The sequence below is a fragment of the Jatropha curcas genome, chromosome 7, assembly GCF_041381405.1.
Source record: "Jatropha curcas cultivar XTBG-Jc1 chromosome 7, XTBG_Jcur_1.0, whole genome shotgun sequence".
Classification (NCBI taxonomy): domain Eukaryota; kingdom Viridiplantae; phylum Streptophyta; class Magnoliopsida; order Malpighiales; family Euphorbiaceae; genus Jatropha; species Jatropha curcas.
This window is the reverse complement of record NC_143157.1, coordinates 9,678,832-9,750,920: the sequence shown is the minus strand read 5'-3', so window position 1 is coordinate 9,750,920 and position 72,089 is coordinate 9,678,832. Positions and strand designations below refer to the sequence as shown.

At 35.3% G+C, this 72,089-nt stretch overlaps 2 protein-coding genes and 1 long non-coding RNA gene across 3 annotated transcripts; all 3 read left to right on the top strand.

The window, feature by feature from the left end:
* Positions 1-47,055: 47,055 nt before the first annotated feature.
* On the top strand, positions 47,056-49,159 carry LOC149494678 (uncharacterized). Its single transcript, XR_016321837.1, has 3 exons — positions 47,056-47,253; positions 47,391-47,470; positions 48,936-49,159. It is a non-coding gene; the product is annotated as an uncharacterized LOC149494678 (long non-coding RNA).
* A 6,797-nt stretch (positions 49,160-55,956) lies between these two features.
* On the top strand, positions 55,957-57,711 carry LOC105646360 (putative xyloglucan galactosyltransferase GT17). Its single transcript, XM_020684222.3, has 2 exons — positions 55,957-56,434; positions 56,516-57,711. Exons 1-2 carry the CDS (start codon positions 56,069-56,071, stop codon positions 57,572-57,574), a joined length of 1,425 nt encoding a protein of 474 aa, XP_020539881.1. The 5' UTR covers positions 55,957-56,068; the 3' UTR covers positions 57,575-57,711.
* A 1,458-nt stretch (positions 57,712-59,169) lies between these two features.
* LOC105646359 (putative xyloglucan galactosyltransferase GT17) lies at positions 59,170-61,133 on the top strand. Its single transcript, XM_020684223.3, has 2 exons — positions 59,170-59,666; positions 59,919-61,133. The coding sequence occupies exons 1-2, from the start codon at positions 59,298-59,300 to the stop codon at positions 60,981-60,983; spliced, it is 1,434 nt and encodes a 477-aa protein (XP_020539882.1). The 5' UTR covers positions 59,170-59,297; the 3' UTR covers positions 60,984-61,133.
* The last annotated feature ends 10,956 nt before the right edge of the window (positions 61,134-72,089 follow it).

The window sequence follows — 72,089 nt, the reverse complement described above, 5'->3', positions numbered from 1 at the left end:
TGAAGAAACCATGCGACAACAGTATCCGCAGTTGTTCACAACAGGTAAACTTCGAGACGAAGTTTTTATTTAGGAGGGGAGAATTGTGACATCCTACCGAGTTGAGTCTTTGCATTGAGTCGAGTCTTGCATTGAGTTGAGTCGAGTTGAACCACACCCGGTTGGGGTAGAATGGGATTATTAGTGGACTTACTTGACTGAGAGAAAAAGAGCAAAGTGTAAGGATTAGGATTTAATGGCATTAAAAGAACAAGCTTGAGTATCAAGTTGTAGCTTTTACCCACTTGAGGTACCATGTAGTAAGTTTCCATCATTTATCTTGATTTTGTGATGACTTACCCGTAATCATCATTTTACTTTCCCTTGTTTATCTTTATCGCCATCTTCTTCATCTCCTTCATTTCCTTTACTTCTCCATCCAATTAGGCAACCTCAATTTTCTCCTAGTAAGTAGAATTACTTGCAGCTTTATGTTATTCAGTCTCTACTTGAGTTATATTGTAGATAAGTTATAAGAATTTTGATGTGTATAGGAGAAGGGAGTTCGAAGAGTGTAGAGAAGAGAAGCTAGAACAGAGCTCACGCGTTTTTGGAGTAAAGGTTTGATATCTCTTGATTTTTATCATCTTCTTTGCATGAGAATTTGTGAAGTGTGTTGCTATTGAGACAATATATTGCTTTATGTTGGAGAATGGTAGTGGTGAGAAAACAGGGGAGGTATTGAGTTTATGTTGAAAACAGGGGAGGACTTCATCTTGATTTTGACCCCATTTAATGAGGGAATTAGGAAGTGTCATAGAAGAGTTATTTGTTCCTCTATGTGTTAGCTTTGCATGGGTTTTTGAATCACCCAAATTGGATTTGTATATTGAGAGATATGACCAAAAGAGTGCAGACTGCGCAGGCTGGAAACGCGTCGCGACCTGGCACTGCGTAGGCTGGAAGCACGTCGCGCGCTCGCGACTTTGCACTGCGCGCGCGCGACTTCCACTTCAAACTCACTGACTCTCATTTTGCTCTTCTCGTGCTCGCGACCTTGCAAGACGCGATCGCGAAGTTGGCCCTTAGCCTGGAAGCGCTCGCGACTTGCACTGCGCGCTCGCGTAATTGGCATGAAAACTCTCTGACTCTCAATTGGCATATTACGCGATCGCGACTCTCAAGTGCGCGCTCGCATAGTTGGCATGAAAACTCACTGTCTCTCATTTGGCACACTACGCGCTCGCGACTTTCAAGTACGCGATCGCGACTTGTGCCTGATAACACACTGTCTCTTATTTTCTGCATCTCGCGCTCGCGACTTCCACAGGCGCGCTCGCGACTTGGTTTTCCTGCATTTTTGGACTTTCTTTTTCTATGTAATTGGGTTCTTTGCTCAACTTGTATGCATCCAATCATTTCAAAACAAAAAGACAACATTAGAACATGTATCAAAACAACATCCAAGCATGCAAATGATGTGAAATCACATGAACATTATAATTTATGAAGTGATGAACTATTACTATGATGTTGTGTTATACATTTGACATACCAACATTATGCTCCATTGAGGTTAGGTAGAAACCATGTCGATAAGGCCATGTCGCGACATAGGATAGCAGATCTGCGCCTCATACAGTTTGTTACTCCGGCTACAGGCCGTTGAGTGGATATGATTATATGGGCCATAGCAGCCAAGTATACAGTATTCATCCAGTTTATACAGTTTTTCTTATCACCTCGGTTTCGCTATAACCTTATGGAGCCATACAGATATCTGGATATAATATTGCATATATCATACAGATAAATGAAAGATATCATGATATGTGTGCTTATATGTGCCTTGTGTGCCTACATAATTCCTTATATACAAGTATGTGCTTTATTGTTTCTTTCCTTGTTGAGATATCCACTGAGCTTTATTTGCTCAGCGAGTTACCTGTTTAACTCGCAGGTTTTGAGACTGGTCAGTAGAGGGTCTGTTTACAACTGCTGCCGTTCATCTGTAGAAGACCCGGTCTTCAGGGTAGAAACTCATTTTGTTATTTTTTTTGGCATGTACAGGGCACACAGTTGGGCCCAATCCATTTTGTAAACAGTATCATGTCTTGTAAATATTCAGTACATTATTACTATAAGCAATCTCAGCATAATATTAGATTCATTATACATTATGATTTCAGCATGTCAGTTCATTCAGTCAACCAGGTTGTAGCGTCTCGGCTCGGTTTATTCGGGTTTACGGGTGGACCGAGAAGGGGTGTTACACAACCAATTGTGGGCAGATTGCAATTCAATTAAGTTTTAGAATACTAAAATATAATTATGCAAGATTTTGGGTTTTTTTGATTTTCGGGTTAAAATTTTTAATCGTGTAGAATGTATTTTTTAGGTTGGTTTGTGGCCCGCCTTTAACCATAAGGCAAGAGCGGGTCTTTATTTATTTGTTTTAATTGCTTTGTGTGGATGATCTAAATGATTACGGATGCAATGATTGAATTTAATTGAATTTGGATGGGACGATTAATTGATTTTCCACATAAGAACTCGGTTTGATTCATTCGGGTTGGGTTTAAGTAAATAAATGATTTGGCTTTTCTAACTAAAATAAATTAGAAATCATAGGTTGAAAGAGGCCGGTTTCTCCGGGCGTCGGCTTCCGATGGGCTGACGTACCCAATTCCCTTACTCAGAATCGCCTTGGTGCACCTGATCAGTTTTTTTAAAATAATTTTGGCCTTAAATAAAATTGGGTTTAAATGAAGTCATTTTTATAAAATAAAATTGGAAACGGTCCCATTACTGAAATAATGGGTGGCGACTCAAAAATATTTTATAAGACCGATTTATCAGCATCGTATCCAAAAAGGTTTTTGTCACCACTGTTCATAAATAAAAATCACTTTTCCATTTTCCAAAATAAAAGTGAGCGTTTTTCGGATCACTCGGGGACGGTGCGAAAATAGAAACGCTGTCGTAAATTGGTCGCAGAAAAAGTTTATCGCAATTATGAAATTCGGTCGCAAATTGTAAATTTAAAGTCTTTATTTTTGGTCGCAAATCGGTCTCAAAATTAAAAAAAAATAAATATTATTATAAAACCATAATTTTTTTGCACCTGTGAAAATTGCCATATATATATATATATATATATATATATATATATATATCACAAACGCAATTCAAAAACAATATATAAATGTAATTGTTATTGTACTGAACAAAATGTCAAAAAAACAACTAGAAAACTAAAAAGGTCCAAAATCAAATCTATGCGGTTGCTCATCCGCACGATCCAATGTCGAATCGCCGGGAGGAATACCTGCTGGATGTGCTGTAGTGCCGGGAGGGGTGACCAAGGTATCGTCTGCAGCATCGGGATCAGGAGACGATAGTGGCTGCTGCTAAGATGTCGAAACATTTCGATCTGTAGCAGGCGTAGGATTAGAGGAAGAAGTACCAGCATCGGGCTGACCGGACAACCGCATGACATGCGCTCAAAGTTCTGCAATTTGTCTCTGCTGATCATCAACACGAGCCCGTAATTCAGTAAACTCCTCGGCAGTGTGCTCGGGTTGTGGTCGTGCGCTGGCTGCAGAAGCGTGAGATGCTGAGCCGCAGTAAAACTGTGATGCCTGAGACCTGATGCCATATACCTTCCTCTTCTTCTCGCCCCCTACAGCCTTGAGATAAAGTGCTACTATTGACGCGTGTCTTTATGCCCCCCACCTAACCCAATGAGGATACGAAATGAAGGGTTATTGCTATCTAGAAGTCTTTTAATCCAAGGATTTAAATTAAACCAATTTAAATGTGTCTGGATTGCATAAGAGTTGCGTCACGCAGCTATCAGGTGCGTGACGGCACTCTCGGCTGTGTCACGCAGCTCCAATCAAGTTGACGTCACCGTGAGTGCCAACATAACATTTTTTCATTCTGTCTGAGTACGTGGCAACGGTCTAGAAAGTGAGCTGCGTCACGCATCTATCGGGTCCGTCACGCAGCCATTAGCTGCGTGACGCAGCTATCCTCTGTTGCCCTACTTCTATAAATTCATCATTTTATCTCTTATTCAGGACTGGTTTTTGAGGGACGTCAAAAAAATACACTTGCGGCTAAGTTTTTCTCCAAAGACTCTTCTGAATTCCCTTGAAGAAAAACAGCCATTAGACATCAATTAGGTTAAAACGAAAATCATAAAAAGAAGAGAAAGTAAAAGAGAAAAGAGTGAGCGTTAAATCCTTGTAGACAAAGCCTCTGGAACCCCTTAACCTTCATTCTTTAAGGCGTTCAAGCTGTTTACAATCCTCAGTCTGAGGGTTAGGTAATTCCCTTAAACTTTTCTTTGTATTTTTTATTTATTTGTTCATTGTTATTTATTTTATTATCGCTTTAGTAGTTTAATCTTAGTTAAACGACAATCTATTCATTATTGGTTGTTTTTAGATCTTATTAAAGCATGTTTGAATAAAAGAATGATGTAAATAAGTTGTTTGAAAAGTAAGCACGGACCAGAGCAGTTGCGTCACACAGCCAGTAGATCCGTAACGGAGCTGGCAGTTGCGTGACGGAACTGGCAGTTGCGTGACGGAACTATTCATGTCCAAAATCCCAGATTAGTTGCGTCACGCAGCTATTAGATCCGTAACGGATCTACGGGTTGCGTGACGGAACTGTTCATATTCAGGATTTAATTTTATTTTTAATATGCTATTTTTAATTGTGGATCTAAAATATACGGTTGATGGATCTGGAGTCTTAAGAACAGTTAGGTCACGCGACTATTAGATCCGTCACGCAACTGTTCTTCCAAAGAACAGCTGCGTGACGCGACTGTTCTAGGGCTCCAGAAAACAATTTTTGTTCTTTCAAAAATTAATGAATTTTGTACAAAATAAAATTTAGTTTTTCTAATAAATCTGAAGACAACCAACCGTGAGCAGGTTGCAATTTAATTAAGTTTAGAATATTAAATGTAATTATGCATGATTTTGGGTTTCTTTTGGTTTTCGGGTTAAAATTTTTTAAATCGGGTAGAATGTATTTTTAGGTTTGGTTTGTGGCCCGCCTTTAACCATAAGGCAAAACGGGTCTTTTATTTATTTTGGTTCAACTACTTGGATGATTATGGATGCGAGGATTGAATTTGATTGGGACGATTAATTAATTTTCCACATAAGAACTCAGTTCGATTCATTTGGGTTGGGTTTAAGTAAATTAATAATTGGGCTTTTCTAACTAAATTAGAAATCGTAAGGTTAAAAGAGGCCGGTTTTCCGAGCGTCGGCTTCCAACAGGCTGGCGTACTCAATTCCCTTATCCAGAACCGTATTGGTTCGCTTGACCAATCTTTTAAATAAATTTGGCCTTAAATAAAATTGGGTTTAAAATGGAGTCACTTTTTGTAAAATAAAATTGGAAACGGTCCCATTGCCGAAAAGATGGGTGGCGACTCAAAATATTTTATAAGACCGATTTATCGGCGTCGTATCCAAAAAATGTTTTGTCACCATATTTTCATAATAAAGATCATTTTCCCATCAAAAAACAAAAAGGGACACATTTTTCGGGTCGCTCGGGGGCGGTACGAAAACAGCTACCTCATCAATTCTTGACTCAGCTTCAGATTCATCAGTCTGAGAATAAACAAGACGCTCCCGAGCTGTAGTATAGTTCTCCTGAAAACAAAAAATTAATTAATCAATGCAGTTGCAAGCTTTATTATATTGAACTTTGTACATCTTCGCAACGACTAGAGGGTAAATGTAAATATTCTTCATTGTTACTTACATTGACGCTCACCGCACGTCTGTCGATAAACGTATTAAGATCGTGGTCCTTCATGTGAGTGTATGTAAACACCTCAATCGGTATTGGCTCACGACCTAATTTTCCAGCCTGTAATGAATTTTGATGCATGATATATTAATATATATAGTGTCCTTTCATTAAACATCAGTTTCATATACTGTGACTAGTTGACTTACTAATAATCGAGCTGTCTCTATAGCAGATATTGATCCACCTGTGCGTCGAGAAGGTCCTGCTCCATCACCGCCAGTCTCACTGCGCCTGTTTTGTGCAAATATTTCCCGCTTTCTCTTGAATGCAAGATCTTCCCAAGCCTTTTGCCAGCTCTCTCATATCTCTTGAGACACGCACTGCTGCTTCTTACCGCTTCTTCTCATCCTGTAGGTGAAGTCAGCATATCAATCAGCGCATAACTTCTCCTAGGCCACTTTCAGCATAGCCATAATTGCCTCGTCCCATATGAAATGCTTCTGCAAAAAATGAAAAATAGCGTTTCAATACTAAGGAGGTATCTTGATGAATTGTAAACATTGAATGATGATATAACTTAAACTAAAGCGTACCTGAAACTCCTCCTAATAAAAGTCTCTCGCCTCTTGTGGTACGACATCCCATGTGTATCCTTCTTTATGTAGTTGTAGCTTGATTATCCTCATAATTTGCCTCGATGCTCGAGAAGATGGATATATGCTGAGAAAAAAAACACAAGTGAAATATAATTAGACGAAAGCATCATAATGTGAACAAAACATGCCTTTAGAAAAAGTGAATAAGTACTTACTGTCCCGCTACCAAACTGAGGCTGATACGTGAATCTGATGAAGCTGCAAAAGAAGTGACAAATGCTATAAATGCAGATAAATAATTAATATATAATTGAAATGACAGTAATGACATTTATGATTACCTTGCACAGTATGTGACTGTGCAGCTGGTGGAGACTGTACTGGTCCAGAAACGGGGGTAGAAGAGGAAAGAGCAGAAGGAAGTGATGGCGGCAGTACTGGTCGCTGAGCAAAGGATGAAGCCCCAGACGTACCTGACGAAGAAGGAGGGATAGTCCCTCCTGCGTCCTGGGCCACGACCTCCATGCGAATCACTGCCGGACGCGTCTGAATGAAACACTCTACCTCTAGCCATCTGTACTGCAGGTATCAAAACCTAGATAAATGAATTTATATAATTATGTGAGTAAAGAAAGTTAATAACATTGAAATTCTTCATTAATAATATTAATTAGATATACATTTATCAATTTGTAACAGTAAAACTGCTCTAAGTATTAAGTGTTTTCAATATCATCTGCTTCCTCCTCCTCTTCATCTTCTTCCTCTTCTTCATATTCGTCTTCTGAGGTACCCATGATGATTTGATCTTCTTCCTCTTCATCATCTGATGCTCCTATTTCAACATAAGATCGGCTTTCATCATCCAATCTATCCGTTAAATCTTCAACAACTTGCATCGGTTGCGTATCAACCCAAACTTCTTGAAATGGCTCCGATACTGCGAGTTAAGCAGATTGTTTGGTTTCAAGTGCATGAACAACTGATCTAGCCTTGATTTTACACACTGTCATCCAATCGCAACGATCTCGTTTAAACGATGGATATGGGACATAGTACACTTGTGCAGCTTGCATTGCCAACACAAAAGGTTCATACTTTGTATATCTTCTTCTTTGATTAATATCTACCATATTATACTTAGGACGAACCTTCGTGCCAACGTTTTGGCATAGGATAAAACCATTCACATTTGAATAAGATTGTGCACTTCATTAGTAGGCCTGGATATTCTAACTCTAAAACCTCGACCAATTTCCCTTAAAAATAGTTTGACACGTCATTGTTGTTTGATCCCTTTATGCAAAACACCGTTGTTCATTGTCTTTCTACTTCTCCCATATAACATTGCAAATGCTGGAAATCACTGATGGTCCAAAGGAAAGCAGGTCGCGTTATGAAATTCTGATTGGTCGAAATATCGAATGTTTCAACCCCATATTCCCATAAATAATTAAGTTCGGCAATCAAAGGCTGCAGAAACACATCAATTTTGTGTTTCGGATTAGTAGGGCCAAGAAAAATAACACACAAAAACATATATTCATCTTTCATACACATTGACGGTGGTAGATTATATGGTGTGACAATGACAGGCCATGATGAATATTGTTGTCCTGATTGGCCAAACGGCTGAAACCCATCAGTACAAAGCCCCAATCTCACGTTTCTCATATCAGTAGCAAACACAGGATGAATGTTATCAAAATGTTTCCACGCTTCAGAGTTTGACGGATGAGTCATTATACCATCCTTATATTCATGCAAAGCATGCCATGTCATGAGTTTAGTTGTCGCCTTAGATGCATATAACCTTTGAAGGCGAGGAACAAGAGGGAAATAATACATCTTCTTGAAAGCCTTCTCTCAGTCCCTTGACCCCGCCGTTGATATCTTGGAAGATTAAAAAACTTGCAGTCTCTGAATTCCGAGTCAACACCCCAGTATATCATACAATTATTATGACAACAATCAATCTTTTCAATGGGTAGTCCCAATCCCCGAACTAATTTTTTTGTCCGGTAAAAATTATCAACCATCAAATGGCCTTCAGGCAACATTTCCTTTGCTAATTGCACAAAATCATCGTAACACCTTTCTGAAAAATGGTGCTCCGCTTTCATGTGCAGTAATCGTGCCACAACAGATAAAACTGAATGATTCTTGCATCTAGCCACAGTTCACTATTAGCTACACTTAGCATGTCAAACAATTGTTGTGCTGCTAGGTTTGGCGATTCCTCCATATTATCCCAATGACATTCTGCCCTACTCGCATCCATTACCATATCATTGCATCGATTACCATATAGAAATTGATAAGGCTGACCTTCTAAACTTACCGGAATAGAGTGGCTTGACCCACTGGAAACTCGAGGTTCACCATGATGTATCCATTCGTAATAATTTTCCATGAACCCATTTTTGCACTAATGAAGTTTCACTGTATCGATGTCTAAAAAGGCTCTATTTCGACACTTCTTGTGATTACATGGACACCTCAACTTATTACCATCCATACAACTGGGATTACCAACTGCAAACTGTATAAACGATTCCAATCCTTGCAAGAACTCTTGTCTTAATACCCCATTGACCTCAAACCTCCAGTACATCCAATCTCGATTATTTCGCATTTTTTTTACCTAATTAACACTGTGTTTATAAAGGGCAAATTATATGTTATTGCATTAGTCTAAACCATCCTTAAAACATGCCACAATGTAATGTTCAATTTACACTTCTAACTTACTAAGTTTATTTCTATAATAAGGGTAACTATATATAAATGTAAACTCACCAAGGTTATTATTTCTAACCAAGGTTAACTATATATGTATAAACTTACTGTAATATCAGTAAGTGTACGATTCCTCATATTCAGTTTTCAAAAAAATTTCGGCAGCACATCGGCATAACATAATCAATTCTCAAGTCAAAATTCACTAATATAAACACTTCTATATCATCCCAACATTCTCCAAAGTCAAAATGGCCACTACTAGGCCTCCAACTCAAACACATCATTCATGTGATTTTCAATCAAATGAAAACACAAATCAACATAAACTAATTTTTAAAAAAAAAATAATTTCAATACGTAATATAGAAGTTGATTTTTTAAATTTGATTAGTATAAATTTTGATTACTATTAAATCACACTCTTTAATTTTTTTCATTACAAATTACAATTATTTCAATACTATAACTAGTGTTATAAATTACAATCATTAATCTTTTTTTTTTTTTACAAATTATAGTTATAGAAAATAATACATAATATAGAAGTTGAGCTATATTAGTTAATTTCATGACTTTGATTATTTTGATTTTTGCATTAAAAATGTTAAATTTTATTTAGCCCATTGAAATTCAACTAAATAGTAATGAATGTCAAACTTTAGAGACCAAATTTATCCATTACAATTTGATAAGATTAGTAATAATTAAATAAAATATTTAATTTTAAATGGAATAATATGGATAATTTAATATCTAATGGTAAGAATAATTTAATATCTAATGGAATAATTAAAAATACTTCTACTTAAAAAAAAAAAATTTGTTCATACGGTTCAAAGCCTATAGATAGGGTCGAAATAATTCATTCTCATACTATGATTAAGGTTATTATATTTTTTATTCTAAATAATTCATTCTACTTAAAAAAAATATTTCCTTTATACACTACAAACACTATTTCGTTAATTGCATTCAGATTGAAAAAAAAAAAAGAAAAAAAAACGACAATAATAACTACAATAATAACAACATTTCGTTAATTTCATTTCATATAACTACAATAATAACTACAAAAACCGAAATTGCAACCACATTGAAAACGAAATCCATAAAAAAAAACCAAAAAAAAAAAAAAAGACCGCAAGAGGTGTACCTGACCAGGCAAATGCAAACGAAGAGAGGGGAAGAATCTCTGGTGAGAGGGGCTTCTCCAGCTACCGGCGCTGCAACAGAGCAGAGAAGGAGGTGGCTGGGCTGGGAATGGCTGCGACAGAGAGGAGAAGGGGAAGAACGAGTTGCGCTCGCATAAGGTGACCAAGGGCTTATAAAGCCCTATTTTTTAATTCATTAAAAAATCGATCGCAATTTTTAATCATGCGATGTCGTTTTGTTGTCAGACAAATTGCGACCAACTTGCGACAAAAATAACCGGTCACAAAAGCATCGATCAAAAATCCCTGGCAAAATGAAAACTAAATTTGGCGCTGAATTGCAGCGCCCAATTTTGCAACGAATTTTGAAAGGGTCATAAATCCATCGCAAATTTGGTCGCAAATTAGTCCCAATGGGGTCACAAAATGGAAACCAAACTGGCGGGAATTATTAACGCTAAAATTAGCGATAGATCTGACTTCGGTTACAAGTCCATCGCAAATTCTGTCGCCATTTGGTCGCAAATCCGTCGGTGGATATTCAGTCTCCCAATCATCGCAATTGGTTGCAATATCATCGCAATATTGCGACTGATTTACGTCGGTCACAAAAGCGCATTTTTTTTGTACTGTTACTTGCTTCCATACTTATACCCCAAACTTATACAGTGCCTTTGTGTTTGGATTTTAGGCAGCTCAGTGATGCCTTTTTCATTCTTGCCAAGTCCTTTGCCATCTTTAAAGTCCATATTCTTCATGATGTTAAAGACAATGGGCCCCATGTCTATACTAAAAATTGCTATCTTAACGCTGGTCCATAGAAGAAAAACCTCATTGTCTATGTTCAGGGCGGCCACACTCTTTTCATTAGTAGCCGGGATGGTGATTACTTCTCCATTAAAGGGAATTTGATTTTCTAATGCAAAGTAGAAGGAATGCCACCCAAAGAATAATAACATGGGTGCCCCAAAAGCAAGGCGAAATTTGGGGGAATGTCAATCACTATAAATTCAGTCTCGTTCTCGATTGGCCCCACTTTCACTATAACTTTGAAAATACCCTAAACCCGTCTCTTTGAGTCATCATATGCATCGATGACTACATCAAAAGGTTCTAAATAAGACACATTCAGCTTCAACTTGGACAATAGCTTCAAGGGACATACATCCAGGGCAGAACTGTTATCTATCATGATATTTCGAATCACTCTTCCTCTCACCTCAGCCTTTATGACTAAATCCTCGGTGTGATTCCTACCCTTTGCTGGAAGTTAATCATCTGAAAAAGTAATTGTGAGGGGGTTATGCTGAACCAACCCTTCAAAGTCCATTGTAGAGATCGTTCATCAAACTGGAATCTCAACCATGGCTTTCAGCAAAGCCTCTTGATGTTTCTTCGATGAGATGAGCAAATCCCACATGCTAACATTGGCATGAGTTCTTTTAAGCTTCTTGATTAAGGCATCATCTTCCAAATCTATCTTTGTCTTAACTGAAGGGCTTGCCTTTTCATTTTCGGCTTCTTTTGCTTTAATCATATCCGATCGGTACACTCAGCCACTGCGAGTCATATTATTCACCTCTTTTGCTTCCACTTCTTCCTCACTACTCCATGTGTCAAGAGTAATGGGATTCACTAAAAAATCGTCTTCGCTTTCCATCCACCCATCATCGAGGTTCAACCACTCTTCGTCACTATCTTCCCAAACATTCAGGACCATTACAAAAAACTTGCTCTAAGAGCTGCTCTCTTTCTCCTTCTTCTCCCTCAAAGTCTACCATTACCTCTTCAGGAGTCTTTCCAGACTCAACCATATACAAGTTCTTGAGAGGTGGCACATTGCAAAATTTTGGTGGTGTACTAGTCCGGGTGCTAGGCCTTGACTTCTCTGGATTTGTCACCTTTCCCTCATCAATCAGATTTTGAATTTCATGCCTCATCCTTAGGCACTAGTTAGTAGTGTGACCGTTTCCTTAATGGAACTTACAAAATGCATTCTGATTGTAGTTCATGCGTAAAGGATTAGGAGGTGGTTTTGGTGCTAGTGGTTGTAATAGACCCACGGATCTGACTTTTTCAAACACCCTGGACAAAGGAGCACTAGAGTTAGAGAATCTCCTTTTTTGCATATTTGTAGCTCGCAAATCCAAAGTAGTTGCGGTAGTAGTCTTGTTAGAACTGGTAGACTTTCCAGAAGAACCCGATCCTTAGAACTTTGATCGATTGAAATTTCCTAAGTGATGCCTATATCTCTTATCTTCCAACATTTTATCCTTAATGGTAGTCCTAACCTCATAGACCTAGGAGAACTCGGTCAATGGCATGTAGTACATCTTTTCTGTAAAAGCTAGCAAGTGCCCTTTATTAATATTTTGATTTGTTCCTTAGTGTCAGGTATGCTTCTCATTTGAGTGACTTTGCCTTTCCATCTAGCCATATAATAATAAAATTCTCGTCACTCTTTTGCACAGTGGTCTCAAATTGACACTCATTTAGAGGTTGTAAGCATATTCTTTAAGGAACATGATTGTGATCTCATTCCAATTTCTCCTTATCTTCTTCTCCAAATTATAAAACCATGTCTAAGCTGAACTAGTTAAAGACATGGTGAACATTCTCAAGATTTCCTTATACAGCAGACCCGCCAATTCCATTACTACCTTATACTGCATGACATGAACCTTAGGATTGCCCGTGCCATCATATTTGGACATGTTGGGCATCTTGCATGTCAGTGGAATGGTGTTTTTCAACTCAAGCTGTTTTTCTTCATCGTCATCCAAGTCTAGGTACTGGTCCAACCCGTTGGAATTTATGAAGACATTGATCTTTTCAATTTACTTATCCATTTTCTCTAATTTTTCAAAAGGGAATACCTCAAACTCCGATTTCTTGCTAGTTACCTTCTTAGTTGTTGATCGTGATTTTAGCACCAGGCACTAGGAAATTCTACTAAGGTTCAAACAGCTTGAGAATCAGCTCAAGAAGACATCGTTTGGACCTCAAACGGACCTTCAGAAGCCTAAAAACCCTAAAAGCAATGGGCAGGGGCAAGGCAATAATTTGCCCCGATCGGTGGTGACTAGCCCCTGGCTACTTCGATAAGCCCCTTTTCGCTGCCGACATGTGGCATGCTAAGGGCCCTAATAGGTATCGAAAAGGAGCACTCTGGTACTAAAAAAGAGGACCTCAGTACCCCTATGTTGGCTAGCTGCTTCTTGCCCTATAAAAGGGCACCTCCCCCTTCATTTTTACACACCTCGTGTTGCTTGATTGAGCGCTTCTCAAGCATCAACAACTCTATTTCTTCCTCGTGTATATTTCTAAGGCTATATAGTCCGACCTTGCTCTTCTTCCTTAGTTGAGTTAAGGCCCAACTTGGTTCTCAAATTCGATCCTTCTGACTTCCACTCACACTTTGGTCTTCCTTAGACCAAAGCTACTAGTTAATTAATTTATTATTAATTAATAATACATTAATTAACAATATTATAAGACTATAATAGGGTCCTCGTGCCCAACCTTTGCTTAAATTGGAGGAAGACTCGACCTCTTTGGTCGTTAACAACCGTGGAGCTTCGTAACCGCACGCTTGCACCAACCAACCTCTTAACCCCACGACCTATGGTATAATCACTTAAAACTCAATCTTTGTCAATTAAGCATGGTTCGTCTAGCACCTTATCAACTTCCAAAGCCCGGTCTGTTAGGCATATCACATACTTTAAGCCCGGTCTGTCTAGCAAAATCAATAAAATCAGTTTTCAACTAAAGCCCGATCCGCCCAGCAAAACCCTTTAAGCCCACTCCCCGATGGCACCGACAAAACCCTACCATCCTAATCGATGGTAGAACTTTGTGCACCCTAATTTTTATACAAACGAGGTACAAAGGCATACCTACATATTTCAACCTAGATAGCGGGGCGCGACCAAACTGACCGGTCAGGATTTAGGGAAATGTTTCATATGACCTAGAATGCTCGATAAATGAGGCTAGAGTCGAGATCCCCTCCGAGTTACACACCTTTCCTTCATTACTTTCAAATGCACTACAGTTTCTAATGATTGCCATGCATTATAAGTCTGCTCATACATTGATAAACTGACATTCATGCAAAACACTAATTTTGATTTTTTAATAATAACCAAACTGTTGATTCATTTGAAAGAAGCTGAAAACTTATCCCCGAACCCAATGATTTGAGGCTAGTGCATTTTACCCAAAAGGCAAACTGAAAATGGAGTCCATCACGGGGTTTCTTTCCTTAATCTTTTCCTCGAAAACTAAAACAAATTAAGGTGGCGACTCTAACACACCACACACAGTCAAAGCACTCCAAAGAGCCAACCTGACATCACTTAAGTGCTAAACCGAGCCATAATCTGACTTATCTAACAAACAAAAGGAACCATAAGGAGTTCCTCCCAGTTTCCATGATGAACCGACCAATGGGCCTGTCTAGATTGACTCCGTCCTTCGAATCTTTCCTATGGCACTTGGGAGAGCTCACATTGGTGAAAAATTCCTCATCTTGCTATGTTTTATCAGCTTGTTCTTTCTTTTTCGATTCCCCCTTGTTCTCCTCGTCTTCCACAAGAACGTGATCTTTCCCTTTATCAAAACGAAGGAGTTTTCTAGACTACCAGCAACTATCCTCTCACCCATTTTCTCAATCTCAGAAGCGAGAATAATATTGTCACCCATTTTCTCGGTAGATGAAGAAGCAAAAGTGAAATTAGAAACAGAATCAGTGGTGGTTGGAAAAATTTTTTTCAAACGGAGAGTCCTCTAACACAAAATTGGAGCCCGAGAGACTAATAGAATTCAATTTATGATGATCAGATGAAGGTTCTTTAATTCTAACCAGTCTGCTATCTGTCCTCAAATAATTGATGCCTTGAGGTGCTTTATCTTTTCTCGATGCTATCTTGACTGCAAGAAATAGGGGTTAGGAATGAACAACATGATGCATGTATGCATGAATGCATGAAGATGGAAATGTCAAAAAAAAAAAAATATGTGATCACACAACACAACATCATGAAATGCAATTAATGTTATATTCTATCATAACCCAGTCGGGACTGTCCAAAATGAAGACTAGAGAAAGGCTCTTTGAGAGCTGAAAGAATCAAAACGTGCCTTATTTTATAGGCAAATACTTCTAATGTCTTTTTCTTTAATCTTAAATCCCTTTCTTTTTGCTTCAAACAGAGTTTGAGCAGGGTCATTTATTTATGTATAATTGAGATTTTTTTCTTCTTTTTCTTTCTTTTTTTTCTTTTTTTTTTCTTTCTAATGATATTAGAAATATTTGGCTCAAAATAGATAGCTTCATATATTGCTCCAAACGTTGACTTCTTTTATAATATTTTTAAAGGCCCTGACTAGATATTTACAACGATTAAAGAACTCAAGACCTAAGACCTTTGATATGGTTTAGCATCATCTAATGTGAAATGCCCAATTTCCACAAGCCAGTTGTTGATATTGCGCATGAGAGTGAAACGCGCCTCCATACCTTGGGAGAGAGTCATGGCTTCAAGTTGCGCTTGCTTGATTTCGAGCAAGAGTTGATGAGCCTCTTTTAGGGGATCTTTATGTGTGATGTTTAAATCAGAGGAGCTTCCTTCTTAGGCGTTTGAGTGTTGGCCTCAATAGAAATGTCAACATTAGAAAGACCTCTCTTGGCTTGCTTTGATTCAAGCATCTCTCTTAGATCTCTCCCTTCATCATTTTGAACGGCGAGAATGAGACATGACAGAATACTCCTATATGTCTTGAAAAGAAACATCTTACATGATGCATAAAGAAGCACAAATCAATACAAATATATACAAACAAGGGGATGGGAGTTGGGAAATGCATGATCTCCACCCTTATATCTCCCACACATGATTCATGGTAAAAAGTCTATCTGAAATCTTAAGACAACATGGTTGGGCGCATAAACCACATGGGATTTTGGACCGACATCTCTCTAATTTATTGGATGAATGACATATCATTAATCGGGTTGAATTAGTTTTGGGTCCTATAAGCGAGAATTGGTTTTTTCCTCCCATTTAGCTTTGTTTCCTCCTATGCTATGTATGAGAGTGAAATGTGCCTCCACGCCTTGGAAGATAATCATGGCTTCAAGTTACTCTTACTTGATTTCAAGCAAAAATTGATGAACATCTTCTAGGGGATCTTTACGTGTCGGTGTTTAAAAAGAAGGAGCTTCCTTTTTTTGGCACTTGAGTTTTGGTCTCGACGAAAGCATCACCATTGGAAAAAACTCTCTTGGCGCGCTTCGATTCAAGCACCTCTCTTAGATCTCCCCCCCCTCCCCTTTGTTTTTCTGAATGACAAGAATGAGACATGACAGAGTACTCTTATAAGGCTTAAAAACAAAATATGTTATCTGATGCATGAAGAAAACACATATCAGTACAAATACATATAAACAAGGGGATCAGAGTTGGGAAATGTACGATCTCCACCCTTATATTTTCCACACGCGATTCATGATAAAAAGTCCATCTAAAATCATAAGATAGCATAGTTGGGTCCATAAACCATTATGGAATTTTGGACCGACATCTCTCGCATTTATTGAATGGATGCACAACTTTATTTTATTATGCTAGCCCTAAGAAAACGAACTAGGGTCAGTACATGAGCTCTTTAGGGAAACCATCACAAATTAAACAATTCTTTGGAGATAATTAATTCAATTTTAACCAGAGACTGGGTAAGGGATTTAGGTACAGTCTCAGGAAGGTGTTAGGCACCCGGACCGCCCGGTTAGAAACTGGACTCATTCGTTGTCCTTTTATTCACAAAATTGATAATATGATTAACTTTAATTGAGGTGTAAAACATTTTTAATGCATTTTTGAAATCATGGCAAACATGCATGTTATCAAATACATAAAGCATAAAATAAAAATGTCCAAAGAAAGAGGGAGGAGGTATAACCAATAACCTAATTATACAATCTACCCTTAATCCCCATATAATTTCCCAAAACCCAATTATTATTACAAATAAGAAATTAATAGGACCCATTAAGGTTCTTTACATCAAGCTTAACAATAAAGATAATAAAAGCTCAAAGAAACAAACACAAATAATATATAATCATCCACAGAAAATTAAGCTCAACCATATTCAATCACAACAAACAATATGATGAAAATATGAATATTAGGATGGTCTAATCTAAGGTTAGATGGGTTAGCACAATAATAATTAAAGAACATAAATATAAAGTGCATAAAATGTAAAGGACAGAAATTTAAAGTGCATAAAAAGTAAAGGCAGAAAGTTAAAAACCATTAATTGAAGATTGAAACAAGATTCAGGTTTAAGACTTTGATGTTCATCATAGGTGATGAACAAATATGACTATTACTACCTATTTCTTATTATTTATTTGGGCCATCATGAGTCATTTTTGTGATTTAGAGCAAGATTGCTCAATACTAAACTCAAAGGACCATCGAATCGAGATTGTTCTATTCATTCCCATGTTCTGAGTTTATGAAATGAAGGCCATGTGCCACTTCTAGTGGCGTGCACCTCACGTACTGGCATCGAACCTTACCCAGATTAGAATTCTAAGAACAAATCTATAGAGCTTTCAGACTTGAGTCGAAGTGGCATGCACCACACGTAGTGGTGTGTTGCCTTTACTCAGTGGTGTGCACCACTTCTGAATCAGTTAGAAGCTTTTGGTTGATCACAAAGATTACTCTCACAACTGGTGTAAAGGTGGTGTTTATAACATACTACAAGAACAAAAAAGATGAAGCAAAGATTAGGACTCTCAAGAGTTACCTTATTTTGAAAAAATTCCAAAGATTTTGGGGAAAACGAATTAAGAAACCTAAAAACTTTAATCTTGAATCAACAAATCTGAGTTTAAGTTTGATGAATATGTTTTTAGGTCTTTGATCACAAAGTCAGGGGCATTTTTCTCAAAGATGAATGAATAAGACCTAAGATCTAAGTTAGAAACATAAGTTTTAACTTAGATTAAAGGTTTAGTTTTAAAAATACAAGAGTTTCCCCTTAGCCATAAAATAACCTCCCCTTTTCCCTTTAACCTTTTTAGGAGTTAGGTGGCAAGTGCCACTGGTGGGCCCTAAAATCGGGTCAAGCCTGTTTTTACCAAATCAGTTCTAGTGGCACACAAAATGATGTGGTGCACCGGGATGTGCACCGGGTAGACTCGAGATGCTTCCCAGGCCTAGTTTCGCTGCGAAACCCTTGGAAATCCGAAAAAGTAAAAATGGTCATACAACTCAACTTTCTTAGACACGGACCATCGATTCGAGAATGAGAGCGACTGGATGTCCCAATTTTATTTTATGCAAAAAGGTTATCATCATTGAGTCCTTTTAAGGTAAAAATTGAGCATATACACATTCTGATGTTTGACAAAACATTTTTATGGCTATCAAGTCTTCATAATTTATTATGATTTGCCTTTGTAATGGTTAAGGGTCATCAGCTTATACTTTCAATTTATTTCTTTTGATGTACATGGTCATGTCCTTATTAGTCCTCAAAACTCAAGGAAAGCATCTTTGAAGGCATGATAGAAAATGCCAACCAGCATAGTAAATTGTACTAATGAATAATTTTGACCTTCAACTATCACCATTTCTCCTAATGGTCCCCTAAACTTTGCGAGGGTTCTTTCGTGACTCTGTACTAACAAATCCTTCAATATTCATGCCACTCGCCATGTAGATTAAAAAGAGTGTGCATTCAATTACATTTGGGAGAGTGAACATTGATTTTGTTTGCCAGGTCGTGTCCAACGTGGCTTCTCAATGCCATTAGATCAAAACCTTTCTCTATGAGATATAAGCCTTATACCTAAACCCTCATAACCCAAATGAGTAGGGGTGGCCACAATTACTAAACTAACGGTTTTGATTTTAAAAAATTTGAAATCGAAATCGAACCGCAAACTGACGGTTTCAGTTACGGTTTGGAATCGCATAGTTATAGTTCCGATTCCTGCCCTTAATGGTTTCAAAACTGATAGTTCCGGCTGGTTCTTCGGCGAATTGCATAATTATAAAATCAAAAATAAAGGAACATTTTTTTGTTGAAAATTTAAAATTTAAAAATTTGTGAAATACTTTTTCTTAAAAAAACTTTAAGAAACAATTTTAAAAAAGGCTTGAACTTAATTTATTTTTTTATTTTATGTGAGGGGATTATAAATGAAAAGGAGTATCTATAGTAAATCTAAAAAATCAACTTTTCACAAATACCCTTAAAATTAGACATTTATAGTTGTTACAAGGGTTAATTTGGGGATTTCACAAAAAATATTTAAAAAAATAAAAAAAAGCTGTTGGAACCAAGTGGAACCGTCGATTCATGATTTTTCAAAAGTCAGAACCAAAAACTGGACCGCTCACCCCCAGTTTCGATTTTTGTTCCTCATGTTTTCGGCTCCCACTAGTTCTGAACTGATGGTTCTGGTTCCAAAAACCATGAAATGGCTACCCCTACAAAGGAGAATCATTAACATCAAGAATAAAAACAAGAGCAGGACTGATTGATGAAAAAGGCATTGAACCTGAGTGAAGGTTCTAATGATGATGCCGAAGATGACGGTGCGACTGTGTAGCTAAGAATTAATCTAAAACCTAGCAATTGGATTAAAGTGTCTCCTTCCTCTTTCCTTGTTTCCAACTCACTCTCATCTCCCTACCATCATAGTGAGGATGGCATTACTTTTTATAAAAAAAAAAAACGGGCTAGATCGTTTTAATTTATTAAATCGATTTTTTTTATTAGACCCGTTCATTAATCCTCAGAAAAGGGTGATCCTTTTAAAAGGGATTTAAAAAAGGCTCTTACTTTGGTAAGAGATTTTATTTGGAGTTTCCACCCTCTTTAGGGAAAAAATCGCTAATTAACTTGGTTTTAGCTAGAGACTAGTAAGGAAGTTTGGTACGGTCTCGGGAAGGTGTTAGGCACCTGGATCCCCGGTTAGAAACCAGCCTCCTTCATTATCCATTCATTCACAACATTTGATAATATGATTAACTCTAATTAAGGTGTAAAGCATTTTTATGCATTTTAGGAAATCATGGCAAGCTTGCATATTATCACGTACATAAAGCACAAAATAAAATCATCCAATGAAAGAGGGAGGAGAACAGAGTTATAACCAATCTCCTAATTATACAATCTACCCTTTATCCCATTCAAATTTCCAAAACCCAATATTTATTATAATCAAATAATTATAGGACCCATTGAGATTCTTTAAACAAAGCTCATCAAGAATAAAACATTAACTCAAACATAAAGATTAAAGCAACAAGCATAACAAACATATAGGCCAATAATCCAACAATAATGTCAAGGAATCAACATAAAAGTTAGCAAATTTAATGAATGTTGGTCAGCATAATGAATAATGCTGTAATAATGGAAAAACATAAAGCAAGTGGCTCAAGATTTAAATGACAGAATCTAAATGAACTTTAAAGTAAATGGCAAAATAATAAAGCATTATTGTTTAACTTAGAAGAGGATTTTATTTCAAGAATTTGTTGTTCATCATGAATGATGGAAACTATGACACTCACTAACCATTTCCCATTCTTTATTTGCTCATCCGAGCCAAAGATGAGTTTCATACGAACTTTAAGCAAGGACGCTTAATGCTTGACCCGATTAGATCTCAGAATCAAATTTAAGTTATTGATTTAATGCTTCTGAGATTCTGAAAAGAAGATCCGAGCGCCACTAAAAGTGGCATGCGCCAAACGTAGTGGCGTGCGAGTCTTGCCCTGATCAGAAAACTTAGAAAATAAGCCTCAAGATGTTCTTAGTGAAGATGTGGTTCATGCAACGCGTAGTGGCTTGCGCCACTTATTTTTCGGTGCGCCACTTAAATGCAGACAGCCCTCTTTTGGTTGATCGCTGGTTTTCGTCATAACCAGGCTTAAGAAAAGTGATCTAGGTCATCAAAGAAAAGAAAAAGAGGAAGTAGAATGATTTAGACTCTCAATTTATCTTGTTTTGAAGAAAAACTTGAGATTGGATTGCAAATGACAAGACATAACCAAAACCTTGTTCTTTGATCAATGATCCGAGATTTTTTGATTGATTAATGTTTAAAGAAGGATTGATTGTAAACCCACTAAAGTTCTTTAAACAAATATATTCTCTCTTAAGGCAAATCTATAAAACTTGTTATCAATTTAGATTAAGAGGTTTTGAGAAACAAAAATTTAAGAGTTTCTTAAGGCAACCAATTATCCTCCCACTTTTGCCCAGACCCTTGGTCTATCTATAGGCAAATGAGTGGCTAGGTGACCCTAGTTTTAGGGCATGCGTGGCACATGCGACTAACGGGCCCTAAAATGGATTGTGTCAATTTTTACAAAATTAGTCCGGATGGAACGCAAAATAAGATGGTGTGCCGGGATGTGTTACAAGCGCACCCGAGATTAGCATAGGTTCTCTTAAGTTGCTTGATTAGTGCATCATCTTCTATATCTATCTTTAGCTTAATCGAAGGGCTTGCCTTTTTATTTTTCTCTCTAGCTCTAATCATATTTGGTTGGCACACTCGGCTACTGCGAGTCATAATAGTCACTTCTTTTGCTTCCTCTTCCTCCTCACTACTCTATATATCAAGAGTAATGGGATTCACTATCAAGTCATCTTCGCTCTCAACCGATGTATTCACAGGGTTGGACCATTCCTCATTACTGTCATCCCAAACATTCAACACCATTATAAAAACTTGCTCCAAGAGTTATTTATTTCTCTTTCTTCTTCGAATTTTGCCATCACCTCTTCGAGAGTCTTGCCAGACTCAACCATATTCAAGTTCTTAGGAGGTGGCACATTGCAAAAGTTTGACAGTGGATAAATCCGAGTGCTAGGCCTTGACTTCTCTATATCAGTTACCTTTCCCTCTTCAATCAGATTTTTAATTCCGTGCCTCAACCTTAAGCACTAGTCAGTACTATGACCGTTTCCTCGATGGAACTTATAGAAAACATTCTGATTGTAGTTCTTGGGCAATGGACTGGGAGGTGGTCTTGGTGTTAGGGCCTGTAATAAACCCGCAGATTTGACTATTTTAAACATCTTAAACAAGGGAGCACGGAAGTTATAGAACCTCCTTTAGTGCATATTTGCAGCCCGCAAATCCAAAGCCGTGGTAGCGTTCTTATTTGAGTTGGTAAGAAAAACCTAATCCTTGGAACCCTGATCGATTGAAATTTTTGGAGTGATGCCCATACCTCTTATCTTCTAACAACTTGTCCTTAATAGCAGTTCCCGCTTATAGACCTGGGAGAACTCAGTCAATGGCATGTAGTACATCTTTTCTCTAAAAGCTCATAAGGTTCCCTTTATGAAAATCTTGATTTGCTCCTTAGTGTCAAGTTTATTCCTCATTTGAGTAACTTTAGCTCTCCATCTGTCCATATAATCAGAAAAGGTCTCGTCATTTCTTTTGTACGGTGGTCTCAAGATCTCTCATATTGACACTCATTTAGAGATTGTAAGCATATTCTTTAACAAATACCATGGTGAGCTCATTCCAATCGCTCCTTACCTTCTTCTCCATATCGTAGTACCATGTTTGGGCTAACCAAGTTAGTGACATGGGGAACCTTCTCAAGATTTCCATAGACGGCACACCCGACAACTCCATTACTGCCTTGTACTACATGACATAAACCTTAGGATAGCCCATGCCATTGTATTTGGACACTTTGGGCATCTTATAAGTAAGTGCTTTTCAGCTCAAGCTCTTCATCCTCGTTGTCATCTATGTCTATGTATTGATCCATCCCTTTGGACTTCATGAAGATGTCGAACTTCTCAATTTTCTTATCCATTTTCTCGAGCTTCTCGGAAGGGGCTACCTCAGACTCGGCTTTCTTGTTGCTCACCTTCTTGGCAAAGAATTCTTCACCTTGCCATATTTCATCAGCTTGTTCTTTCTTTTTAATTCCCTTTTGATCTCCTCATCTTCCACATGAACAACATGCACTTTCCCCTTATCAGAACGAAGGAGTTTCTCTAAATTCGCAGCGACTATCTTCTTAACCATTTTCTCAACCTTAGAAGCGGGAATACTAATGTCACCCATTTTCTCGATAGAAGAAGCAAAAGCGGAGGCAAAAACAGAATCAGTGGTCAAAAAAAGACTTCACAATGGAGAGTCCTCTAACACAAGACGGAGCCCGAAAGATTGACAGAATTCAGTTCAGGATGACCAGAAGGGATTGAAGGTTCTTCAATTACAAATCTGCTATCTTTCCTTAACCAATTGATGTCTTAAGGCGCCTTATCTTTCCTCAACCCTATCTTAACTACAAGAAATGAGGGTTAGGAATAGACAATGCCATGATACATGTATGCATGAATGCATGAAGATGGAAATGTCACACAAAATACAATCATGCAACACAACATCGTGAAATGCAAATAATGTTATATCCTGTCATACCCCGATCAGGACTGTTCAAAATGAAGACTAGAGAAAGGCTCTTTGGGAGCTGAAGAACATGCCTTATTTTGTAGTCAAATATTTGGAATGTCTCTTTTTTTTTTATCCGTTTCTTTTTACCTCAAACAGAGTTTTAGCAGGGTCTTTTATTTATTATATAGTTGAGATTTTTTAATTTTTTTTAAAAAAGACATTAGGAATATTTGGCTCAAAATAGATAGCTTCATATATTGCTCTAAAGGTTGACTTCTTTTACAATATATATTTTAGGCCCTAACTAGATATTTACAATGATTAAAGAACTCAAGACCTAAGACCTTTGATATGGCCTAGCATCTCTAAGCTGAAGTACCCTAATTCCATAAGGCAGCTAGTGATATTACGCATGAGGGTAAAATGCGCCTCCATGCCTTGGAAGAGGGCCATGGCTTCAAGTTGTGCTTACTTGATTTCGAGCAAGAGTTGATGAGCCTCTTCTAGGGGGCTTCATGTGTCGATATTTTAACCAGACGAGCTTCCTTTTTTGGCACTTGAGTTTCGGCCTTGATGGAAGCATCAATATTGGAAAGAGCTCTCTTGGCTCGCTTTGATTCAAGCACCTCTCTTAGGTCTCTCCCTCTTCATCGCTTTGAACGACAAGAACAAGACATGATAGAATACTCCTATATGGCTTAAAAAGAAACATTTTATGTGATGTATGAAGAAATCACAAATCAATACAAACATATACAAACAAGGGGATGGGAGATGGGAAATGCATGACCTCCATCCTTATATCTTCCACGCATGATTCATGGCCAAAAGTCTATCTAAAACCCTAGGACAAAGTGGTTGCGCCCATCAACCATCATGGGGTTTGGATCGATGCCTCTCATATTTATTTGAATGAATGACACAGCATTTATTTATTATGGTAACCCTAAAGGAAGGAACTAGGGTCATTATATGAGCTTTGGTCGGGGTTAAATAAGTCTTGGGTTCCATAAGCGAGAATTGGTTGTTCCTCCCATTTAGCTTTGGGTTTAAGCTAATGGTGATAATGGATTGCGTCAATTCTTTTGATAAACCAAAAGGTACAAAGCTTATGCGTTGTGTATATTAGTGGCGAATCCCAATAGTTGAGTCGGGTAAAAGGACTCCATCCCCCAATATCAGCTTTAGGGTTTTGGGTAGAAAAGACATAAAGAAGAGAATAATGCATGAATGTCATTTTTATATACCAAAATTTAAAATCAATTTTAAGTTAAAAGTATTATCAAATAGGTGTGAAACATTGGACAAAATCGGAGTCAACTCCTTACTTGAACTCAAAAAACCAAACATTAGAGATTCTGGGTTCGATCCCTAGCGGAGTCGCCAGACTGAGTACGGTATCATTTTTTGCATAAAAAACGATCTTGGTTCATTTTAATTTATTAAATCAGTTTTCTTTTATTAGACTCGTTCATTAATCCTTAAGAAAGGGTGATCCTTTTAAAAGGGATATAAAAAACAGTTCTTATTTTGGTAAGAGATTTTATTTGGAGTCGCCACTCTCTTTAGGCAAAATATCATGAATTAATCATTTCTTTGGAAATGATTAACTCGATTTTAACTAGAGACTGGATAAGGGAGTTTGGTACAGTCTTGGAAAGGAGTTAGGCACCTGGACCGCACAGTTACAAACCGGACTCCTTCCTTGTCCATTCATTCACATCATTTGATAATATGATTAACTCTAATTGAGGTGTAAAGCATTCTTATGCATTTTCGGTAATCATGGCAAGCATGTATATTATCACATACATAAAGCATAAAATAAAATCATCAAAAGAAAGAGAGAGGAGAATAGAGTTACAACCAATCTCCTAATTATACAATCTACCCTTTATCCCATTAAAATTTCCTAAAACCCAATAATTATTACAATCAAGATTGAGATCCTTTACATAAAGCTCATCATGAATAAAGCATTAACTCAAACATAAAGATTAAAGCAACAAGCATAACAAACATACATGCCAATAATCAAGCAATAATGTCAAGGAATCAACATAAAAGTTAGCGAAGTTAATGAATTTTGGTTAGCACAATGAAAAAGGTGTAATAATGGAAAAGCATAAAGTAAGTGGCTTAGAATTTAAATGACAGAATCTAAATGAACTGACAAGTAAAAGGCAGAATAATAAAGCATTATTATTTAACTTAGAATAGGATTTGAGTTCAAGAATTTGTCATTCATCATGAATAATGAACAACTATGACTCTCACTACCCATTTCTCATTCTTTATTTGCTCATCTGGCCAAAGTTGAGTTTCATACGCACTTTAAGCAAGGATGCTTAATGCTTGACTCGATTGGATCCCGGGATTAAAGTTGAGTTATTGATTTAATGCTTTTGAGATTCTGGAATGAAGACCTAGGAGCTACTAAAAGTGGCGTGCATCCTACGCAGTGGCGTGTGGGTCTTACCCTGATTAGAAAACTCAGAAAATAAGCCTCAGGATGTTGTCTGTGAAGATGTGGTGCACGCCACACGTATTGGCTTTCACCACTTATTTTTTCGATGCGCCACTTCAACGCAGACAACACTCTTTTGGTTGTTCACGGGTTTTCCTCATAACCAGGCTTAAGAACGATGATCTAGGTTACCAAAGAAAAGAAAAAGATGAAGTAGAAAGGTTTAGACTCTCAGTTTGCCTTGTTTTGAAGAAAAACTTGAGATTGGATTGAAAATGGCAAGAAATACCCAACAACCTTACTCTTTGATCAATGATCTGAGAATTATTTGATGATTAGTGTTTAGAGAAGGATTGATTACAAACCCACTGAAGTTCTTTAAAGAAATCAATTCTCTCTTAAGGTAAATCTATAAAACTTGTTATAGATTTAGATTAAGAGGTTTTAAGAAACAAAAATTCAAGAGTTTCCTTAGGCAACCAATCTTCCTCCCACATTTGCCTAAACCCTTAGTCTATTTATAGGCAAATGAGTGACTAGGTGCCCCTAGTTTTAGGGCCTGCGAGGCACGGGCCACTGAAGGCCCCGAAATAGGTCGAGCCCAATTTTCACGAAATCAGCCCAAGTGGCATACAAAATGAGATAATGCATTGGGATGCGTTACAGGCGCACCCGAGACGCTTTCCAAGCCTGTGTTTGATGTGGACCCTGAAAACATGAAAATGACCCGGCTTGTCACATTTCTTAAACTCGAATCATTAGTTCGAGAATTAAGCTCATCGGATATTTAAAACTCATTTTATAATAAAAAGACTATCATCACTGTATCTTTTTTAGGCAAAAATTGAGCATCTACACATATCATCGCCTTGGCTTGCTCAACAAATTAACAGTTAATCCTGTAGTTATGAGTTATCTAGTCTTTGACTCTAACTCTCCCATCACTTCTAAGCTTTCCTTGCCTAGTTCTACGCTGCTCTTTGTGCACAGTGAAAGAGGATTAACAAAAATAGAGACTATTCTTCAATTAACATTATTTTATTTTTATTTTTATTTTTATTTTTACCAGTCATCATTATGTTAACTTTATTTTTTCCTAATCAACATTTTTGCTCTACGTGGATCACACGTGTTATTACTTAGTCCATGTTATCATGCATGTGTTTCTAACTCTTTTTTACATTTTGGCGAGGAGCATGGTTATTGAAGAATTTGTTAGCATACGGCCACGATAGAACCCCTAGAAAGTTTGAGGGGCTATTAGGAGAAATGATGATATTTCAAAAGTAAAATTATACATTAAGCCAAAGTAAACTAGTAAAAGACTTAAAACCACACGTGGCCCACATGGAATTTTAAAAGAAAACGGTGATATTGCCCTCTTTTTGTCTTCATTTTCTATAGGAATCTTTCTTCTCTTCTTTCTTTCAACAATGGCGGTAGCACATACGGCTCGATTTGTAGAAAAGGTCTCAGCTTAAGTTGGGAATGAAGAGTTCTTTGTCAAGGACCAAAACCTCATAATAGATATTAGAGTTTCTTTTTATCCTTTTGTCCCCATGACTTTTCCTTTTTGTTTTCTCCTTCTAAGTAGTTTATCATGTCAAAGTTATATTTTCATTGCTTTTATGGATTCGATTATGTATAATATAGGGATTTTTTTATCTCATTTCATGTGGATTTGTTTGTACTCACATATAATCTCTTGCACTAAGTGTTTTTAACATTAAGTTTATGAAAAATAAATGTATTTTACTTTTATTTATTATTATAGATTTTATAACTGTAAATATTTGAAGTAATTATAGCTAAGTAATTACATGTGTCATTATTGTATATTTTTTTCATTAAGAGCAACTCCAATGGGATTATGGATTGTGGCATATTTAATTGCCATATCAGAAAGATGGGAAATTAAAAAAAGAAATCTTCTCCAATACTATTGTCTATTTAATCTGTTAAGCTGATGGATAAAAAAAAAAAAAAAGACATGGTGAACCATGCCGTTTATTTTTAGAGGGTCTGTTAGACAATACGACTCAGTTATTTCTATTAATTTTATTTTCTTTTTCCGCCATCTTTCCTTCGTGCTGAAACCAAAAAAACTGTAGTTTCGTTGCTGTTATATCTAAACAAATTACCAAAACTAAGAAAAGCCCTAACAATTGAACTAGTGAAGGAGCTCTAAGCAAGGTAACCCTTATTCTATTATTCATTTTTTTTTTAGTCTGATTATTATTATATGTTTCGTATTCGTAACTGAAGGGCCTTAAAATTAGCCTCATAATTTAATTTAATACGAGCTCTCAAGTTATCCTTCTCCACTGTGAAGGTTCCTGTTTTCTTTTCTTGCTTTGTGTATGTTAATTCCTTTTTTTCTACTATAGGATATTCTATTACATGTTGCTAGGAGTTAAATTTGTTTTGTACCTGCAGATCAAAAGATGACTTAGATGCAATAGAATAGAACAAAAACAAACATGTAAAAGTATAGGAATTAATTTTTGCAACTAAGATTGAACTCTAATTATGATAACAACATAGTTTCTGAAAGTGGTATATCATTCATCTTAGAACTACAAAACCATTGGTTTAGTAGATGTTCAAGAAAAAGAATATGGTATTAACTAGGCATGAGTTTAAATACGCCACGTTTGGGCACTTTATTTGGAAGGTGGTTGTTGATCTATGAGGTAATAGTAAATGAATAACCTGTATCACTTATGTTCTCATAATTGACTAGTTTTTACTTGTAAGATATTGAAAACTAGAAATTACTGCTGACTGTGACTATGGAAGCATCAGCTTCAGTTTGATCATCAATTTTTGTCTCATGAATTCAAGTTTGCTGACATAACATGGCTACTGAATTTTTTGGTAGATGCATTGAAAGTATTCTTTTTTCTACTCTCTATCCATTAATGTCGCTTTGGCTAGGATACTTAATACACATTGGTTTCTTTTCTTTTTGCATTGTGTTTGTTCGTAAAAATTGTTTGGGAAAATTATGATTTTATCCTTGATTATTGACAAAATTAAACAGCTTACCCTTGTATTTGCAAAAATACACTAAATGTTTCTTGTATTTTAAATCCCTTAAAGAAAGTTGCCCATCCATCCAAAAAGAGCCATTTTTCTCGTTAGTCGCACCTAAAAAATGACCTAGTCTTATGAGAGAAAATAAATTTTGGTACCTAAAATAACCTTACTGCATTGTCTATCTTAAAATAAGAATGCAAAAAGAGTTGCGCTTGGATTTGGCATGAAAGAAATAAAGAAAACTACAATTTTTGGCATTTTATGTCCGAGAGGGAATGAGTTCATCCATTGCAAACGAGAGCTTAAGCATGGAAGCTAGAGTCGCAAATACGATGTGCAAGTGTGGGAAGCGAGCTGGGATACGTATTTCTCAGACTGTGAAGAACAAGAACCGGCTGTGTTATTATTGTCAAAACAACCAATGCGGATCCTTTCTAGAATAGTGCAAGCCTGTAGAAAGAAGCGAGTATACAAACTATTCCAGAGAGTACACAGAGGAATTGAAGGACTTGAATGATGATGAGGTTAGCCAACACACAGATCTTGTGAGGGATGTGCACAATCTCATCGACGTCTCAATTCATCTAAGGAGGAAAATGGAAGAATCTTGGAGAAGGTGAATGGAATCAATTATTTTATCAGGCAACAGAAAATTTTAATTGTTCTGTGCTTGATGCCTGTTCTGATTAATTTCATGATGGTGATATTTGTGCTTGGGAAGATGGTTGGGATGTAGCAGCGCATAGGGGTTAATTTTGTAGTAGTTTATTAAGATATTAGATTATTTGGGCAATTTGTTTTGTCCCCAGTTTGTAATGTTTGGGTTTTGTACCTAAAATCAATTATATAAAATGCAGTTGGGGTGCAATAAATATGCATATGTTGCACATAAATTAGCACAGAGTAAATGGTACACTTATAGCTAACTAGTAGTTGAAGCTCAATAATAACCCCTATTTACAAAAAATGACACATACCATAGCTCATTTCGAGAATAAAATATCATAACAATTTCCTGTGTTCAAATTCACAATTCGCAGTACATAAAGATAATAAAAACTCATTTGATGTCTGTTCATTCACAAAAAAATATCACCACAACAAGGTATGCCACTGTCATTTATAAAAGTAATTCACAAAAATGACAACAGAAGCATATCTGGATGTTACATATCTGCAAATTACAGCCCAAAAAACAACAAAAAAAAAAAGTCATAATGCTAACAACCAATACATTGTCCAAAATGGTTGCTTATCACACAAACAGTATAGTCCTAAAAAAAAAAATCTTTATCTGCTTCCTCTAAGTCCTTTGATCTTGACTTTTCCTAGCAGGTTGGCTTGCTCCTGGCCTTGACTTGAGGTTCCTGCAACCTTTGTTCTTCTCTTCTTTCTCTACAAAAAATGAACCCATCAAAAAAGCCAAATTTATAAGGATAAGCTACAAATAGTTGAGAGAGACAGTACTTGTGATAAAGAAGGCTGTGACTAGCATAATCTCTTGTTGTGACCCAATTTGTTGCATTGTTTGCATCTCACAGTCCCACTTCTTGTGCTTTTAGTAGTAGGTGGTCCTTCACCATCTTGTCTAATCCTTCGATTCTTAGGTCTACTCACTTTCCTCTTTAACTCTGGTGATAATATCTTGTCGTTTTCATCTCTAACCTCAAATGATGTTTCAGGAATAGGATGGATTACCCCTGAATATACCTTAATACACTTTTGTACAGTAAAATATTCATGGCAAAAGTCTTTTACATTTGCCCTTCGATATCCAATTGCTAGCATTGCATGCTTACATGGAAGACCACAAATCTCCCACCACTTACAACTACAACTTTTCTTACCCAAATCAACTGCAAATGAAAAGGGTCCTTCTTTCACTTCAAACTCATCAGTGCTACTTGACAGCATCTGACAGTGCCTGCTATCCCTCATCAATTTTTTCAATTGTTTTTTACAAGCAAGGCTGAGTTTCCCTTCCATTGAGCTTGCTTTTGCATATCTTTTATGTAGCCTAACCATGCATTTTTTTTTTCCCTTAAATTGTCTAATAGAGTGACAATTGGCTTTGCCCTAAGCTTCCTAACCTAACTATTAAATGACTCCGTCATATTATTTGACATATGATCGCTCTTACAATCACTGCTAAATTCATGCCTAGCCCATTAATTGACAGGTATAAAAATTTTGCAGCCACTCATATGGTTTCCTATCCAATAAATTTTGTATATTTTTCATATGGATTTTGCATTGTTCACTATATATTGACTTTGCAGCATACCAAAATTCCTTCCTCAGTATTAATCCTGGTTACTCTTTCCTAAAGTTTGCCTCTATATGCCTACAATAATACCTATGTGATGCAAGTGGAAACCAGTTTCTTACAGCATCTATTAATCCTTATCAAACATATAACAATTTTAAAAAAAAATTAGTTCATATGGTAGTTAGATACAACATTTGCACACTATTTCACATTTTGTATTAAATGTACAAAAGCTCAATAAAGACAACAATAGTTTTTCAAAGAAAAAAGCAGTCAACATAAAATATAATAAAGTAAGCAAAAAGTTAATATACCTTCTGCCTATCCAACATGAAGGTCCATGGCATGTGACCAATTCCATCCTAATGCATTAGTGTAGGCAATTCAAGAAGAACCCCTATGATGTGCTACACTCTGCCTCAACAATATCAAAAGCTATTGGTAGTACCCCCTATCACCATCAAGAGCCACTGCTACTGAAAAAAAACCCTCCATAGAGGCCTTTCAAGTGGCACCCATCCAACTCTATGAGTGGCCTACATCCTTATATAAATCCATCCACCAATGCTTCAAAGCAAACAAATAGCCTACCAAACACTACTGATTCTTCCAAACTGTTTTTATCCTTAGGTTGAAATTTTACAAAGATATCACGATTATACCTTTGTAAAGCTTTAATATAACACTTCAAATGGTTATAGCTATCTCTGTATGAACCATCCACATTTTCCTTTGCTTGAGATCTAGCCCTATACAGTTGCCAAGGCTCCACTGAAGTACCCTATTTCTAGTTGAGTTCAGCTGGCATCAACTCAAAACTCATGTCTGGATCAACACTCAATTGCTCTTGTAATTTCTGTTTTATCCACTTTATGGTTGCATTGGGATTCTTATTCCCCATTGGCCTTACACACTCATATTCTTCTTGAAGTGTTTTGATCATGAAAGTCATCTTGTCTGCCATAACTAAAGCATGCAACCTCCACTTACACCCATCTACTTTGTATCTCAGTGTCACTCTTGTTGAATCACTTTTATCCCATTTCATGATGTAACTACCTTTGATTGCATAGTCTCTAATAGTGTCCTTTAGTAAATCAACCCCTACAAATACTTGCCCACCTTAAACTCAACCTCACCACCATCTATGGGAACAAACTCATTGTCATACACATGTTTGTCATACATAGGTGGCACCCCTCCAACCCTATGAGTGGCCTACATCCCTGTATAAATTCATCCCTCAATGCTTCAAAGCAAATAAATAGCCTATCAAACACTACTGGTTCTTCCAAACTGTTTCTATCCTTAGGTTAAAACTTTACAAAGATATCACGATTATAACTTTGTAAAGCTTCAGTATAACACCTCAAATGGTTATAGCTCTCTTGTGTGAACCATCCACATTTTCCTTTGCTTGAGACATAGCCCTATACAATTGCAAAGGCTCCATTAAAATACCCCATTTCTTGTTCAGTTCAGCCTGCATCAACTCAAAACTCATGTCTGGATAAACACTCAATTGCTCTTGTAATTTCTGCTTTACCCACTTTATGGTTGCATTGGGTTTCTTATTTCCCACTAGCCTTACACACTCATATTCTTCTTGAAGTGGTGTGATCATGAAAGTCATCTTGTCTGCCATAATTGAAGCATACAGCCTCCACTTACACACCATCTGCTTTGCATCTTAGTGTCACTCTTATTGAATCACTTTTATCCCATTTTATGATGTAACCACCTTTGATTGCATAGTCTCTAATAGTGTCCCTTAGTAAATCAACCCCTATAAAAACTTGTCCCACCTTAAACTCAACCTCACCACCATCTATTGGGACAAACTCATTGTCATACACATGTTTGAAATGGTCAGGTTTTCTTCTTCTCCTTCTATTCTATATTTCTGATTCACCTAAATCAAAATCGCTGGACTCCAACTCCATCTCATCATCAGATGGTAGACTCTCCCAGTCCCTGCCATCACTATCATCTACCTCATCAGGGAGGTTTTGATCAATATCAGCTACAATACTATATCAGCTTCATTTATGATGTACTCATCATCTTCTTGGTTAGAAAAAGTACAAGCTTCCTCATTATTCTCCATGTCAGACCCATCTTCAGGTGCAGTAGGTTCATTCATAATATTATCAGTTTTTGTAGCTGCATTGCTTCTTTTTCTCAACCTATAAGCCACAGTAGTTGTATTCCTTCTCACTGGTTCTTTGCCCTTAGAATGTGATGTTGTGCTCTTTTGACTAGCATTTAGGCCACTGTCATTACCCCCTCCAATTGAAATGCTACTACTTGTACTCCTAATCCTAACCCTACCCCTTCCCATCCCTCTAGCCTTTACTATACACTACCTCTCTCACCCAAACTTCCCCTACTAAGACTCTCATCTTCTCCTACTATGTCATCCCATACATGAGCTCCAAATATATACTTTCTATGTCTAGACTCAGGTTTAGCAGCATTGACACTACGCAAATGTCCCTTGAGATAACCTAGCAGAAAGAAAGGGTGCAAAGTTTAATGGAGGAACTTACTTGAAGAGCTGGCGCATTAGCAAGGTCCCCGCCCAATGAGTTAGTAAATGGAGTGGAACTTGTCATCGAAAAATTAAAGGTACACAATTTATATTCCATCTCAGAAGAATTAGTTATTTCCCTTAGTCATAGTAGGAAAATATGTTCACTGGTGTCAAAATCTAGAAAAATGGCTGCCAGTAGAATTGGTATCAAAAATTTGGTGCCTCTGGAATAATTTTTTATTGGTTCCATTTCTATGATTTTTCAAAAATCAAAACACAAGAACCAAAACATAATTCTAATTTCACAAATTCACTGCCATCTAAAAAAGACCCACTTTTTTTATTATATTTATATAAAAAATAATATATATTATTTCTGAGAATATATATATATGTAACACCCACCGGCCAATCCCGGAGAACCAGACGGCGGATGCCACAATCGGTGCCGGAGCACCGTCTTATGTCACTTATTAAAGCTAGATCACAAATTAGAAGTGGTTAAATTTTCATAAGGAGGCAAGTAATTAACATTTTGTTTGGTTTTTTTTTTTTTTTTCTTTTGTTAACGAAAATAATATTTAAGGAAATTTCTACGAAAATTTCGCAAGAGTTTCCCCTAAAAATTAACTTGCCACACAAAGAAAATATACACACTTCCAATTTTCTCCAAACCCCAAAACTCCAATTCAACATAACATACCACAAGCACTTCTAAATATCCATCAACATACGCATCATAGTCTAAACACATTCTTTTCAAGGAATATATAATCATCATACACCAAAAATATAATAAGATATTATTTCCTTCAATAATCATAGCTCTTAATACATTATAAACTTATTATATACAACCTCCATAATACAATCTTTATATACATGCCAAAAATCACCATTTACAAAATATCCTACCCAAAATGTGATCTCTACTCTGATGCTTGTCCTCTGGTCTTGAAGAACACCCTCCGCTCCTAACCTGCGCGTGATAAAAATCAACGCGCTGAGTGGAAGACTCAGTGGTGCTAAATAACCAACAATTAAATTAAATAGAAAAGCCAAGTCAAATCTGAAATTACTCAACTATATAAATACCGAAAGCGCATTTATTTAATTCAAATACTTTGAAAGCAATGAGAAGATTATAAATACAAATATGTCTTCATTCTTTTATAGCAACAATAAAATTTCATTTTTTTTTTCATTAAGGCTCATACTCATGCAGAATGAGCATAAGCAGATTTAATCGTGGCCTATGTTAGCGCCACCCCCATCACATACTCGTGGCCTATGAAAGCACCACCGTGGCCTATGAAAGCACCACCGTGGCCTATGAAAGCACCACCCCCATCACACAATCGTGGCCTATGAAAGCACCACCGTGGCCTATGAAAGCACCACCCCATCACACAAATAAGCGCGTCCGCCTATTTATAAGGGCTGATAACCCTAGCATATGATCATAGCTTCACAATAAGAAAATCCATCTCATCATACCACGTCTCAATCATGCATAGTAGAGCCCAAATCAAAATCATTCTTTCACAAAAGCAATAATTCTTAATCAAATCCTCTTCATTTAGTACTCATTAGTTCAAAAGTTTTACTCAAAACACTATAAATGTACATATACTTAATATAGTATAAAAGTACATGAATCAAGAACTTTTCAGCATTTCCAAAAATTGACCTCTGCTGGGTTTTTAACACATAATTTGAGTTATGGGTCTCCAAATTGAATGAAATCACATTCATTAGAAATCTAAGACAAAATGATACAAATGTTCAGAAGGGACCACAGCCCAGATCACAGAGTAAGATAACAAACAAAAGCTCAGAACACAGACCAACAGATCAGACCTGATTCAGCAGAACCAAGTCCAATGTTTCTTGAATTCCTACTTCACCAAACACTCAAATGAAACCAATCCAGAACGAGAGAATTCTCAAGACACAGGGAAACAACTTTTAAGAAGAACTCAGAACCTAATCTTATCATTATAGTGGTCAAAATGGGCACTCAATTTAGTAATGCATGTGGCCCGACACAACAGAGTCAGTTTGGGTGTTTCAGCCATAAGTTGAGCTATGTATATCCAATTTGGACACAAGAGGATGGGTTGGAAAGATAATAAGTAAAGATATAACTTTTATGAAGAACATAAAACGTTATTTTGCCATTTGAGTGGTCAAAATGGACAATAATTTCGGATATACAGGTAAGACATCATAACAGAACCAGTTTTGGTATTTCAATCATAAGTTGAGCTACAAGTATTGGAATTAGACATAAGAATATGTTTTGGAAAGCTGAGAAATAGAGCTACAACTTTCATGAAGAAGTTAGAAACAAATGGGAAGTATAAAGGGGTCAAAACTGAGTTCCAATCCCACGGCAGAACACATCTCACATTAAAATTCAACAATTTCAACAAAACATACAAAGTTCCCAAAATATATTCAAAACCCTAACCATGTAAAACAACTTAAACAAGTGAAATTATGATTGCACTAACCTTATTAACAAGCTTGATTAAGCTTGGAAAGCCTTACTCCTTGGCTTTCTCTTTCCCCTTTGAGGATGGTTCTCCAACCTCTTCAAAGCATGAAAAATCAACATTACAAGCAAAACTTGACAAAAGAAATAGTTGGAGCATGATTTAATGCATCAATAACATGTCTAAACCATGAATTCTACTTAATAATTCACAAAACTCAAAAACCACAACTTACTTGCTTCAATGGTAACTTCACTTCTCTTTGCTTTTAATCACAAATCTCAACTTCTACTCCTTAATTCTTAAGCATTAAGTCCTATTCTATGGTTTAATTAGGTAGTTTGGTGGTAAATTTGGAGGTAAGAAAATGAAGAAAATGAAAGAAGAAGGAAGAAAATGGAAATGGCGTGGAGAAGAGAAGAGAAGAAAGACAAAAATGTTGTGGTGTTTACTTTTAAATGCCAAAGTCAAATTTGACTTCCTAAAATCATGCAAAATGTGTGGCTAAGATCAAGTCCTAAGTAATCTCATCCAATGGCTCTAAATATTCCTCAAATAATTCTCTTCTACTTCTTATTTAACTCTACCAATTAATTAAATTAACTCCACTAAAATAATTCCTCATTTATTTCTTAATATACCACACTAGAAATATTATTCATTTAATACATAAACTCTCCAAAAATATTCATTAAATATTTTCTACCCACCTAAATCATGCAAACATGCTCCAAAAATAGTAAATAAAATATTAACTAAGCATAGTAATTTTTCCGGACTAAAATAATACCAAGTCCCGGACCGATGGTACTATTCACAGACCGGTAAATCACTATTGCCGACACTAAAAGAAAAATCAGTCTGTTACAGTTCTCCCCCCCCCCCCCTTAAAAGAAATTCGTCTTCGAATTTACCGTGTGTAAATAACTGAGGATGCTGTTGTCTCATAATATCTTCACTTTCCCATGTAGCTTCCTCGGTCTTATGGTTTCTCCAAAGGACCTTTACCAAAGGAATTCTCTTATTCCTTAGTTCCTTGATTTCCCTCGCAAGTATCCTCACTGGTTCTTCCTCATAAGTCAAATCTGGCTCTATGGTAACAGAATCAACTGGTATCACATGTGATGGGTCGGACCGATACCTCCTCAACATAGACACGTGGAAAACATTATGTATTCTATCCAGGTCTGGTGGTAAAGCTAGTCTATAGGCTAATGGACCCACACGCTCAATGATCTCATATGGACCAATGAACCTAGGACTAAGCTTACCCTTTCTTCCAAATCTCAATATCTTTTTCCACGGAGATACCTTAAGGAAAACCTTATCTCCCACTGCATACTCTATATCTTTCCTCTTCAAATCCGCATAAGATTTCTGACGATCTGAAGCTGTTTTCAATCTATCTCTGGTAATTCTGACCTTATCCTCTGTGTCTCGAATCAAATCTGGACCTATAATCTTACCCTCACTCAATTCCGACCAACACAGTGGAGTCCTACATCTCTTGCCATATAGTGCTTCGAAGGGAGCCATCTGAATGCTCGACTGATAACTGTTATTGTAGGCAAATTCAGTAAGTCGAATGTACTTCTCCCAACTGCCCTCAAACTCAATAGCACAAGCTCTTAACATATCCTCCAAAATCTGAATAACCCGCTCTAACTGACCATCAGTCTGAGGATGAAAAGCTGTGCTGAAATTCAGCTTAGTACCCAGGGCCTCATGTAGCTTCTTCCAAAATCTAGAAGTAAATCTCGGATCTCTATCTGAAATGATGGAAGAAGGAACCCCATGTAATCTCACTATCTCATCTATATAAAGCTTTGCATACTGCTTCATGGTGAAGTCAGTCCTAACAGGAAGAAAGTGTGCCGACTTAGTTAGTCTATCAACTATTACCCATACAGCATCTTTCTTTCTAGGTGTAGGAGGCAACCCAATCACAAAATCCATGGTAATCCTATCCCATTTCCACTCCGGAATAGAAGTAGGGTGTAACAAACCAGAAGGAAACTGATGATCTGCTTTCACTTGTTGGCATGTCAAACACCTCGACACATAATCTGTGATATCCCTCTTCATCGCCGGCCACCAATAGTGTGATTTCAAATCATGATACATCTTATTACTGCCAGGATGCATAGCATAGGGACTAATATGAGCTTCCTTTAAGATACTCTTTCTCAACTCTGAAATTTTAGGCACACAAATTCGATCCCCAAAATACAAGCAGTCCTCTCTAATCTCAAATCCCTTCTTCTTACCCTCTCTGACTAGGCCTTTCCACAAGGCAATAGTCTCATCACCCTGCTGTGCATCTCTAATCTGCTGCAGTAGGCTAGGTTTCACCATAAGCTCTGCTACAAGAGCACCATCTCTAGTCACAATTAAGTGTGCATTCATAGCACGAAGAGCAACTAATGCCTTTCTACTGAGTGCATCTGCCACTACATTAGCTCTACCCGGGTGGTAATCAATAGTGAACTTATAGTCCTTAAGTAGCTCTAACCATCTGCGCTGCCTCAGGTTAAGCTCTCTCTGTGTAAGCAAATACTTAAGGCTCTTATGATCCGTATACAAGTGGCATTTCTCACCATATAAGTAATGTCTCCAAATCTTCAAGGCAAACACAATAGCTGCTAACTCCAAATCATGGGTAGGGTAGTTCTTCTCATGTGGCTTCAGCTGCCGGGAAGCATAAGCAATCACCTTGCCCTCCTGCATAAGCACACAACCCAAACCATTATGCGAAGCATCACTATAAACATCATATGGTCTGCCTGGAGCTGGCTGTGTCAAAACTGGAGCCTCAGTAAGCATCGCCTTAAGCTTCTCAAAGCTACTCTGGCATCTATCAGTCCACTCAAAACGGACATCCTTACGAAGAAGTCTAGTCAAAGGGGCTGCAATAAGAGAAAACCCCTTGACAAACCTCCTGTAATATCCAGCCAAACCTAAGAAACTGCGAATCTCTGTGACATTCGTAGGTGGCTTCCAATCAAGCACTGCCTCAATCTTCTTCGGGTCCACCCGAATACCCTCTGCAGACACAACATGCCCTAAGAAAGCAATCTCAGTCAACCAAAATTCACACTTACTGAGCTTGGCATACAACTGTCGGTCTCTCAAAGTCTGCAGAACTGTTCGTAGGTGATGATCATGATCCTCTCTAGTCGGAGAGTACACCAAAATATCATCAATAAAAACCACCACGAACTGATCCAAATAAGGATGGAAGATCCGGTTCATCAGGTCCATAAACACTGCTGGGGCATTAGTCAACCCAAATGGCATCACTAAAAACTCATAGTGACCGTAGCGTGTCCTGAAAGCAGTCTTAGGTACATCTAATCCCTTCACCCTTAGCTGATGATAACCTGATCTCAGATCTATCTTAGAGAATACAATAGCCCCTCTCAACTGATCAAACAAATCATCTATCCGAGGCAATGGATATCGATTCTTCACAGTAACTTTGTTAAGTTGTCTGTAATCAATACACAACCTAAGTGAGCCATCCTTCTTCTTTACAAACAATACTGGAGCACCCCAAGGAGATACACTAGGACGAATAAAACCCTTATCAAGCAACTCCTGAATCTGTATCTTTAACTCTTTCAATTCAGCAGGTGCCATCCGATACGGAGCAATGGATATCGGTGCAGTACCAGGCATAACCTCAATACCAAAATCAACCTCTCTCTCAGGAGGTAAACCAGGCAACTCCTCTGGAAACACGTCCAGAAAATCACATACTGTGGGTATATCATGGACACTAGGAGACTCTGACTCTGGAGCAAGTACACATGCTAAGTAGGCCTCACAACCATGCTGGATCAGTCTTCTCGCAGTAGAAGCAGAAATAACGTTAGAGAGGTAATCCGACCTCTCCCCCACAACTACAATCTCCTCTTCAGACGGAGTCTGAAGCGTAATCCTCTTACGTCTACAATCAACAATGACCCCATGTCTAGACAACCAATCCATACCCAATATCACATCATACTCCCGAAAAGGCAACTCTATCAAATCACCCGGAAATACATACCCATGAATGGCTACAGGGCAATCTCTATACACCCGATCAACTACTACACTCTAACCCAAAGGGCTAGTAACCTCAACGCTGTGCTCTAATGTCTCAGCATGCATACTACCCAGTCTACCCACATGTATGCATATGTATGAATGCGTGGAGCCCGGATCAATCAAAGCAAGTACAAAAGTGTCAAAGATAGAGAAGGTACCTGCTATGACGTCCGGCGCATCCCGCTGCTCCCTGGTCCTGATGGCATAAGCTCTCGCCTATGCTCTAGCCTCTGGTCTCTCCATAGTCTCAGACACGGGTCTCTCACTCCTAGTACCATATCCCTCACTACGGCCTCTACCTCTGCCTCTCTGAACATAGGGAGCTGGCCTCCCAACCTGGTGAGCTGGATGAGTCACAGTCATAGGACAATCCCTAATTATATGCTCAGTGGATCCACATCTATAGCAAGCTCGCGTAGCTCTCCAACACACCCCAATATGTCTCCTGCCACACTGACTGCAAATTGGTAGACCTGACCATGCAGTACCTCCACCACTAGCAACAGATGAAACCGGAGGAGCTAATCTCGGAACTATACCCCGACCAACTGTCTGGCCCGGTCTGGCCCCCATCTGCGGTCCGCCTCTAAATCTCTTGCTACTAGACTGGACCCCTGAAGTCTGTCCAGACATAGCACTCTGAAATCTCTTATACTGACTGCTCTGCTGGATCCTCTGACCTCTGGCCTGTCTCTCATTCCGAATAAGCTCAAGCTCTGTAGCAGCCTTCACCAAACCAGCTAATGTAGTGTGGGGCTGGGATGTCAAGTGCATCCTATACTCATCCAGTAACCCCTTCCGAAATCGCTTACACCGATCTGCCTCAGTAGGGACCAACTTAGAAGCATACCTACTCAACCGCAGAAACTCCTGCTCATACTCGGAGACAGTCATCCGTCCTTGCCTAAGCTCAAGGAACTCTGCTATCCTCTGATCCGTGTATAACTCCCCTACATATTTCTCCCGAAAATCAGAGAGAAAGTAATCCCAAGTAACATCCTCAACTCTCGCTGTCTTCACCATAGACTCCCACCATAGGTAAGCCTCTTCCTTTAGTAAGGAAACAGCACAAATCAATCTATCTGCAGGAGTACACTGCATCTGGTCCAAAACCCTCTCTGTAGCTTGGAGCCAAAATTCTGCTACAGAAGGATCATCATCTCTCCGACCCATAAAATCCTCAACACGATACTTCCTCAGTCTCTCTACCGGGGTATGAACTGGAACAGGGGCTGGTGCGACTGGAGCCTGGGGAACAGCTCCCGCAGCCTGCCTCAATGCAGCTACCAACTGCTGTACCAAATCACCCTGATTAGGCCCCGCAGGACCCGCAGTAGCCTGCCCTACAGCTGAGGCGCGCTCTGCATCGGAACCCAAAATCCCACCAGCATCACCACCGGCTGGCCTACCGCCCTCTAACATAGCACCCTCTGGAGGAACATAACTGTCCACCTCCTCATCCGGTAGGCGCTGAGACATCACTAAATACCTACAAAGACCAGCGGATTCGCATCAGAGAGAAATTCCCAAAACAGACTAATATGGCATGTATTTAACTTAAATCACTTATATCATGACTCCAAATCGGATAAACTCTCATACCAAATAATATATCCTAGAATCGTCTAAACCTATGCTCTGATACCACAAAATGTAACATCCACCGGCCAATCCCGGAGAACCAGACGGCGGATGCCACAATCGGTGCCGGAGCACCGTCTTATGTCACTTATTAAAGCTAGATCACAAATTAGAAATGGTTAAATTTTCATAAGGAGGCAAGTAATTAACATTTTGTTTTGTTTTTTTTTTTTTTTTTTGTTAACGAAAATAATATTTAAGGAAATCCCTACGAAAATTTCGCAAGAGTTTCCCCTAAAAATTAACTTGCCACACAAAGAAAATATACACACTTCCAATTTTCTCCAAACCCCAAAACTCCAATTCAACATAACATACCACAAGCACTTCTAAATATCCATCAACATACGCATCATAGTCTAAACACATTCTTTTCAAGGAATATATAATCATCATACACCAAAAATATAATAAGATGTTATTTCCTTCAATAATCATAACTCTTAATACATTATAAACTTATTATATACAACCTCCATAATACAATCTTTATATACATGCCAAAAATCACCATTTACAAAATATCATACCCAAAATGTGATCTCTACTCTGATGCTTGTCCTCTGGTCTTGAAGAACACCCTCCGCTCCTAACCTGCGCGTGATAAAAATCAACGCGCTGAGTGGAAGACTCAGTGGTGCTAAATAACCAACAATTAAATTAAATAGAAAAGCCAAGTCAAATCTGAAATTACTCAACTATATAAATACCGAAATCGCATTTATTTAATTCAAATACTTTGAAAGCAATGAGAAGATTATAAATACAAATGTGTCTTCATTCTTTTATAGCAACAATAAAATTTCATTTTTTTTTTCGTTAAGGCTCATACTCATGCAGAATGAACATAAGCAGATTTGATCGTGGCCTATGTTAGCGCCACCCCCATCACATACTCGTGGCCTATGAAAGCACCACCGTGGCCTATGAAAGCACCACCCCCATCACACAATCGTGGCCTATGAAAGCACCACCGTGGCCTATGAAAGCACCACCCCATCACACAAATAAGCGCGTCCGCCTATTTATAAGGGTTGATAACCCTAGCATATGATCATAGCTTCACAATAAGAAAATCCATCTCATCATACCACGTCTCAATCATGCATAGTAGAGCCCAAATCAAAATCATTCTTTCACAAAAGCAATAATTGTTAATCAAATCCTCTTCATTTAGTACTCATTAGTTCAAAAGTTTTACTCAAAACACTATAAATGTATATATACTTAATATAGTATAAAAGTACATGAATCAAGAACTTTTCAGCATTTCCAAAAATTGACCTCTGCTGGGTTTTTAACACATAATTTGAGTTATGGGTCTCCAAATTGAATGAAATCACATTCATTAGAAATCTAAGACAAAATGATACAAATGTTCAGAAGGGACCACAGCCCAGATCACAGAGTAAGATAACAAACAAAAGCTCAGAACACAGACCAACAGATCAGACCTGATTCAGCAGAACCAAGTCCAATGTTTCTTGAATTTCTACTTCACCAAACACTCAAATGAAACCAATCCAGAACGAGCGAATTCTCAAGACACAGGGCAACAACTTTTATGAAGGACTCAGAACCTAATCTTATCATTATAGTGGTCAAAATGGGCACTCAATTTAGTAATGCATGTGGCCCGACACAACAGAGTCAGTTTGGGTGTTTCAGCCATAAGTTGAGCTATGTATATCCAATTTGGACACAAGAGGATGGGTTGGAAAGATAAGAAGTAAAGCTATAACTTTTATGAAGAACTTAAAACGTTATTTGGCCATTTGAGTGGTCAAAATGGACAATACTTTCGGATATACAGGTAAGACATCATAACAGAACCAGTTTTGGTATTTCAATCATAAGTTGAGCTACAAGTATTGGAATTAGACATAAGAATATGTTTTGGAAAGCTGAGAAATAGAGATACAACTTTCATGAAGAAGTCAGAAACAAATGGGAAGTATAAAGGGGTCAAAAATGAGTTCCAATCCCACGGCAGAACACATCTCACATTAAAATTCAGCAATTTCAACAAAACATACAAAGTTCCCAAAATATATTCAAAACCCTAACCATGTAAAACAACTTAAACAAGTGAAATTATGATTGCACTAACCTTATTAACAAGCTTGATTAAGCTTGGAAAGCCTTACTCCTTGGCTTTGTCTTTCCCCTTTGAGGATGGTTCTCCAACCTCTTCAAAGCATGAAAAATCAACATTACAAGCAAAACTTGACAAAAGAAATAGTTGGAGCATGATTTAATGCATCAATAACATGTCTAAACCATGAATTCTACTTAACAATTCACAAAACTCAAAAACCACAACTTACTTGATTCAATGGTAACTTCACTTCTCTTTGCTTTTAATCACAAATCTCAACTTCTACTCCTTAATTCTTAAGCATTAAGTCCTATTCTATGGTTTAATTAGGTAGTTTGTTGGTAAATTTGGAGGTAAGAAAATGAAGAAAATGAAAGAAGAAGGAAGAAAATGGAAATGGCGTGGAGAAGAGAAGAGAAGAAAGACAAAAATGTTGTGGTGTTTACTTTTAAATGCCAAAGTCAAATTTGACTTCCTAAAATCATGCAAAATGTGTGGCTAAGATCAAGTCCTAAGTAATCTCATCTAATGGCTCTAAATATTCCTCAAATAATTCTCTTCTACTTCTTATTTAACTCCACCAATTAATTAAATTAACTCCACTAAAATAATTCCTCATTTATTTCTTAATATACCACACTAGAAATATTATGCATTTAATACATAAACTCTCCAAAAATATTCATTAAATATTTTCTACCCACCTAAATCATGCAAACATGCTCCAAAAATAGTAAATAAAATATTAACTAAGCATAGTAATTTTTCCGGACTAAAATAATACCAAGTCCCGGACCGATGGTACTATTCACAGACCGGTAAATCACTATTACCGACACTAAAAGAAAAATCAGTCTGTTACTATATATATATATATATATATATATATATATATATATATATATATATATGTGTGTGTGTGTGTGTGTGTGTGTGTGTGTGTGTGTGTGTATTAGTTATTATGTATATTATTAAAAAAAAGAAAAAAAAAAGAAAAGAAAAACGAAAAGGGAAAGTACGGTGTGCAGTGCAATGGTGGCCAAAGATGGCAACCAAATGTTCATGTATATTATTTTCAAAAAAAAAAAAAAAAAAAAAAAAAAAGCAACAAAAGAAAGAAAAAATGAACCTGTATACAACGGCCAAAATTGGCCAAAGCAAGAATGGCAAAGGTTGAGTCTCAAAATTGAAAAGTCGCTTATTAAAAGTGACGAAATTTTTTTTTGCCAGAGAAGAAGTTAACAAAGATTGGTGGCTGTGCAAACGTGAAAGAGAAAAGTGAATACAATGTTAGGATTTCTTGTTTATTTGTTTGTGATTGTATTTTTAATTTTTTTACTTTTAATTATAAATGGGTTAGAATTTTCAAAATAAGTTAATATATTAAGCATGGCCTATCAGACTAATAAAAGGTTGGACTCATTTTGTGATTTTTTAGAATTAGGCTTAGTATATTGGATTGGAGTTGGATTTTATTTAATTGGGGCCCAATTAATATTGTTTTGGGTAATTAATTGATTAATTAATTTTATTAATTAATTAATTAAAATGAAAGAGATCATAAAAAACGTGAGCTGTAATTGGGAAAAAGGAGAGCACTTTTCGAGCAGTTATTCACCACGTTGAGAAGGTGGAAATCAAAGGAGCCAATAAAAATAACGTGCACTAGTGGATCTTTTGGTACCGCTTGTGGATCTTATAAAAAGAACAAGTGAACAACGTAGAAAGGCCAAACCAAATCAACCAACTAAATTCTCCAACAAAGAGTTAAGTAATTTAATCTCAAAGCATTGTCTTTATTTTTTTCTAAGCACTGTCTATTTACTTTACATGTAATTACAAGAACTCTTTTCAATACAAGCAAGCAACTTACATTTCAAGCAATCAAACTTTCTTTACAATTTTCTCTGTTCAAATTTATTTTAAATTGCACAATCTGTGAAGCTTTTACGATGAATCCAAACCCACAGCCTAGAAGTCGCGCACTTTATTTTTCAATTGGTGTACTTTACACAACTGGCACGCTCGCAATTCTCTAATCCAAGCTATCAGCCAGCGGATTTGTTACTCTGTCCACAGAAAAAACCAACACCATAAATGCAAACTTCAATAGCGATCAAAAGTGAAACATAAGGAGTTTATAGAGATGAAAATCATATCTTCATGCAAAATAAAAATTAAAATCATCACAAGTGAAGATTTTGATAGAAAACGCACCTAAATGGGTTCTTCAAGTGCGAAGCGAGTGAACCTAGAGTGTAACAGACTGATTTTTCTTTTAGTGTCGTAATAGTGATTTACCGGTCTGTGAATAGTACCATCGGTCCGGGACTTGGTATTATTTTAGTCCGAAAAAATTACTATGCATAGTTAATATTTTATTTACTATTTTTGGAGCATGTTTGCATGATTTAGGTGGGTAGAAAATATTTAATGAATATTTTTGGAGAGTTTTTGGATTGAATGCATAATATTTCTAGTGTGGTATATTAAGAAATAAATGAAGAATTATTTTAGTGGAGTTAATTTAATTAATTGGTGGAGTTAAATAAGAAGTAGAAGAGAATTATTTGAGGAATATTTAGAGCCATTGGACGAGATTACTTAGGACTTGATCTTAGCCACACATTTTGCATGATTTTAGGAAGTCAAATTTGACTTTGGCACTTAAAAGTAAACACCACAACACTTATTTCTTTCTTCTCTTCTCCTTATCCACGCCATCTCCATCTTCTTCCTCTTTCTTTCATTTCTTCATTTTCTTACCTCCAAATTTACCACCAAACTACCTAATTAAATCATAGATTAGTACTTAATTCTTAAGAATTAAGAAGTAGAAGTTGAGTTTGGTGATTAAAACCAAAGAGAAGTGAAGTTACCATTGAAGCAAGTAAGTTGTGGTTTTTGAGTTTTGTGAATTGTTAAGTAGAATTCATGGTTTAGACATGTTATTGATGCATTAAATCATGCTCCAACTATTTTTTTTGTTAAGTTTTGCTTGTAATGTTGATTTTTCATGCTTTGAAGAGGTTGGAGAACCATCCTCAAAGGGGAAAGAGAAAGCCAAGGAGTAAGGCTTTCCAAGTTTTTTCAAGCTTGTTAATAAGGTTAGTGCAATCATAATTTCACTTGTTTAAGTTGTTTTTACATGGTTAGGGTTTTGAATATATTTTGGGAACTTTGTATGTTTTGTTGAAATTGCTGAATTTTAATGTGAGATGTGTTCTGCCGAGGGATTGGAACTCATTTTCGACCCCTTTATGCTTCCCCTCTGTTTCTTACTTCTTCATGAAAGTTGTAGCTCTATTTCTCAGCTTTCCAAAACATATTCTTATGTCCAATTTCAATACTTGTAGCTCAACTTATGAGTGAAATACCAAAACTAGTTCTGTTATGGTGTCTTCCCTGTATATCCGAAATGATTGTCCATTTTGACCACTCATATGGCAAAATAACGTTTTATGTTCTTCATAAAAGTTATAGATTTACTTCTTATCTTTCCAACCCATCCTCTTGTGTCCAAATTGGAGATACATAGCTCAACTTATGGCTGAAACACCCAAACTGACTCTGTTGTGTCCGGCCACATGCATTACTAAATTGAGTGCCCATTTTGACCACTATAATGATAAGATTAGGTTCTGAGTTCTTCATAAAAGTTGTTTCCCTGTGTCTTGAGAATTCTCTCGTTTTGGATTGGTTTCATTTGATGTTTGGTGAAGTAGGAATTCAAGAAACATTGGACTTGGTTCTGCTGAATCAGGTCTGATCTATTGGTCTGTGTTCTGAGCTTTTGTTTGCTATCTTACTCTGTGATCTGGGCTGTGGTCCCTTCTGAACATTTGTAGCATTTTGTCTTAGCTTTCTAATGAATCTGATTTCATGCAATTTGGAGACCCATAACTCAATTTATGTGTTAAAAACCCAGCAGAGGTCAAGTTTATGGAAATGCTGAAAAGTTCTTGATTTATGTACTTTTCTACTATATTAAGTATATATACATTTATAGTGTTTTGAGTAAAACTTTTGAACTGATGAGTACTAAATGAAGAGGTTTTGAGTTATAATTATTGCTTTTGTGAAAGAATGTTTTTGATTTGGGCTCTACTATGCATGATTGAAACGTGGTATGATGAGATGGATTTTCTTATTGTGAAGCTATGATCATATGCTAGGGTTATCAGCCCTTATAAATAGGCGGACGCGCTTATTGTGTGATGGGGTGGTGCTTTCATAGGCCACGGTGGTGCTTTCATAGGCCACGATTGTGTGATGGGGGTGGTGCTTTCATAGGCCACGGTGGTGCTTTCATAGGCCACGAGTATGTGATGGGGGTGGCGCTAATATAGGCCACGATCAAATCTGCTTATGTTCATTCTGCATGAGTATGAGCCTTAACGAAAAATGAAATTTTATTGTTGCTATAAAAGAATGAAGACATATTTGTATTTATAATCTTCTCATTGCTTTCAAAGTATTTGAATTAAATGAATGCGATTTCGGTATTTATATAGTTGAGTAATTTAAGTTTTGCCTTGGCTTTTATTGTTAATTTAATTGTTGGTTATTTAGCACCACTGAGTCTTCCACTCAGCGCGTTGATTTTTATCACGCGCAAGTTAGGAGCTGAGGGTGTTCTTAAAGACCAGAGGACAAGCATCAGAGTAGAGATCACATTTTGGGTACGATATTTTGTAAATGGTGATTTTTGGCATGTATATAAAGATTGTATTATGGAGGTTGTATATCATAAGTTTATAATGTATTAAGAGTTATGATTATTGAAGGAAATAACATCTTATTATATTTTGGTGTATGATGATTATATATTCCTTGAAAAGAATGTGTTTAGACTATGATGCGTATGTTGATGGATATTTAGAAGTGCTTGTGGTATGTTATGTTGAATTGGAGTTTTGGGGTTTGGAGAAAATTGGAAGTGTGTATATTTTCTTTGTGTGGCAAGTTAATTTTTAGGGGAAACTCTTGCGAAATTTTCGTAGGAATTTCCTTAAATATTATTTTCGTTAACAAAAGAAAAAAAAAAAAACCAAACAAAATGTTAATTACTTGCCTCCTTATGAAAATTTAACCACTTCTAATTTGTGATCTAGCTTTAATAAGTGACATAAGACGGTGCTCCGGCACCGATTGTGGCATCCGCCGTCTGGTTCTCCGGGATTGGCCGGTGGGTGTTACATAGAGATACAAAGTATCCTTCAATCGAAAAAGACACTACGATTCGAAAATCACTTCCGAGGAATCATCATCTATAGATAACCAATTTGAAATTAATGCTTCTTAACTTCAAGATGGTTTCATGAAGTGGGAAACTGTAAAGGCCCGAATCATCTTTCCCTCCCAACTTTTTCATTTTGTTTTTTTTTCAATTGTGTAAAGGTCGTTTAGGTTTTAGGTGCGACTAACAGGGAAAAATGGCTCTTTTTGGATGGATGGGCAACTTTATTTAATGGATTTAAAATACAAGCAACATTTAATGTATTTCTAGAAATACAAGGGTAAGCTAATTAATTTTATCAATAATCAAGGATGAAATCATAATTTTTTCAAAATGTTTTGGTTTACCTACTACATGAATTAATTTTAACAGGATATATATATTATCGTCTTTCTGTTACTTTTATTTGAATTAAAATATTATTTGAAGAATAACAATTGTTAATATTCAAGTGTGATGCTCTTTAATGTAGGGGTCTTTAAGCTGGCATAATTGCTTATTTTCCTTAAGCAACAATTTTATAATTTCACTGTACCCATATAGCGTTCATCTGACACACTTAAATTCAATCAAAGAAAAGTAACCGAGAAATATGATTAAATTTTAAATTTTCATGTTGAAACTTTTGCAGTAGTGAGAAATGGTCTTCCTCTACGACTTCGTTCCGTAACACCCAACCATTAATTTCTTGCTTTCATGCTAATGATTATATAGTTAATCAGTTGGGTTGCAAAGACATTGGATTTGTCTAAGTTAGCTTCTACTTCATAGAAGTTGTAATCAAAGATGTTAGGAATGCTAGTTGGTTATGTTGATTGAGGCCAAAACGTTCAATTCATATTGTGTTTGAAATTAATTTGAAATTCTGTTTAAATAATACTCTTATATTTAGGGGTGAGCATTCGGTTAACCAAACTGAATTAATTTGATTTTAGTTTATCCGAATATATTTTTAAAGTATCTATATCTGAAATCGTTTAGGTTTAGTTTATATTTGATTATTTCAAATCAAGTTGTCTATTTTGGGCTTAAAATAAATTAAGTTAATTATATATGGTAACCAAACTAAAAATAAAAAATCATATGGTTTTATATATCCAAACTGATAATAACCGAATTTCTAAAATAACTATATTCAACCGAATTGAATAGATTTGTTTTAATTTTGGGCTAGAAATCGAGAATTAGTCGCGATGCCCAAAAGGAAGTGTAGTGAAGTCCAAAACAGGAATGTTCATTGGTACAATCTCATGTCAGGTCAAGCACATATAAATGGTTTACTTTTGCCATGTCAGCTATCTCACTAAAATAAGTTTTCCAGAATGACAAATCATTATAGATCACTTCATTGTAAATTTGAATAAATTTATGCGCTCAATTGCAAATATTTTGTGGCCAGACACGACAATAAAAATGAATAAAAAGTATAGAGACTGAAATTTTCATTATTCATTAATTAATTGAATTGTTTAATATCATATAAAAAGCAAACACGTTAGGACAAAAAACAAAAACCAGATGCAATATTGCATGTGACCACTACCATGATTAGAATTTCATATCAATTATCAAATTAAAATTATGAACCCAAACAAAATTCATATAAAAAATGTAAAAACTCATATAAATTGCTAAACAAACGTATCTCAACCAAAATCAACTAATAAATTTTCTACAGGTATCGTTAAGCAAAGGGCTAGAAGTGAATGACATTTGCTCTCACATTAACATTATTAGCTATGGGAATATCGTTTCCATTTCGTATATTAATAAAAAGACAATCAATTAGAACCCATATCTTGTAAAATTTCCGATACTAGTTTGATGACATTATTAAATTTGCTCATTACTTTAATGAAAATATTTACTATTTCTATATATATATATATATATATATATATATATATATATATATATATATATATAAGCAGAGCAATTTGTATTATATGGAAACCAACGCCTCTGAACCTGCCATGTATGAAAAGAATAACAATTATTTAGCACGGTTGTAAGAAGATAAGGTATGATAACAGCAATTGTAAAAAGATAAGTTGTTTTATATTTTTAGATAATATCTTTATTATGATAATATCTATTAGTTATATATCATCAAAATAATGCATTAAATTAAATTAAAATTCAATTAAAATACAAATAACCCAAGTCATAAAATAAGAAATACTTAATTTCTTATTTTAATGATTACCTTGGTATATGGAGTAGTCTTATATACCAGGAACTAAATTGCACGGACACGGGACACGAGATATGAAATTTACGTGATATATGATAATAAATAAATAATCATTTATAATAAATAAAAAACATAAAATAAAAAATATTTAATGTTTTATTTTAATATAATTAGTTTAAATTAAACTTGTATTAAAATATATATAATCCAAACTGTAAAATAAAAAAATATTTAATTTCTAATTTTAATGATTATCTTAACGTATGAGATAATTTTATATACTAGAAGCCAGAAGCTAGGTTGCATAGACATGAGACACAAAATACGGGAATATACGGGATATAATAACAAATAAACAATCATTTATAATAAAAAATAGATATAAAATAAAAAAATACTTAATTTTTTATTTCAATATAATTAGTTAAATTCTCAAAATTATTATCACTATTGAAAAATCTACATCTATCTATATGATATATAAAAGCAAAGTAGCTTACTTTATATAGAAGCCAAGTGTAAGTAGCACAGTTTGCTATTTGACATTATTTTGGATTATAGAATGACAGATGTTAGAATTCACACAATTTACCACAGTTGTAAGAATTGTAAAAAATCATTTGTTTTATATTTTCAGATAATCTCTTTATCATGATAATATCTATACAAAAGATTATTTCTAGCGTTGAATATATTAATATAAATTTTTTTTTTCTCTTCAAAAAAAATAAATTTATTTCTTCTTAAAAAACAATTAATAAGTAATCTACACATTTAAGAGAGTGAAAATAAATAATACATTACTATTAAATACACGATATATAAGCAATTTAAAAAATATAAATTGGAATGTAGGATTTTTAAAAAATTAAAACATCCACATGCTTAGAACACACTACACTAAATAAGTAATATATTAATATTTCAAACAAATAAACAACAATTTATAATAAATTATAAATATAAAATAAAAAAACTTATTTTCTTATTCCAATAACACAAAAAATATTTAAAAACATTTCATTTTTATTGGTAGTGAACAAAAAAATCTTGGTTGATTAACTTGGTGTATAAAGTAGTCTCATACACTAAGAGTTAAGTTGTACGAAAACAGGACATGACATACGGAACGTATGAGATATGATAATTTTTAAAAAATATAGGGCATTCATTCGCTTAAAACACACTAAACTAAACAAGTAGTACATTAATCTTTCAAATAAATAAACAATCATTTATAATAAACATAAAATAAGAAAACACTACATTTCTTATTTCAATGATGACACAATTGCAAATTAAAAAAAAAAAAAACACTTCATTTTTATTAGTAATAAAAAAAATCTTAGTTGAATAGCTTGGTGTATGGAGTAGTCTCATATTTCAGGAGCCAGGTTGCACAAACACAGGACACGAGATATAAGAACGTACGAGATACAATAATTTTTAAAAAAGGTAGGATATTCACACACTTAGGACACAATATACTAAATAAATAATATATTAGTATTTTCAAATAAATAAACAATTATTTATAATAAATTATAAACACAAAATAAATAAAAAATTGATTTCTTATTTCAATGACACAAAAACAAATTAAAAAAACACTTCATTTTTTGTTGGTAATAAAAAAGTCTTGGTTGATTAGCTTGGTGTATAGAGTAGTTTCATTACCAGGAGCTATGTTGCATAGAAACAGGATACGATAATTTTTAAAAAAGTTAGGACATTCACACGCTTAGGACATAGTACACTAAATAAGTAATACATTAATATTTCAAATAAACAATTAATTATTTATAATAAATCATAAATGTAAAATATAAAATACTTAATTTCTTATTTCAATGACACAAAAACAAATTAAAAAAAAAAACACTTCATTTTTATTGGTAATAAAAAAACTTGGTTAATTAGTCTAGTGTAAGGAGTAATCTCATATATCAGGAACTAGATTGCACGGACATGGGACATGAGATACGAGAACATACAGATATGATAATTTTTAAAAAGTTGAACATCAATATGCTTAGGACACACTACACTAAATAAGTAATACATTAATATTTTAAATAAATAAACAATCATTTATAATAAATCATAAGCATAAAATAAAAAATACTTAATTTCTTATTTCAATATAATTAGTTAAATTCTCAAAATTATTATCAATATTGAAAAATATATTAATAGTGTGTTTGTTTTTTTTTTTTTATGTAGGTCATACTATGCATGACTTTAATTTGCTATTGCATACCTTATGAAAATTTTCGCATGATACTTAAGAAGACATATTTTAGGATTGCAACTTTTCAGCATATATCAATAAGATACAATTTATCATTTTATTATATAATTTTACTATTTTTGAATAATTTTATAAATACTATTTTATTTTTTAATATTACCCTGTGCATTGTGCGGATCATAAGGAAAAAAAAAAAGCAATTATATTTTCAGCTAATATCATATAGGAGGAAAAAAAAACTATATTAATATTAATAAGCAAAAATTTTTTTTGTTTTGGAAATAGAAAGGAATATAAGGGAAAAGAATTCCCATAATTTTCTCTTCAAAATAAAAGAAAAATAAAAATTTATACAAATAAATTTGTAGAGAAAAATTAATTTTATTTTTCTTTTATATCAAAAAAATAAGTAACAAAAGTTTTTCCAAAAAAAAAAAATTAGTCCCTTCTTATTTTTTCTGTTTATTCATTAATAAAAAAAGATACAAAAATAAATTAAAAAAAAAAACTTCATCATGTGATACAGGAACGTACCGATTCGACAATTTTTAAAGAAGCAGGAGATCCACACGTTTAGGACACACTACACTAAGTAAGTATAATATATTAACATTTCAAATAAATAAACAATCATTTATAATAAATCATAAACATAAAATAAAAAAAATACTTAATTTCTTATTTCAATATAATTAGTTCAATTCTCAAAATCATTATCACTATTGATAAATACATTAATAGTGTGTATGCATTTTTTCATGTAGGTCATACTAGGGGTGTCAAAATGGGTCACGAAAAGCGAACACAATTCACCTAACACGCAAAATAAATGGAATAGGATTGAGGTTAAACAAGTTCGTGTTATAAACAAGTGATCCATTTATAACACGAATATAACCGTGTTGTGTCACGGGTTGACACGCAGGTTAGGCGAGTGACCCGTTTATTTAAGAGTAAAAAAGTAATTTTAGTATTAGATATAAATACTCCAACTAAAACTTATTTAAATTTTATTGTTGTATTACTTTTTAATTTTAATTATGAATTTTGAAAAATTTATACACTTTACATGTGAAATGTTATTTTTAAATATGATTGGAGTTAAATATATTAAAAGATAAAAATACTATAAACAGGTTAAGTGGGTCGTATATAGGTCAATACATCCACTTAATCTATTTATGATATTAAGTGAGTTACACGAGTTGTATATGGATCAACACGATTCACTTAACTGTTTATGACATTTAACGGCTTAAACATGTTGTGTTCGTGTTAACCATCTAATTTTTGTGTTGTGTTTGTGTTCAACTTATAAAAAATTATTTCATACTTGAATATTATTTCGCGCATCGCGCGAGATCTAACACTAGTTATTAATTTAAAGCAAAAAATAAAATTTTCCATAAAATTTTAATACAAGTCTATCCTAATTCATATTCACGATAAAATTCTCATTTTGAATTATTTTTCATATTTTCACAGACATCTGATCATCTGTTTGGTTTTTTTTACTGTTCAAATACATTTAAATAATTCAATTATAATTATAATTTATTTGATCGATTAGGCGATTTGGATGTTTTCCACCTTCAAATTGAATGGCCAAAATGAACCCTCGTTCTAAAAGTTAACTCTATTAAATACAACTGGATTTTAGGTGGATCGTTGGACATCATAAATTGATTACTAGCAACTTTGTTTCTTGTACGTGTGCATGTATAATGACAAGTGATGCCAAAATAAAATTACCAAAAACTTCTTTTTTCTTTTTGAAATTAAATTACTAAAAACTTAGTAGTAGACTAATAATTAATTCATCATTATTAGTTCATTTTAGAAGCTACCAAGTGACAACTAGCAAAGACTAATCTGTACAAATTGCATTATTAATCTTGCATGTGGGAGAACAATTCTCATTAGTCAACCTTCTTCATCACCAAACCCATTCATCTTCTCTTCTCTTTTTACTCTTCTCCTCTTCCTTCTTTCTTAAGGCTTTTTCTGTGTATAGTCAATCCATGGCTTCCAAGAAACATTTTACAGTAACTCCATGGACTAAGTACTCCAAAACTCATTCCACTACATTTATTACTGGTTCTCACTTTAGATACTTTCTCCTTCTTCTAATCTCTTTCTCTGTTTGGTTTCTTTCACTTTCTTGTTTTAGCTTTTCTTCTACTTATACCAAACACCTTCCTCCCCCTAATGCTGCTAAAACTAGCTGCTCGAACGTATCTCTCTATGTATATCAACTACCAGAAGAGTTCAACTTGGGTTTCCTCCGCGACTGCACCCATTTGAATATTTACACTAACATGTGTCCGCACGTCGCCAATCACGGCCTTGGTCAACTGCTCTCTACCCCCACCAAAGGCGGATCCTTGGTACATTTTTCCTTTTATTTCTTTATATATTAATTTCATTAATTTTAATTTTTTTTACTTATTAAATTTTTTTAACTGCAGAAAAATAAATTTCTAGATTCACCGCTCACCGCCACAAATTGGTTTGCCAGCCACCAGTTTCTTGCCGAGATGATCTTCCACGCCCGCTTAGAAAATCACGCATGTCGTACCATGGACCCCAATACTGCTAATCTCTTCTACGTGCCTTTCTATGGCGGTCTCCACGTGTCCAGCAAGTTTCGTGAATTTAATCATACGATACGCGATGAATTAGCCGTTCGATTAATAGAGGACATTCAAATTCAGCCTTGGTGGCAGAGGCATCATGGGAAGGATCATTTTTTAGTCTTGGGGAGAACCGCATGGGATTTCATGAGATCTGATGGTGTGCCAGACTTTGGAGCCAACTGCCTCCTAAATTTGCCACCTGTAAAAAATATGTCGGTGTTAACTGTAGAAAGACAACCGTGGCAAGGAACCAACCAATACGGCATACCGTATCCTTCTTATTTCCATCCCTCCAGTGCCGTTCAGATGCTGACGTGGCAGCGAAAGATGAGGCTGTCAAAGCGGGAGTACCTTTTCTCTTTCATAGGTGGCCCACGAAAAGGCGTGGAGAAAGCAGCTATCAGGGACGAGTTAATAAGGCAATGCGAAGAGTCAACTCAGTGCAAGCTCATGAAATGCGGGAATGATGGTACAAGTAAATGCCATGAACCGATTGAGGTGCTTAGAGCGATGAGTCAGTCCGAGTTTTGCTTGCAAGCGCCAGGAGACTCGTTCACTAGAAGATCCACGTTTGACTCAATGTTGGCAGGTTGCATACCGGTATTTTTCTCGCCGCACACGGCGTACACACAGTATAGCTGGTATTTGCCGGCGGATGGGAATGAGTATTCGGTTTATATTGAAGGGAGCGAGATTGAGAAGAGAAAGATAGAAGAAGAGCTTGTGAAGATTTCAAAGAAAAAAGTGGAGAAAATGCGAAGGAGAATAATAGAATTGATACCAAGCCTTACATATGCCCACCCCAATGCTACTGATGTTGGATTTGAAGATGCCATTGATGTTGCAGTTGCAGCACTGGCCAAACTTGCACGCGCCAAGATAGGTGTGTAGTCTAAGTGCATCTCATGGAGATATATTTAAGTATTAATCATATTCGAATTGTTATAGAGATTAATACTATTATAACTCCATATTATTTTTTTAATTTTTTGAAGAAACATAATAATCATATTCTAATTATTAAAGTAGCTTTTTTCTTTCGAGTGAACAATTTATACATAATTACTTTCTTCTACTCATTATTTATTTATTTATTTTTTACTAGGTAAAAGAAACTCTAAAATAATATATAATATAATATAAGTGTGAATAAGGGAAAAAAATATGGGATGGGAAAAAACACCTTTATTAATTTGTATTATTTTCAAAATTATAAAATCATTTCAACGCGAACCAAGCTTAAAAAAACTTTAATTCAAATTAATAAATATCAAATTTTTGTCTTACAAGTTGACTTACTAAGCAACAGTTTTGCTTACTAAGCGACAAAACCTTTATTGAATGGAAAAACTAAGTTAATTTATCGGCCCTAAACTAAATTTGTATTTAACAAATATATTATCTCCTCTTCCTTTCAAAGGAAAAAAAGGAAAATATTTTGGTAAATTCATCATTTTTTTCTCAAACCTTTTAGGGGTATTTTGGTGAAAATCCTAATTTCTCTCCCTTTAAAATAATAAGACGTTAGCTGCGGTGTAAACGATCTCAATCCCCCTGAGAAAGAGAACATGAATTCAATTTTCGGATATTTTACAGTCCGAAAGGAATTATATTTCTTGATTATAAAAAAAATATTAAATAAAGTTTGGTATATAAATTTTAACAATATGGAAAATTTTGGTGAATTTTTTATCCATCCTATTCTATTCCCTCACATAGATCTAAATTCCATTTTAAAGTTACAACATTTTAAAAATGTAACCGACAATAGGTTCCTTGTGGAAAGTAATTGTCTTATGGCTATCAGTGCGATACGTAATACTGATATTAACACTGATATTGATTTATCTTGTGCTTAAATTTAACTAATGATTATAGATTGCTCCTTTCACGGATTGCCCTTACATAAATTAGTTTAATTTAACGAATGAGACTGTCCGTATGTTAGCACAATCCTTTATTTCTATGACCGATTCAGTGAAGATATTATCCCACTATTATTTTTTTCTTTTGGTTTTTTTTCAATATTCGATGTCCGAAGCTAACTGACTTGATTAATCTGAATTCGCGTTAAGTAGGCCAATAAAAGAGGAAAAACGTTCCCTTCCGAGTGTTTAAAGAAACTCCATACTCAGTGTTCAAATACTGTCCCTCCATCTTTAATTAATGATGTTTTTCAAATTGGCTTGAATAATATATAAGCATTTGATTTTTCCAAAAAAAAAAAGAAGTTACAATATTTTAAATTACATGCGTAGTGGTTGAGACTAGACTAATACTCCATTTTTAAGTTCCAATATTTTAAATAATTCCCATTGAGGCCCATCCCATGCACACCAACTCTAAATTGCGTCAGAAGTTATGCACCAACAAAGATCAACCAAATTACATTCTTTTCGCGTGATTAGGACACGGAAACGGCTGCATGTGCTGAGGAAATCTCATTAATTATAACCTGTCTCTATACTTATCATCTTTCCTGATTTTTTTTTTTCTTTTGAGATATCCTTACCAAAATTAAATCCATGTTGTTCTTTTTTTTCCTTTTTCTGGAGCATGAAATTATCATGCAAACCAAACAAACACTTCTCCATTTCCTTTTTCTGTGTCATCCATGGCTTCCAAGAAACATCTTATTGCATCTCCATGGGCCAAAACAAAAGAAACTCATTCCAACACATTTACTACTAATTCTTACTTAAGTTACTTTCTCCTTCTTTTAATCCTTTTCTCTGTTTGGTTTCTTTTACTTTCTTGTTTTAGCTTTTCCTTTTCTTATACTAAACACCTTCCTGTCCGCACTGCTACAAATATAAACTGCCCAGAAAACGTATCACTATATTTGTATCAACTGCCACTAGAATTCAACTTGGGTCTTCTCCGCGACTGCTCCCATCTGAATATTCACACTAACATGTGTCCGCACGTAGCCAATCAGGGCCTCGGTCAACCGCTCTCTACCACCAGCAGGGGAAGCTCCGCGGTAATTTAAGTTTAGAATATTGAGATTGAGGTAGTAAAAATAAAATTTTAAATTTCAGGAAATAAATATGTATATTTTTTAAAATATAAAAAAAATCGAAATTTTAAAAGCCTAAAAGCAATGACTTCAAACTAGGATTAATTTAATCTGTATATATATATATATATATATATATATATATATATATTTATGTAATTTTTTAATTTAGTTTATTACTTACATAATTTTTTATATATACATTTTAAACTGCAGATAAAAAAATTTCTGAATTTACCTCTGACCGGCGCCAATTGGTTCGCCACGAACCAATTTGTTGCCGAGATGATCTTTCATGCCCGCTTAGAAAACCACCCATGTCGTACCATGGACCCCGCTACTGCTAATCTCTTCTACGTGCCTTTCTATGGAGGTCTCCACATGTCCAGCATGTCTCGCGAATCCAATCTTACTGTACGCGATGAGTTAGCCGTTCGATTAATAGAGTACATTAAAAATCATCTTTGGTGGCAGAGGCATCACGGTAGGGATCATTTTTTAGTCCTGGGGAGAACCGCGTGGGATTTCATGAGATCCGATAGTGGGCCAGACATTGGAGCCAGCTGCCTCCTAAATTTGCCACTTGTCAAAAACATGACCGTGTTAACTCTAGAGAGACAGCCATGGCGAGGGACCAACCAATATGGCATACCGTATCCTTCTTATTTCCATCCGTCCAGTGTCGTTCAGATGCTGATGTGGCAGCAAAAGATGAGGCTATCCAAGCGAATCCACCTTTTCTCTTTTATTGGCGGTGCACGGAAGGGAGTGGAGAAAGCAGCGATCCGAGACCAGTTAATAAGGCAATGCGACGAGTCAACCCAGTGCAAGCTATTGAAATGCGGGAATGATGGTACAAGTAAATGCCATGAACCGAGTGAGGTGCTTAGAGTAATGAGTCAGTCCGAGTTTTGCTTGCAAGCGCCGGGAGACTCGTTCACTAGACGATCCACGTTTGACTCGCTGTTGGCGGGTTGCATACCGGTGTTTTTCTCCCCGCACTCAGCATACACCCAGTATAGGTGGTATTTGCCGGCGAATGGGAATGAGTATTCGGTTTATATTGAAGGGAGTGAAATTGAGAAGAGAAAGATAGAAGAAGAGCTTTTGAAGATTTCAAAGGAGAAAGTGGAGAGAATGCGAAGGAGAATAATAGAGTTAATGCCAAGTCTTACATATGCCCACCCCAATGCTACTGATGTTGGATTCGAAGATGCCATTGATGTTGCAGTTGCAGCACTTGCCAAACTTGTACGCGTCAAGATAGGAGCTGTAGACTAATTGCATCTACTGATTAATACTCTTATATCTCCATATTATTTTAAAAAAAATTTTTTTTAAAGCAATAGAACTCGTATTCTAATTATTAAGAGTAATTCTTTCCTTTCGATAAAACAATTTAAGTACAAGAGTAGAGTTTTTTTATGTATAATTACTTCCATTAATTGAAATTACTTTCTATTTAATTTTTATTATTAGATAAGAAAATCTATAAAATTCATTTTGATAATCTAAAATAATAGATTTACATTAAAGATTTATATTTACATTAAAAATGATGTGCCTTATTCATGACTTTAAAATCCTTATTTTCAAATACGGATTGTTCATTATTGAATTCTAGATTCTATAATCTCAAATCACAAAATTAACAACATGTTACAAATACATATTATAACTTCAAATTGCAACTTATATGTTTTAAGATATAAGAGATAAAACAACATATAGCAAATGTTGCCATATTGCTTAACGACAACATACACTTCATATGACACCAAAATCCGGTTTCGTAAAACAAAACTTTAAGAGCCACGTTAGGTTTAACACTGAAGTATTAAACCGACATGCTTAATACTTAATAATTTAAAAACATTTCTTTTAGTTTTACAAAAATGATTTAGAAAAATTTTCGGAGAAATCCTATAGAATAACTGCAAGAGTTTCCCTTATATATTCAGTATCACAAAGTCACAGAAAAACATTTAAAACACTTCTATAATTCATCCATAACTCAATATTATTTTCAAAATTATTTACCCAACACAACTCCGCATTCTCAATCTACAATCCAACACATCTCATAAAAATTCAACATAGATAATAAATCAGTTCTTTTTAATTGAAAACATTTAAGATATTCATTACTTGCCATAAAATATTATGACTCTGAAAATAAAACTATTGTTTCAAATATTTAGTTCATAACATTCTGACTCAAATAAAAACATTCTAGTGCCTTAATTATATAATATAATAAACATACAGCTCGAAAGTGCATATAACATCATACTACCCGTCGGTCGAAATCAAATGGTCATATCCATAAAATAGGATTTTTAACTAGGGGTTTTTTAGCTTCTATAAAAGTGGAGTTCGTTAGCTCCTATAAAACGAAGTTCGTTAGCCCCTATAAGACACTGCGTATCACATATAGACAATACTGTATTCCTATGACATGTCATATCTTTATACAACTACTGACTCAACCAAGTAGACTAAGACCGATAAAATATTTATTATAATTAATTCATTTCATAATTCATACATATCAATGTTCATAGATAAAACACCTGGACTCATAATTACACCGAAATATTTTATTACAGTCTGAAAATATTCTCTTTCATAAACTCTATTTATTCATAAAAATCATATTTTTCCATGCTAAATATTCTATCATAAATTCATTTCCATAAATCACATAATCATACTTAATTAATCATAATTCTTATATAATTGCATAAATCCATAACATATACTACCTCTGTTTCATATACTTGTCACATTTGGAATTTCAAGTCCTTTAAGAAAATTATTAATTTGTCTAAGTTACAATAAATTATTGAGTAAATTGACTATATTACCCTTAATTTAATACTAATTCTCTAAGAAAATCATTAAATTGAAGTAATAATTATTGGTCATATACAAAGGGTAAAAAAAAATATTTATTACTCCTTGAAATCACAAATGTGACAAATATTATGGAATGTAGGTAGTATTTATAAAGAATATTTTATCTCAGAAAATATTCTACCATGACACTTACATGTCACATAATCATAATCATAACATACTTTTTACATAATCATTCATGATTCACTAATAGGCACAATTCCCAATGTACTAATTTTTCACATAGTATATCTATATTAATTCACCTAATTAATCCATATTTCACTTATTTATAATATTCTCCTAATTGGGACTTAAGTGGATCAATTAATTAATTATTGCTCTAAGAGGGTGTTTAAACCTAATATTCCTTTAACTTCTTAAATTGTATTAATTAGCTACCTAATTTATTTAGTATTCATATAATCCTATTATTTTTACTATTCCTATTATTTACAAATTAAGTACCTAATTAATCTACATATCACCAATTAACTATTTATCCACTTAATTAAATTACTACTAACCGATTAATTCATTACTAATACTTAATTATCACTAATCCTAATTAATCATAATCTCAATTAAGGCTATATTACAAATTGGTCCTTGGAGTCCTTATCGATTATAAATGGATCCCACTTGGAATAAATAGACTAATGGTATTAAATAATCCATAGTCCACAATTAAGCCTTATAAGGGTTTAATTTATAATTATAGTCCTTAATCAAGTCCCAAATTGTTCTTTAGTCTATAATAAATGCAAATTTCATTTGGATCCTTACAAAATGTCATATTGGTTCTTAAAATTCTCTTTTTGTCGAAATCCTCCTTAAGCATATGGAACTTCCTCTTTAGTCCTTAGAACATGTCCAAATAAGTCCATGAGACATGAAAATATCATCTTGGTACCCAAAATAGATTTCATCTCAATTAAATTTTTACATATCAAGTCCAAAGATTTATTAAGATTATTATTATTTATCTTTAACATCACACAACAGTATTTACATATCACATATATAAAATAAATTTAAACATCATAAAAATAATACTATAAGGTTTAGCCAATCTTAGAAAAATAAAATAACAATATTTAAATTTCACAAAAATCCATATTTAGCATTTACAACACTCATACATATAGATTTAAGCATCAAATCCCTAAAAACTAAGATCGATTTTTGAAAAAAAAAAATCATTATTAAATTCGGTCAATATGAAAAGCATAAACTAAAATTTTAATAAAAATTATTTCTAGCATAAAGGAGACACCTTAAACATAGATCAACTCATTTAAAGCATAAAAATGAAGTCTTGGAGCACAAAAATCGATGAGAATAACACAAACCTTGATTTAAAAGCTAGAAATCCACAAAAATCAAGCTTGAATAATTTATTTTCCCTTTGATTTTGGATCTTTCTCTACCAAAAATCAAAATTTCTAAAATCACTTCCAAAATCCATTAAAATGAAAAAAAAAATAAAATAATGAATGAGATGACTAAGACATGTATAATGCATTACTAGCCATGGAATTGAAAAATATGACAAGATCTAAATGAAAGAGAAAGTGTTAATAGCATAAGAGAAGGAAAATCTTACTCTTAAATGTTTGATCTTGCAAAATAAGCTTCAAAACCGTGGTATAGGCCTTTAGTCCTCCATCATATCTTATTTTAATGAAGAAACACAAGTGTTTGAGTAGGGAGAAGAAGATGGTTCAGTTATGGTGATGAAGAGAAGAAAGAAGGAGAAAGAAAGAAGGAAAAAAAAAAAAAAAAAGAAAGAAAGGTGTTGCGTCTCTTTTGAGTTCTCGCAAGTATACGGATCGCAACGTAGTAATAAAAGATCGATCCCACGAGGAACGGGTTGAGTTCACTTGCTACTTTACTCTTAATGATGTGTTTACAGGAATACGAATACAGAAGTGATTAATTTCTATTTATGCTAAATCTAATGTTTAATGAACTCTAAAGATAAGTGTGTAGTAAAATACTTAGAATAATTAATCATACATAGGATTTTCCTTTTCTATGCAAAAGCTTGTAACAACAATAAAGAATTCTTTAATTACATATGGTAAGATATAATTCAACTTCTCAGTATAGAATTATACTATCTATTATAGGTATTTCTACTTATAATAAAAACCTTATCTTGTTAAATATTAAACCTAATTCTTATTCTTTGATTATTTCAATAAGACAGATTTAATTTCAACAGAAATAAGTGAAATATGCATATGTAAATTCAACTCAATGAATTAAATCTCTTTGATCTTTACTAAACTATTTCCTTCTGAGAATATAATTCAGTAACTTTGATTAAACAAAGATCAAAAGATAACTTAAGGAATTTTTATTGAATACTACCAATTTAAAATTGTTGCTTAGCATAGAAGAGTTATGAAGAACAACACACAACAAGTCTATAAAACAAGAGAAAGAAGTAATCTAACTCAAGCCTCCGGAGGGCGCACACCTCGAGGAACTTCTTGATGTTCTTGGCACAATCAATAACAAGTGACTCTCGTCAACTTGCTCTAAGTACTACTAACACACTTCTCCTAATACAATCTAAGTGTTTCTGTTTCTGAATCTAACTTTCAATATGAATCTCTATATATCTGTGAACCCCTCCCCTAAAAATAGGCATATAATGAATATGACTAAGGGCAGAAATGCACGTGAATGTGTGAGTCACCACCTTGTTTAATTATTTTAGGGTAAACTAGGAAAAAACCCTAAGTTGACTCCAATTTTAATTAACCTAATTACTAGATTAATTATCCCAATGCTTAAGGCATAGTTTGCAAACCTGAGGTGGATCCCGAGACTATGTCATGCCAATTAACTAACCTAAGTGTGAATGCTTTGCAAGGTAATGATGCAATTGGACCAATAAAGTGTTTTGATGATTTCGACTTGCCGCTCGGGGTCAACTCCCGAACGTGCCTACGTACTCTCGTTTGAATGAGAGATCAAAGCCGACGTAGTTCGATAGGCCTTTTTTAAAGGGCTTTGAATGGGTATGCTTAATGCATGAATGTGTGTATGCTTCGTGCATTTTGTTCAGGCATTTTGCCAAAGAATTGATTGATTTGATTAGGCGATTGTTGCCAAAAGTGTTGATTTAAGGCTTTTAGCTGAAAAGATTGATTTAGGCAATTTGTTTGCCAAAAGTTGATGTGATTTAGGCAATTGGTTTGCCAAAAGTGATTATTTGAAGGCTTTTAGCCAAAATGGGTTTATTTAGGCAATTTGTTTGCCAAAAGTGTTGATTGGGCGATTGTCGCCAAAATTGATTGATTTAAGGCTTTTAGCCAAAAGATTGATTAATTCAAGGCATTTTGCCAAAGCTTTCGATTTCAGCAATTTATCGCTAAAAATGGATAATCTTATTTATAGGCAATTTGTTTGCCAAAAAGTGATCAATTGAATTGCAATATAGACAATTTATTGCCAAAAAAAAAAAAAACGTGGTTAATTAAGGCTATTTAGCCACAATTATTGATTAATTGGACTTAAGCCGGACTGTTTGAAATAAAGGCGATTATACCATAGTCATTAATTGACTTAGATACTTTAGCCAATATTGTCGGATTTAGGCTTTAACACCATGATTGTTAATTAACCGGGCATTTAAGCTTAATCATATTTAATTGAGGCAGTTTATTTGCCAAATTGATGACGTGAATGCATCTATGCAGCAGTTTAATTCAGAATTGGAGTAGAAGAGAATATGCACAAAATGCTGAAATTAAATGGGCAGAGTTTCGTTATTACCTGAGTTAATTGGCGGCCGCTTCTTAGCTTCAGCTTGAAAATTCCAGATTAAGCTCCTCGTTTGGGGAATATTTAATTAAAATTAATTTAATTAAGTGACCAAATATCACAACAGCAGAGTAATAAAAGGCTACACTAAATGCAAAAAAGCAGTAAAAGAACCGCAAGGAGCGTAGGGGAGAAGAGAGCGTCCGTCAACACAGACTGAGTGAGTAAAACTGTCGATTCAGGGCTATATTTATAGGGAAAAACAGGCTGGAGGGCGGGCGTTACCGCCGTGGAGGGCGGGTGCTTCGTCGTCGACGGCGGGCGCTACCGCCGTAGAGGGCCAGCGCTGCCGCCGTGGACGGCGGGCGCTGCTACCGTGGCCTGTCCACTCGCTAGTTTTTCATTCCCAAGGCTTTTTCGGGAGTTTTGTACCTCCAAAAAATATTCCGGGACCAGTTCCGCGATCCTCGTAATTTTTCGGACGTTTCAAGTACCATATTGGAATACTTTTGGTGAACTTTTCGAATGGCCTCCGGTTTGGCCGGACTGTTTGCAGTCTGGGAAAACAGGCTTTTTAAACCTCAAAATTTGAGTATTCACAATATCCTCTTTTTGCTTCACTTTGATTGCTATTTATAGAGGAGGAGAGTGATGGTGGTTTTGGTGATGATTGGTTGGCCAAAAGGTGCTTGAGACTTCTCTTGGGAAGAGTCCCGACCCTTGCATGGAAAGATATGTATTTCTGATGAAAAGGCAGCAATTACGTCTCCTGGAAATCTCGACTCGTGCTCGCGACTTCTGCTCCAAATGTCTCTGCTTCTCAAAAGTGCTTTTCGCGCTCGCGACTTTCGCTGGCAAACCTTCTGCCTCTCAAAAGTGCTTTTCGCGCCCGCGTATGTGAATGTCGCGCTCGCGACTTGCCTTTCCTCGGTGTAGGTTGAGCGCGCGACCTCCGGTAGCGCTCGAGACTTGGGCATTTTCTTTGTTGCGACTTGCTTCGCGTCGTGAGGGCTGGATCAAGGATTTCTTCCATTTTTTTCAACTTGTTTTGGTCTTCTTTTGTATAAAATAAATCTTTGCTCCAACTGTATTTCCTGAAATTACTTTGAAACAAAAACAGCACGAACAAATGTAAAATATATAAAAATAATCATGCATTCATGCAATTTATATAAAAATAACATAACAAGATTTGCCCGCTTTGCGAGGCTATCAAAAGGTTAATTTTCGTAACTGAACTATAGCCCATGTCACATTATCGTACGTAAAATTCAATTTGTAACATAAAAACTCCTAAACCGTCATTAGTGGAATAGAAAAATCCCTACAACTAATTTTCTGGCAAAGCTCCACCAGAATGCTGAGTGGACAGCACAATCATCTATTATAGTAATTTTTCTACTATTTAATCATGCTTAGTCATCTTTGTCTCTCCCAATTAACATTCTCTCTCCTGTCACATCAGCCCTCTTTATTTTCAATCTCACAACTGGAACATCGGAACATAATGCCATATGCACTTTCTCTTTCTTTACCATCCCCTTCAATCTTTGCTTCTTTTGACTTCACCTCTCACTGTTTCTCTCTCTGATATCTATACCACAATCATCCATCTTTCACTCTATATTATCCTCGAGTTTTTGCTATGAGTATTCTAAAAAATAATGAGAGAAAGAGAGGGTTATGCCTATGCAAGGTGATAGCATCAATCATCGCATCAGATCTGTTGATGGCAGGCAAAGCTTACACTTCAGTGGATATAGAGATAGAGGAGAGAAGGTTTCAGTGTTAAGAAATGAGAGCTTGTGCCTATAATCTCTAGGTCGGTTTCTATACTAGAGAAGTTATCTCAGTTATTAATGAATCAAAGAATCTAGCATTTCAAATCTTGTATAGACAACTTTGCAAATTATTCTATTTTGATTTTGCTTTCTCCTTAGCAAATTTTGCATTTGTGGGTATGTGCGTTATGTCTAGATTATTTAAAAAGAACCAAAAATTGCTTAAATATAATTTTTTTTGAAAATAATTTATTAATCATGTAGATTAACCATAACTGATGCTTTGTCTTCTTATCCATTTTGCTACCTGTCTTTTTCACTTATACTGATTTTGTTTTGAATTCAAAGATATTTTTTTATTCATTTAAATATTTTGCACTTAACGATTTTTAATTAAAATTTACAACCCTCTTTTTATGATTTTCAATTTCCGAGTCACTTTATTTATCGAGCTTTTATGTAAATAATTTCTTGATGATTGCCATTATTAACTTAAAGCAAAAATAAATTTGTGTTTATTTTCTAATTATTTGTTCACTTATGTTTTGTGTTAAAAAAAGTAAAATGAACATCTCAGGATCGTATCCCTTTCTCAGGGAAATAGAAAGGTCTAATGCTAGCTGCTTCAACATAATAGTAGCTTTAAATTCTAATAGGGATTGAAAGACAACGTTGTAATAGAGAGCACGCTGCAGTTCCATACTTGACTATGACTCTAATCCAAATGCACCATTTACTGTGGCGTCCATGATAAAGTGAGAGAGAGACATTCAGGAGAGAGAAAGCAAAGGAGTGAGAGAAAGAGGGCGGATGTGGCAATAGAGAGGAGTTAATAGGGAGAGAGAAATATATAGCTGACTCACATGCTTACGTGGCAAAAAAAAATTTTAATTATTGATAATTGTGTTATCCGTATCAGCATTCCGGTGGACCTTTGCCAGAAAATTGATTGGAGGGTACAATAAGAATAATTTGGGGATTTTTATGTTACAAATTAAATTCTATGTATGACAATGTGACAGGGGCTATGATTCGAGGACGACAGATGAAAATAAGCTAGAACAGAAAGATAAAAATGGGAAGAGAAGGAGTGATACGTGGGTTTTGGGTGTGTGCATGAAAATGAGTGGTTTTATTTTGTCTTTGGGTTAATTGAATGCATTAGTTTAAGACCTTAGGACAATAGGTGTATACAACGTTATTAACCATATGATTTGGTGTTTTAACTATTGAATAAGGAATCTTTTTTTAAAATAAAATTCTTTGGTCTTTGCATGGTAGTTAAGCATAAAACCTTGGTCTTAAACCATTGGATGAGTAATACAGGTGCACACACCAATTTGTCTTCATTATAAAATTGTGTAGATTTAATTTCGTCTTTTTCAATCTAATGGCTAGAATTTGACTGTCACGATCCATTTCTATGGGCCGGACCAGCACTAAAGCCCAAGTAAGTTTAAGGTCCCTGAGACCTGTAGTAAGCCTGAAACACTAAAATCTACTATCTCAATATAAATTTCAAACATTCAGCCTATATTATCAGGAAAATAAACCTTAAAATTTTATCATATCTCGGCTCAAATTTATCATCTATAACATTTCACAGTTCGGGCCCAATTTACAATATACTACATTCATGTCATGGACGTCCCATTAATACATAAACTTAGGAAGATAAATAAAACATTTATGGGTACATAAATTATCATACTTATCTTATCGCATGACTAGCAGAATATACGACCTACAACTGCGGAGTTATCTAGCAGATAAATACAAATAAGTTTTCATACATATTGTTAGTAAATAAATTAATTACTGAAATTAGAAGATTCTTTTCTAGCTATATCATGAAGGGAACAGAGCTTAACCGGGACAAAAGAAATCTATTTCCTAGAAAGGTTAAATAAATAGATGTGAGTTTAAAACGAATAATATTTATTGCACAACACATGCATTCACACGAATGTGTAAATATATCAATCTAGTCATCCGACTAGTTATATGCTCATGCAGTCAGTCACACAAATAGCACATCACCAGCACTCACAATTATTAACATCTTCACATAATCACATCACGTGGAAATTGGTCTGTAGCGTTACTGAAACCCACAATGAGCCGTCCTCACACATGGCCCACCCTCTCATAATGTGTGCACCAGGGAGCCGATCCTCCATATATGGCCGATCGGTCTAATCCTCACTTGACCGGCCCTCTCATTATTTTTCCATCCTCTCTTTTCTTTTCCATACCAATAGGAGGTACCCTGTGGTTTATTCATATTATCCATATCATGTCATCAAATGCACACAGGGTGCTGATCTCCCATATGGCCAACAGTCTCGTGGACCGCCCTTATAAACCCATGGTGACCCACTTCATTCCAACTCCACACAAACATGGCAAAACATTTTCACATCACAACTAATCAAGCATTGCAATTAAATGCAGGCATAGAAATCAATTAAATATCATGATGCCATAGCACACTTAGACATCCATATTCAAATGCAAATAAATAAATAATATTAACAATAAATAACAATGATAAAATAAATAAATAATAGTACTAAATAATAATAATGAAAATAAATAAATAATTGAATAATTAAATGAATGATAATGATAATAAATAAATAATTAGAGCACTTTATTTATTATATATCAAATTATATAATTTATCTAAATAAGCTTATTTATTATGTTATTAATTAAAACTAGTTTAGGTTCTATCGAAATTTCGACAGAACCTCCCCTAGAAATATGACTATCTACCTGTTTAAATATCACAATAATATTATATATATATCAATTAATACACACAGCCCATCCGTCGGGCAACTCACAACAATACATCCCATCTGCCATATCCATAATCACCAATCATACCCCATCCACCACCTTTGTAACTCAACATCCACTGAGCTCTTCCATCAACAAATAATCAACTCAATTTAACTCACATAAATAATAACTAAGAATTCTTATTTCCATTTCAAATCTTCTAATTATAATTATGGTTTATGTAATTTATTTGACAATATTCTAAACTAATTTGCAATTATATTATTCTAAAATCCTAAACCAATTAACTAAACATATCCAGCTATCGCAATTACCGCATACTAATCAATTTAATTTATTTACAAACTACTAAAAAAAATGTCTATATATATTTAGGCTATTTCAATAACCTAATTTCTTATTAATTTACTTAATTACTCAATTAAATTAATTAATTAATTAATTAATTCTTATATACAAAAAATTGAGAATTGAGTCTTAAAGCGTACCAATTGAAATTTGGGCGACAATTCCACGATCCTCGCGAAGAGAGGAAGATTCTGTCCCTTGGTGCCTCGCCGGAGGCTCGCCGGCCGGTCACCGGACCGCTGCCTCCACCGCCGTGCACGGTGGTCGGAAAGTCGTGGATGCCCAGAATTGAACCACGATCATACCATCTGACTCGAAATTCTCTAAAGAGTCCATTTCTGGTGTTAGTTTAGTACGACTGGACCTATAGTTGGCCGAAACGAGCTCGACAGTCGCCCCTCACCGCCATTCATGGTGGTTTCAACATTCGAGCTTCATTGTTGGATTTGACAGAGGGAAAACGGACCTCCGGGTGAGGAGAGTCGATCGATTCTCACCCTTCGCGTCAAAGCTATCGGAAACGGTGAGAAATCACTGGACACTGAAGAGCAGGGGCTGTCAATGAAAGCAGGCCTGATACGCATCAAAGAAGATAGCTTTTGCATGATTGGAGGCCGGAATCATGACCAGCCGCTCTAGATAAGTCGACCGCGACCTCGTTCTCGCCGGGCAGTGGCCGAAAACGGGTAGGGAGGGGAGAACGCACTGGCGCTGGCTCAAGGAAAGGAGAAGAAGAAAAGAAAAGAAAAAAAAAGGAAAGAAAGAAAAAATCTTG

Bases quoted from the DNA above. Each gene is read 5' to 3' on its own strand.
- LOC105646360 (XM_020684222.3), top strand. From the start codon at position 56,069: ATGGCTTCCAAGAAACATTTTACAGTAACTCCATGGACTAAGTACTCC. The intron at 56,435-56,515 runs GTACATTTTTCC...TTTTAACTGCAG, and splicing joins CCACCAAAGGCGGATCCTTG to AAAAATAAATTTCTAGATTC.
- LOC105646359 (XM_020684223.3), top strand. From the start codon at position 59,298: ATGGCTTCCAAGAAACATCTTATTGCATCTCCATGGGCCAAAACAAAA. The intron at 59,667-59,918 runs GTAATTTAAGTT...TTTAAACTGCAG, and splicing joins CCAGCAGGGGAAGCTCCGCG to ATAAAAAAATTTCTGAATTT.